The sequence below is a fragment of the Camelus ferus genome, chromosome 10 (assembly GCF_009834535.1).
Source record: "Camelus ferus isolate YT-003-E chromosome 10, BCGSAC_Cfer_1.0, whole genome shotgun sequence".
Classification (NCBI taxonomy): Eukaryota; Metazoa; Chordata; class Mammalia; order Artiodactyla; family Camelidae; genus Camelus; species Camelus ferus.
Window position 1 is genome coordinate 24,125,003 of NC_045705.1, and position 72,089 is coordinate 24,197,091.

Below are 72,089 nucleotides of genomic sequence, written 5' to 3' on the forward strand. Positions count from 1 at the left end.
AGCCTTCCTGCTTTCTGATTGGAAATTACACCATCCACTGTCCTGGTTCTCAGGCTTTTGGGCTCAGACTGGAAATATACCATCAGCTTTCCTGGGTGTCTAGCTTGCTAATTGTAGGTCTTGGGGCATTTCAGCCTCCATAATAGCTTGATGTAATTCTTCATTACACACACAGACACACAGACACACACATAAAATACACACACACACACATACACACATATATATCCTGTTGGTTATGTTTCTCTTGGGAACCCTGATACTGTGGCCATGTCAAAATTTCTTTATTCTTTCAATTATGTATTCAGAATCTCCAAAATACACTGACTTAGTTATAAAACTCTTATGATGCTTTATTAAATATATTCTCTCCATATGCATACTCTATATAAATGTACATATTTTCTAAATATATTAAATGCTTTTTGTGTATAAATGAGCAAATGTTAATGTATTTATAAGGGTGTAAAACAGTCTGGCAAAAATAGGTGGTTAATAAATCTTTTCTGAATATTGTTAAGTAAATTTTACACATAAACTTTTTCCTGGTACTGAAATTGTACTTGATTATATCTGTTTTGTACAAAAAAAATGAATAAAGAAAGAATATTTAGCTTATTTTGGAAGTGATCTCACCAGAAAATAGCTGGAAGGGGCCAGTTTAGGGATAAGAAAAGAGATGATGTAGCAGGAGGGTTTAGCTCAGTGGTAGGGTGCCTGCTTAGCATGCACGAGGTCCTAGGTTCAATCCCCAGTACCTCCATCAGGAAATAAATACATAAATAAGCCTAATTACCTCCCCCCCAAAATAAAAATAAGTTTTAAAAAGAGGAAAAAGAAATGTAGAAGAGAAAGAAACTATGAATCTTTAGAAGAAACAAACGAACAAAAAAAGAGATGCCACACCTAGGTAACTTGCCCAAGGTCACAAGGCTATTATGGGGCAGAGTTGAGATCAGCATCCAAATGGTCTAGGTAGCTCCTAACTCCCTCTGATTACACCATGCTGCCTCTCAGTTCTACAAGTTCAAGATCTCAGGGGGTTTCTCTTTGCCTGTTTGTTTTGTTTCTTTTTCAGTCACTCGCATAGGATCTGGGGCCATGGAAACAGCTGCCACAGTGATGCTTCTTGTGTGCCAGTTCTCCGGGATGGCTGGCCATGTAGATGATGGTTGATTATCCTGTTGGCACAATTTTGTGCTTCTAACATCTCTGCCATATGGTAGTGTTTTCCCATTGGAAAATCTGACTAGTTTGTAAACTTCTTTTCCTCAAGAGCAGAGACCGTGACTCCTACTTTGAAAATTTATTTTGGTCTGAGTATAGTACACACAAGAGCAAGAGTTTATGAACATAACGGGGATTCAGGCCCCTCCTCTCATCGTCCTGTGTGGTTAGTATCCATGGTTCCTCTGTTAGCTTCCTATCGCTGCTGTACCACAAACTTAGTAGCTTAATACAACACAAATATGTTTTCTTACAGTTCTAGAGATTTGGAGTCTGAAATGAGTCAGGCTAAATTGAAGGGACCAGCAGGGCTGCATTCCTTTCTGGTAGCCCAAGGGGGGAACTCTATCTCCTTGCCTTTACCAGCTTCCAGACTGCTCCTATTCCCTGGCCCTTCCATCTTCAAAGCCAGCAATGGTAGACTGAATTTTTCTCATATGACATCACTCCAACACTCTGTTTCCATAAGCCATTTCCTACTCTTACTCAGACTCTCTGCCTCTTTTACTCATAAAGAACACTTGCAACTACATTGGGCCCACCTGGATAACCCAAAACACTCTCCTTATTTCAAGGTCAGCTGATTAGCAACCTTAACTCCATTTGTAACCTCGATTCACCCTGGCCATATAGCGCAACATGTTCCCAAGTCCGGGGCTTACTGTGTGGGTATCTTTGGGGGTCCACTCTACCTACCACAGTTCCTTTTCTATCATTTGAAAGTTATTACTTTCCTACCCATTCTTATACATGTTAATCCTAACATAGTTCCTACAGCATAGAAGAGGTTAAATATATATTTGATGGAAAAGTGGAAGCATGAAGAAATATGCTACTTAAAAATTCAAGTCTTACCTAGAAACAGAAATATACACTCTACATGTGAACATTGCTTTATTCATTCAACAAACATTTTGAACCCTTACCATATACCAAGAGCTGTTCTAGATACTCTGAACAATAGCAACAGAAACCCTGGAATTTATATTCTAGCAGTTGGTGAAAGTCAGCAAGTAATTAACAGGATAAATAGTACATTTATGATCTGTGAGAAAGTCATGGATGCTGTAAAGCTGGAGTATGGGGAAAATGAGCATATATGTCCACACAAAAACTTGCTCATGAATGTTCGTAGCAGCATTGTGCATAATAGCCAATGCATGGAAATGACTCAAATGCCCATCAATTGGCGAACAGATAAATAAAAAGCATATAACCAGATAATGGAATACTATTCAGTAATTAAAAATAATTACTGAACATGCTACAACATGGATGAAACACATGAACATCACATTAGATAAAAGAAGCCACACACAGAACAACGTGTATTTTATGATGCCATTTATATTAGGGTCCAAAAAGATGAATCTATACAGATAGAAATAGGTAAGGATTGTTCTGGGAACTGGAAATGACTGTAAATGGACACAGAGTTTCTTTTGGGGTTATAGAGATTTTTAAAAATTAGACTGTGGTTATGGTTGCACAAATTTGTAAATATGCTAAAAATTATTGAACTGTGCATTTAAATCAGATTAATTTTATGGTTTTTAACTATGTCTCAAAAAACCTGTCAATTAAAAAATAAAGGCAAAGAAATATAGTAAGATAAGGGTAATCTGGGGGGTTGGCTGCTTGCAGGTGTAATTTTCATTAAGATATTCAAATTGGGTTCATTGAGAAGGAGATACTTCATCCAAGACTTCATGGAAGTGATCACAGTGCCGATATATGGGGGATATGGGTTCCAACCCCAAACAAAACCCCATGAAATATCTCTGAGGCAGATGAGTATGTGGTATGCTGCCCGAATAGCAAGGAAGCAGGTATGATGACAGAGGCAGAATGAGGTGAGAAGATGAGAATAAGTTAGGGAGGTAAAGGTGGTGCACAGCATGAGTTGGACCTTCTAGGTCACTATATGGAATTTGACTTCATTTTCAGTGAAATGACAGAGAATGGAAGATTTTGAGCATAGGAGTGAGATGTTTTCACTCACATTTTAAAGGGATCTTCATAGCTGCTCTACATAAGGGCAAAAGTGAGCACAAGAGAAGCAGGGGGATCAGGGGAGAAGCTCCAGCAGTAATCCTGTTAAGAGAAGCTAATGCTGGAACTGGAGAGGTAAGAATGCAAGTAGTTAGATGTGGTCTGAATATTTGTCTGTGTGTTTGTGTGTGTGTGTGTGTGTGTGTGTTTTAAAGTTAAAGAAGAATTTTCTTTAGCTTTGTGAAAATAATACGACATCAAATTCTTTTCATCTAAGGAGCTAGATAAGATTTTGCCAGTCTGCTCTAAACCTTCAGATACCCTAGTTTGCTGTCATTGGGCAGTTGCCTTACCTTGATTTGTTCTTGGTTCTGTTAAGCAGTAATGGTGAAACTTACGGAGTCATTGTAATGATGAAGAAATAAAACAGATATGAAAACATAAAATTTTATCAACCTTGTTAAAATGTAATTTATTTTAGCTAGTAGACGAAACAAGTAATAAATTAAGTTCTCAAGACTATTTGAAGGAAGAAAACAAATAAAACAAGATTTCTAGGTCTTATGTAGTGATCATCTGAACACTAGTATGAGAAAAATAAAAATAATGTTTGGTTTTTCACTTAAAAGAACTGTTCAAATTGATATCTTAAAATAATTTTAAATTAAAAAAAATGACATTTAGTTCATCCTTTTCTATGGAAAAAAACCTAGAGGAAGTTTAGCAGTTTCATGTTTCTCAGAAAAATTCTAATTACTTCTTAGGATTTGTTGAAAAATAAAATGATTTTTAAAACATTACATGTAAATATTTTTAATGAGCAATGCATTCTAGAGAGTATATATAAAAAAGGTTCCTCTTTGACTCATCCTTTTAATATACTGAAATAAAGGACTTTTTTCCTTATATGTGAGATTTACTATTCATACACACATGAATACCTCAAAGTGAAATTATTCAGTAATTTAAATTATCGTGTTGAAGATACTAACACACATCATACTCTATTTTATATCTAACAATAGAGAAACAAAAAGAGAAGAGAACTAGGGAGGTATCCACTATTAATAATCTAGCATATTAGTATTACTTTTGATTCCAATTATTCACTTTACCACAACCATATAATATTTTCAATAATCTACTGGTGGTAAATACTCAGTAAACATTTGTTCCAATGAAATATGGAAGATAATTATATTTTTAAATGCACTTAAATTTGCAACCCTATATCTGAAGTTTTGCCCTGAATAAGAAACAAATCATGATTAACAACAGCATTTCATAGCTTTTTAAAAAAATCATTTTTAAGTGCTTCTTCATCAGAATGTTATTTACCTTTATTTAAGGATCATGTTTGTACATTTATTTTCAATTTATTTCAATATTACAGTACTGTTTTAATTTAAGTATAGCCATGTTGTGATGACATTTTAAAATTTACAGTTAAATTTAATCCCACAGGCTAGCATGATATTTGATAGTTTACGTGAAGGGTGTAAATACAAAAAACAGCTCAGGTGTTTTTCCTAATTACATGGGAGCCTTGTAACGCTGTATTTGGTTCTAATAACTATAGTCACCTTACATGGAAGCAACAGCTTTGAGATGACTCTGTTTATAATGAATACTACTCTGTATTAAATTGCATCATCATGCAAAGGGTTAATGAGTCTATGAATAACAAAAGATAGTCCTCCTGATCTCACTTTTGTTTTATATGTGACTGGACATGCAGTATTGATCCTATAACCTGCTGAAGGAACACTGTATTAGGAAATGTGTGAATAGAAACTTATAAAACTGTTTAGAAAGATAAATCCATTGTTCGTCGCAGGTTGGAGAGGAACCTTAGCTATGGTAGTATGTGGTTTCCGTTTTCTGTTAAGTTGCTACTTTACAGTAAGGCAAAGTTATGAAAATGGCAAATAAGTCACAACACCAATGTAATCCGGAGCAGAAGCCAGTTTAACAGTCTAGGGTCACAAAAAAGCAGGAATCCAGATTACCATCCCAGAAAGCCCATTCGTACGGAAGTGTTTCATATAAAGCTCTAAGCTACCGTGCACCCAGAACAGAGTAAAATAGCTTGCTTAACTTCAGATTGTTTTTATTAATCAGTTAGGTTGAGAGCAGCCACAAATGTGCCAAAATTTCAGTAATTTAACACAATGGAAACCTGTTTTTTGACTCACGATCAGACAATACTAATTCCGTTGGACTTCCTGGGCACCTTATTTCAAGTGGCGTTTTGGGGAACCTGCGTCTTCCTTTCTCCCTGCTCCTCATCCTCTTGAATCTTGGAGTCCTCCTCTGGACTGTCTGCATTCAGACAGCCAAAGGGGAAGAGAAGGCATACGGGAGCTCAGGAAGTTTTTAGAGGCCTGCGCTGGTAGTGACACACATCACTTCTGCTCGCATTCCAGTCATGAGCGCGCTGTCACCAGGACCCCTGTAACGGCAAGCAAGGCCAGGGAATTAGATCCGGTCCTTTGTCCAGGGTCAGCTATTTGGTCTGCCATGGGGTTTAAATTTCTGGAGTGAAAAAAAGAGGTAGTAAATAAGATGAGAATTAAGGGCTATAGAAGATTAAAATGTTCAAGAAAACTACTATTTTAATCAATCATTTCCAAGTCCATAGTATCGTAGGGGAAGGGTAGTGGAGTTGTGTATCCCAAATTCCTTTCCACCGCATACATTTCTCATCCTTTGGAACTATTCCATTGACTACTAATTCTAACGCTGTCTGAAGTTACAGCTCTCTCTCTAAACCCTTTAAAGAACTATCCCAGTAAGAGCAACACTTTATCATTCAATCCCCTATTATATATTTTAGATTTTGTAAATCAAAGGGCTGGGGATAAAAGTAGAGAAATGATCCTAGAGTTGGTGCATGCAGGATGTAGTTTAATGATCTTTATTTTAAATTCTTTGTCTTTCTGCCTAGCTTCTCAATTCTTGTTTCATTATTTTTATTTCCTATATCTTCAAGCTCTGTTATTAGATGCATGCACATTTAGAACTGTACTGTTCTTTGATTAACTGGCTCTTTTCATCATTATGAAATGTCCCTCTTTACTAATTGCAATTGTCCTTATTCTGAAGTCTACTTCAATATTATAGACATTCCATTTTTTTTTTTTAATTAGTATTTGCAGAGTATATGCCTTTCAACTTTACTCTTACCCTACATGTGTATTTTTATTTAAAGTTTCTTGAAGACAGTATACAGGTAGATTATGCTTTATCATCAATAAGCTTTGGTTTATCACTTTAAACCGAAGTTGATTTATTTAATTATACTACATACTCTCTTCTTTCCTGCTTTAATAGATCTTTTTTAAAAAGGGTCTTTTCTGCCATTAATGCATATTTTTTTCTCTTACTCACTTCTAGGAATCCAGTTACATATATTTTAGTCTCATTGATACTGGCTTACACTTCATTGACACTCAGTTGAATCTCTCAACATCTTTGCACTTCATTTTAAATAATTTCTATTGTTGTGTATTCAAGTTCATTAATCTTTTCTTGTGCTGTCTCCAATCAGTTAATCTCAGTTGGCATATTTTTTATTTTAAATATTGTATTTTTCATCTCGTGATACTCTGTTTTGGTATGTTTTAATAAATTCCATTTAACTCCTCCTTGTGTTCACTTTCCTTGGACATTTGGAATGTGTTTGTGTATGTATAATTTTAATGTCCGTATTTGCTAGGTCCATATTGTTAGAGAAAATCTGAATGATCCCAGAATTGTGTAAGTTCAGGAATATATTCATCTTATAGCTCTTCTGTGACTGTTATTTCTTGATGTTTTTCTTATCCAGCTTGTGTGCTTTCTGACACACATGTGTGTATTGATTTTCAAAGACTCTTCTCTGAAATATTGTACCTGGCTTGTTCTTTCTGACCTACCTATGTCTCCTGATCTCAAAGAGATGTCTCGTCTTTGCTTGGTTTTCCCATGTGTTGCCAAAGCTGGAAGCTGCTTCCAGGCAGTAAACTGGAGAAGTTCACCTTGTTGTTTTTCCCGCAGGGATTATTTTCCTGCAATGCCTGTTATCTGACATCCAAAAACAGTCGTTTCATATATTCTGCCAATTTTATGTTTATTAAAGCAAGAGGTCACTGATCATTATAGATAATCTTTCGTGAATAGAAATGAAAATCTCTCTGTTTTATTTTAAATGCAAGCAGTTGGTAGGATGAAATTGATATGCAATTTATCAATATGTTTTTCATTCATGGAGCACATATACAATGTATTTATTAAAACCAAATAATATACAATACACTTTAAATAGTAAGATAGAAATATAATGAAGCAAAATGCTGAATCAAGTGTTAAATATTCTTTGTTCTAACCTTGTTTCTACTACTAAGTGTTGACTAGAATTTTTTTTTAACTGTCCACTGGTGAGGAAAAACACACAACATAAGATCTGTGAGTTGAGTTTATTCAGTGTCTTACTGAAGACTATATCCCAGGAAACAGCCTCTCAATAGCTCTGAGGAACTGCTCTGAAGAGGGAGGGGAGGGTCCAATATATAATATAATATATATTATATGTATGTATAAATTTTGGCTAGGAAATATGTGCAGGTGAGATCTCAGTGAAAGGTTACTGCTATACAGGAAGACTTGATATCTCAGTTAATGATTTTAGTGTTTTCTATGTCTGGGAATATGCGAGAATCTGGGGTCACTGCGATCCTTCCTTAGATATGCATGTTAACTATCTAGAGGCCCATATATCCAAAGCACAGAATGCTCCATCCTACATTCCTTTCATGGTCAGGGACTGCAGTGTAGAACTGGAATGATGGGCAACATTCATTGTGTACAACCCCAAATACTTTGGTTCATTTTGGAAGCTGTCTGAGAGAAGATTATAAGGTTTAGAGAACTCTAAAGCAGTCATAAGATTCTTATGGTCAGGGGAATATGGCCAAGGATGCCCTGGGCTACTTCTGGATGGGAGATTTAAGATAGCATGTGTTTAGCATGTGTTTATCCTTCTCTATGTAGAAGTTGCTCTGTTAGCGTGAGATCCCAGGGAAAGGAGGTATGGGGTGGGCTACAGCTAACTGAAGATGCGTATGTAACTCAAAAAGAAATAAGCTTTGGTTATTTTAAGCCATGTATATTTTGTGGCCATTAATCACTACAACATAATCTAGCCCCTCTTATCTGACGCATCATGGAAATCTAATAAATCTGATAAATTATTTAATCTCAGATTCATCGATTGTAAATTTTAAATACTATCTATATAATATCACGTAAAGCATTACTGTGACAATTTGTATTTGAATCTACACTTGTAGATTCAATAACTATTGCTAAGTATGGATACCACATAAATATGAAGGATTCATCCTCAGCCATATTTAGTTCTTAATTCTAGCATTTTAATCTGTGCCATTAACTTTATGAGAATATAAGCTTAATTTCAAAAGACCTTGCAGTTTAATGGACTATAATTTCCATCTAGTGAGTGCCTTAAATTTTTAAAGCAATCTTTTCTTTCAAAAATTTCCTCCCAATACCTATCATATTCAACCATAAAATACACTGAATGATTAGGTATTCATTATACACCTTTTATTTATCTATCTAATTTACTGAAAATTTCTGTGCCTCTTCAAAACCTGTAAACTCTGTTTTTAAAAAGATCATTCTATCCTCTAATGTTTTATTCTCTGGCTGTAAGGATTTGGCAACCTTACATTGCAAAATAAATTCAAATTTAGTTATTGCCTCAAAAGATGCAAAGTTTAATTCATTTTAACCCTCCACCACATTTTGTAACCTACACAAACCATTTTGCTTCCCCTTTTAAAAAGACTTTTTCTTATGCATTTAATTCCAATCTCTCTTTTGAGAGACAGGGATAATCCTTCTAGGTAAATTGCTGCATTCCAAACAGTGACATTTTCTAGCTGTAACAAAAAGATTCCCTGAAGAAATAGAAATTACTAGCATGGCTTTCTGACAAGCAAGATGAATACAAAGTGTTGGTAAGACATTTATTCTGCCGTCCCAGTTTCTTATTTTGATGTCCAAAATCTTTTATCATTCTGTCATCCGTGTCAGTTCTTGCCTCACTCTTGTGGCTTTAAAGAAAGAGATTTTCCATTCTGTGTTCAAATCCAGTCAAGGTTTATTTAGGCATTCTTTTGTGTTCTATCTAATCATACTTTTTTTTTTTTTTTTTTTTGTCATGAAAGGGGCTGGTGCTGAAACTGTCATAAGAAAAACATAAGAAAAACATTAAAAAAATCTAGGTTCTTTGGGTTAATATCTTACACAGCCTCTTAAATAGACATACTATAGACATCTTAAGAGATTCTCCAAGTAGGAGGAACAGCATGTAAGATCTTCTTAATTTGACCATGGTGTCGTTTTATTTATCAAACTTCTTGCAGAATGTCACTCCCTGAATCTTCTTTTACAAAGGAAGGCACCAGATCAATGGCATGGTGTTCCTAAGACACGACTTGTTCACCATTGAACAAAAAGGTCCTTTCTCACCTTGACAGAAACATCCTGTTTAACAGAGATTGTTATCTCAGGAGTGAGGTGTGATTGGACCTGACATTTGAAGGGCCATGTAAGATTTATATAATATTCTCTGTCTGAATTCTAATAAATCACTCTAGAGCTATATCACTGCAGCTTGCCCTGAGTTAAACTAATTATTTCACGCACGCTTGTTATACATTGAAAAAGACATACCCCACTAGCTTCAAAAAGTGTTCACATGCAGTAGTGGTGCTTACTTCATTCCACAGAAAAGAGTCATGTTTGTTTAAATCTTTCTTTAAAAACCTGCTAGCACAAGAAAGTCTGTCTTTTCTTTTTTTTTTTTTTTTAACATTTTTTATTGATTTATAATCATTTTACAATGTTGTGTCAAATTTCAGTGTACAGCACAATTTTTCAGTTATACATGAACATATATATAATTCATTGTCACATTCCTTTCTCTGCGAGCTACCATAAGATCTTGTATATATTTCCCTGAGCTATACAGTATAATCTTGTTCATCTATTCTATATTTTGAAATTCCAGTCTATCCCTTCCCGCCCCCTGCCCCCTTGGCAACCACAAGTTTGTATTCTATGTCTATGAGTCTGTTTCTGTTTTGTATTTATGTTTTGTTTGTTTGTTTGTTTTAGATTCCACATGATTGATCTCATATGGCAATTTTCTTTCTCTTTCTGGCTTTCTTCACTTAGAATGACATTCTCCAGGAACATCCATGTTGCTGCAAATGGCGTTATGTTGTCGGTTTTTATGGGTAAAAAAGTCTGTCTTTTCAATGATCAAATGTAGTAGTTTTTTTCCTGCATGCAAAACTGGCGTGTAGTATTTTCCTTTTATTATTCACATCAGATAAACAAAAATCCCATCAGTTTATAACTTCTGCCTAAAATATCTCTGGCTTATCAAGCAATTGAGATAAATGAGTTTCATTCTCCGTCTTCCGAGCCTGGTGGGTGGACATTTATATTTTCCTTCCTTTCCAACACAATTCATTAAAGAAGCACACCCAAGTCAGGTCAATAACAAAAAGTTTTTCTCATTCTCTCTTTTATCTTTCCTTGGTTTCTGTTACAGGCCAATCTAATAATACTGGTTTTAACTTTGGGAATTGAAGGTATCTGATATAAAATATTTATTGTTCTCTTTTCTCCCTTGACACTGCCAGCATTTAATGGCTTTCTGGAAAGTGAATGCAGCATCAAAGCCCATGTGCATTTCCCACTTTGATTTTTATTCTGGCTCGGTTGGGCGTTTCCTAGGTAGCCCGCAGCAATCCCAATTGCGTTTTCTGAGTTTCCTTTTGCAGTCACATCATTGTCTTCTCCACCTTTCTTCAAGTTGCGTATTTTGCAATTTTTGTCAAATCAGAGAACATTAGCAAAAGAATGTCACACTTCGCAGGAGGAAGTCTAAGGTCTAGCTCGTAGTAGATGACGTTATTTTGACCTCTTGCCACTACCAACAATCCCTTCTGTACTTTGTTTGACATTAAAAAAGGGAGGGGAGGAATGTAAGGGAGACTGATTCCTAGTTTAAATGAGGCATAAGCTACTAACTAGTGAAAGTTGTTGAAAGATAATAGTGAGCAGTTACCTTTCTCTCACTCCAGGCTTTAGTGGGTTCATGTTGTCTATTCCAGAATGAGTCAAGAAATCCAAGATAAACGTGCCACTTTAGAAATGTTTATCTTTTTCTTTCTTTCTGGCTTGCTTTTCTTCCTAATTTATCCTTTGCATTGAATAATAGCGACTTTCAGAAAATTTCTTTTCTGTTAGATGTCAGTCAATGAACAAGTCACTCTGCCCCATCATTGATATTCTGAGCATCCAATTCTGCAGGAACAGGAAATTCAGACTTGGAAGAGTCATAGGACTTCTCCAACCTCACCAAACGAATCTGTATCAGATTTTCCACACTAAAGAATATATTATTTCCACTAGATAATTCTGTCTTTTTATAGAGAAGGTAATGCATATAGCACCCATTCTTCATGACTCATCTGCTAAGGAAAAATACATGTCTGCAAAGGAAAGTTCTTCCTATCAGTCTAAAATTACTCAAAGTCTACCTATTTAATTGTTAATCTCATCCAAAAAATATCTTCACAGCAGTATCTAGAAGGGTGTTTGACAAAACATCTGGGTACAGAGCCCTAGTCAATTTGACACATAAAAGTAACCATTACAGATTCATTAAATCAGGAACTAGGCAAGGATTCCACTCTGTCCACCATAATTTAATACTATATTGCATATTAACAATGAGACTATGTAAGAGAAAAAATAGAGATGCAATAATTGAAAAAAATGAATACAGCTATTTCTATTTGCCTGTGATAAGTACACTTATCTGGAAAACTCAAAAGACTAAATGATAAAATTAACACAAATAATACAGTCATTCACTAAGGCAGAATAGCATAAAATTCATGCCCCCAAATAAATGTTTTTTGTTTATATGAATAATAACTAGTTATCTAATGAATTGGAGAAAATATTTGCAATAATAAATTTATAAGAATATTTAGTAATAGACTCAATACAAGACATACAAAGCCCATAGGACAAATCTTTAAAATGCAGGTCGACTTTGACTAACTTTACTAAACAAAATCCAGAATAGTAAGCAGTGAGAAACAGCCTTGTAATATTATTGATTGCTAAAGTTAAGAAAAACATCATCTCGGTCAAAAAAGGAAAATCTTTTTGATCAAATAAGTACATTACCTATAGACTGTATGGACATATGATCTGATCTAACTAGGAAATTTGGTTACTAAAATTTCATGTTATGAATAATCATAGTGAATACCAGGCATAAAGCAGAATGTGTGGTAGCTTGATTTTTAAGACAGTCAGGCTAACATCACATGCACTCCACAGCACTGAGACACCAGAAACACGAACAAAAAAGACTGTGAGCCAGAAATTTTATATCAGACAAAATAAACCTTCAAGTAAAAAGACTACTGGCAAACCATTTAAAATAGAAGAGACTGGCGAATATCATTCTCAGGAGTCATTGTTCATTAAACTACTAGACGACAAATTTGAACTAAACAAAATATGACAGGGGAAGCTTTTTAAAAAGTACTAGTAATAAAAAAAATGGATATATTTAACTGTAAGTCTAAGGCAAAAAGCAAACCCATAAAAATGAATATATGGTTGACAAGACAGAATGCAAATGTTATGTGATCTGAAATGGAGAAATACCTTACAAAGTATGAAAGAAGAGAAGGAGATGGTGGGAAGTACAAAAGCTCATTGACTGCCTCTTCCATAATAACTAAAATATAAAATAAAGGATTTTCTAAGCTGATATTCTAAGCTGAAAGAAAAAAAAGTGAGGAAAATTTTTGAATATTGAATTAGTACAAAGGTAATAATGAATGATATTTTTTAAAAATTGAATGGGGGAGAATGTGGAAGAGAAAAAAAGCATAAAAGTAATTCTATTGGGCAACACAGTTAGGAAAATATATTTTAAATTGTCTAAAGAAAGAGGAAGAGGAGAATATTTTATGATACAAAGCACAAAATCAAGTAACTCTGGTTAAGTAGAAAGGATTAAAAAATATATAGCCCCATATGTTACTTCAGGAATTGTCAGCTTTAAGAGATGGATGATACCAAGCAGGGCTCATAGAGAACCAATATGGTGGAGGTTCTCAAGAGCTAGAAGATGCCCCGGGTGCTGGCAGGGCAACAGCAGCACTTGGCTAAGGCAGAGTCGTTTCTGAGGACAAGTGAGACTTCCCCTTGAGCCCCCAGACGTTTCTGGGAGAAAGGGCTGTAGTTTTGCTGTCAGGCAGATGAGGGTTTCCAAGTCACCCAAGATTGAATTATCATTCCAAATGTGATCTCATTTGTATCCATGAGCTGACAGACCTCTAGATCTAGAAGCATTTTAAATAAATATGTATTACTAAATATTATAATAAACAAAATATATGTATTACATAATATATAATATATTATAAATATATAATATAACCCTAACCCAAACCTGAATATGTATTATATGTAATATATAAAATAATATAATAAAATATGATATACAGATATATATTATATACCCATGTATATATATGCATATATGTGTGTACTTATATAATTATTATGCATACATACATATGGGAAAAAGTCCAGGTCGGTTTCATAATACTGTGAGGAAGAGCTTAAGTCTATACCAAAAAGTTCTATTTCTGTATCTCGTATTTTTTATGTCACATAATAAAGTTGCTATTTATTAGGTTCTAATTTAAAGGCTAATGATCTGAGGTGGAATCCTGAAATTACATTATCTATGTGACTGGAGTAAGTGTGCAGCGGCATGCCTTGGTTTCTTTCCTGGATATAGGTACTAAGAATACTAATAACTACCTCAGTGGGACAATTAACTAAAACCACACATAGAAAATTATGGAGCAAAAATGCTTGACACGTAGTTGGTGTTCAGTATCTGGCTGTTGAATTAAAATGCCTATAAATTTGATTTTAATGGCACTGAAGATAAAGTGTTGCTTTAATATTGTTTCAGCTTCTTTCTCTAGAGCAACACTCATTTCTCTGGCTTGTACTCTACAATTTAAAGCATCCTGCAACCTACTGGCAGCTTATTAAGCAGGAAATATAATTCATGAGATAAAAAATTGTCCTCTGTAGATTCAATCCTTATATTATAGTAAAAAATGTCACATTGTGTCCTCTTTGCACACCTCCTATCAAAAACATTGACTTGTTTTACTGTATTTAACCAGATCTGGAAATACCAATAACTATTTTAGCAACTTTGGCCTTGCTTTATCACTCTGTCACTTTTTTGGCTTCAATCCTCTGACCTAGGTAGGGGCAGCTGTTGGGTTAGAGTTTCTGGGTGGTTCCCCAACCTGAAATACTTTCTTAGAAGCCCTAGCTGAAATGCTGTCCGCTGGGTTGATTATGACAATTTTATAATTTTGAAAAGATAAAAGCAACATGACTTATCCAAAGCAAAGTTGTGAACAACATATCTGGTTTGGCCCATCAAGTCTTACTGCCTTAGAAAACCTATTAGCCAAATGGCAATCCATAGGGAAGAAAGGCAAGTGCAACTTCATCTTATTAATAATAAAGCAAGTGAAATTTAATATGAAGCCACCTTTTATTAACAATTATAATTTATCTGTAATATTTGGAAAGAGTAATGCATTTTTAATGTGTAGTGTAATAAAGATCTGGTGAGACTGTCATTAGGCTGCTGTTGGAGAATGTAAATTCATAAACTCTTTATAGACACAATTTAGCAATAAGTCTCAATGTGCATTGACAAGCTTTTATATATTTATATCTTTAATCCAGTAGTTCCCCTTCTAGGATTATATTCTATGAGGGGAAAAGATCGTGTGTAGATAATTGGGCACTTTCCTGGAAGATTTGTTTCTATTAATCAAATGCAAGAAATTAATATTCAAAATTTTGGGAAGAGCCAAAATATAAATGTGTATGAACTTCCAGCTTCCAGCAAGTACTCTCTTGCCCATAATAAGCATAAACTTCGGAAAAGAAACAATCAAACAAACAACTGTTTGAAGGCACTGGAAAACAAACAAAAGCCGGCACACTAAAAGTGGAATAACTCTTGAAATGATGGAAACACAGGGGACAAGATCTACATTTATCTCACTTTTCCCCTGAAGGAACTCCACAGTTCACAAGGCTAATGAGGAATGGAGCTCAAGTAGAAAGTGGCAGACTTAATGAGCTGAGGACTGAGAGGTCGGAGTTTCCACATGGAGGAAAATGTCAGGAGAGTAATGGAGACTCTAAAAAAGAAATGCATAAAATGGAAATCCTAAACCTGAAAAATGTAACACTCAGAACAACAACAACAAAAAATCAGTGAATGGATTTAACAGGCAATTGATTGGACAATGCAGAATGAAAGATATATAAACTTAAGGACAGGGCAACAGATATTATCCAAAATGATTCACAAATTATAGATTGAAAATACTGAGGACTTCAACAACCCAGTCCTGGTGTTAAGCCATCTAACATATGTCGAAATGAAATACTAGTTGGATAGGGCAATGAATGATATGAAAGAAATAATGATAACTTTGTACATTCATGAAATGTGCCCACCAATAGAATGCTGAAGAAATAGTTTTCAGGGAACTGTCTGCCCAATGAGTGAGTTGCTTAAACACACCTGCCCTACAGAATCAGTTGCCGAATGATTAAAAGCTAACATGGTAAATCACAGCTTCTTTTCTACTTTTTCATAATTGAGATTGTTAGACTTCCCTAAATTATATTGGAGGCAATAAAAATTGATTCCAAGTCATTATCCTTTTAAGTGAGAGTTACAGCTCGGGCATTAGGATATTTGCAAGACATAGCAATTTTTTTAAAATTCATTTTTTACTAAATAAAACTAAAGGAGAAACTGCATATCACCTCAGAACTATAATATGTTAACATCGCCCTAGAAGTGAGTAAGTTTAGGTGGTAAATGGAATTTCTTTTTTAATCATAATTTTTGCTAATTATTGAGTACTTATAAAAATAGTTTTAAATAAGTGGTGCTTGTAAAAATAAGAATATAAAATAATTTGTGCTTACTAATCCACATAAGAAATAGAACAATACAATTTACCTACAGAAAAAAAATTACTATTCCGATTTGTGTATATTACCCGTAAATAATAAATCTTATACAAATAAGCACTAATAAACATTCAAGAAATAAAGAATTCCAGTGTTGCACAAATGATTCCAGAGTGGGTTGCCTTCCTAACCACGAGCTTAGGATTCACAGTCTTTCACAATGAGCTGCAATAAAGTTGCCCACTTGCCCAGACTTTGCTATGGATGGAGAATATACATATATGAAATATATATTTTTCAAACAGAGACAGACTATATTTATCTTCCAAGGCTATTTGCTATACAAACATTCCTGAAAAAATAGTCCAGATCAAAAGGCTGTCAGTGTCTCTGATCCAAAGACATGCAGAAATGTGAGTGACCCTTGTGGTATTGTCTCCCAATCCACAGGAAGTACTACTAAATGTTAGTTATTAATTTCACTATAATTTCAAACATGAGATTCACTTAAGGAAATCCCCTCCATCTAAAATAATAAACATGCTGAAATATTGTAGGTCTTTTTTTTCCTGTATAATCTTTTAATGCTGAGATCATTAATCCAATTGGAAACATTGCCAAACATTGCATAAGAGTCATTTAAAATTAAACAACAAAAATTAATAAACATTTTTCTTTTTTCAAATGCTTTTTTTGTTTGTTTTTTTAAGCAGATTTTTTTGCTGGCAGATAGGCAGTTCAACCCAAGATCTGACCTAACTCTGAAGATCTCTGAGCATTACCTCAAAATGACAGAATTAAGGACACATAACTGGTAAGAAAATATGGAAACTAAAGCAAAGCCACAAATATTTATAAAACTACCTTTTTTTTATTCAGATAAAATAACTAAATGGTTATCCCCCAAAGCTCTACTTATATTATTTTAACCGAGTTAAGAATGGTCAGTAAACATGAACCTACATCAAATTCAACCTTGTTAAAACAGTCTTAGTCATTAGATCTAAATGGGCAGAATTTGAGGTTTAAATACAGCCAGAAATCAGACAATTCCTTTTTGACCATATATTCATTATTATATTGGGGTGGGTTTCTTTTTCCTGTGGTTAAATTATCTTCTTTAAGCTTTTTATCCTCTTGCGTGTCCACTCATCAAATGCGTTCATTTAATTGGCCTAGCTGGCTACTCATTCCTTTGGGCTGTCCTTGACTACGCTCAATCTTTATGGCTATAAACAAAGTTTTCAATTTGTGAACCATGGTTTGCCAGCAATTTTGAGAGGACTTTAAATGTCTGTGCTGTCTCTGAGTGGGTCACCCTAAAATGATGCAGTACTCATAAACGACAAAACAGCAAAGGGAAGGGTAGAAACGGTTGATCTGAACCCTTTTAGTCAGTCACATGATTTCTCCACAAGAAAAAGTCATGAGATTGGAAGTGCCGAGAGCCTATGTTTTAGCTTGAACTTCGTGCAGCGGTTGTATTTGGATACGTCTCTTAAATTCTTAAGAAGAAGGGTGTGTTATAAATTACGTATATGTCTTAGCCTGGGCTGCTAGCGAAATACCATCAACTGGGTGGCTTTATAAACAACAAACACTAATTTCTTACAGTTCTGGAGGCTGGAAAGTACGTGATCAAGGCGCTCATAGATTCGGTGTTTGGTGAGATCTGGCTTCCTGGTTCTTAGAGGGCCATCTTCTCAGTGTCCTCACACAACAGAAGGGGAGACAGGGCTCTCTGGAGGACTCTCTTGAGGTCTCTTTTATAAGGGCACCAATCTCCCTCACAAGTGCTCCACCATCAGACCTAAGTCACCTCCCAAAGACTCCAACTCCAAATACCACTGCACTGGGGATTAGGTTTCAACATAAGAATTTGTAGAGGACACAAACATTTAGTTTCCTGACATAGTCTTACTTAGTAGAATACATGGCCTATGACCTGCATTTTGTAACCATTTTAGATTTTGAGTTGAACAGAATTGATGCAAGGTCTAAGAACTTTACTAAGATATGCACCTATCATGCCTGACCTCCTGTTGTTGGTAAAAGATTATGATTATCTGACATGATATACTTTAAAAATAATTTTTATGATGGTTTTATGATATATGATTATGCATGTGTGAAAAATATAGATTTATTCATTAACATATAGGATATTTTCAATAATCAGGTATAGTACAGGTAACTAAAAATTTTAAATATTTTACATAGAAATATATATGCAAAAAATTGTACATCATTTGTCATCAGGAAATGCAAATTAAAACAAAACAAGATACCAGTGCATGCCCATCAGAATGGCCAAAATTAAAAAATTAACCATACAGAATGTTGGTAAGAATGTGAGGCAAATGAAACTCATGGATGACAGGTGGGAATGATAATGGAACAACTAATTTAAAAAATTGTTTGTCAGCCTTGTGAAAATTTAGATTACACTTTGCCATATGACCAAACCATTGCAATCCTAGGTATTTGCTCAAGAAATATTAATAATGTTTGTCTACACAGAGGACTTATATGAATATCTGTAGCAGTTTTATTTGTGAACCAAAAACTGGAAACAATGCAAATGTCCATCAACAATCATAATGTAAATGTTTGACACACAATATGCTCTATCTATATAATGAAATACTATTATATAATGAAAAGGAAAAATAAAACCTGCTGTTACATGCAGTATGATATTTGATTCTTAAAATCATTAAGTTGATGGAAGAAATCAAATACACACACACAATTAGGAAATAAATGTATGATTTCACTTATATAAAATTCAAACTAAACTGTCATGATATAAAGCAGATTCATGGCTGCCTAAAGGTCAAGGGCAGAGGGAGAGCTGGACTACAGAGAATACAGGCATCTTAGAGTTGGTGACGATGTTCTGCATCACTGTCGTGGTAGTGATTTTGTAACAGGGAAGCACAAGTCTGACTCCATATTGCATCTGTTCCTTTAGCTCTAACCCTGTGCTCTGTTTCCTGTGCTTAGTCATGCTGGTTCTGCACCTTTTGTCAAAGGATGTTGCCTGTATCCTGAAATATACAAGATAGCCTAACCTCAAGGCTCTGACCATTAACTGTTAAGTGTATTAAAACTTCCCCATTCATATAAAGTTAAAAAGTTGCAGAATACAAATAACATTTGCTTTGCTGGAGATTTATGGGGACACCATGACCTAAGCTACGCGGACAGCTGCAAGAACAAAGGATTCTGACACCAAGAAGCTTGCAACAACCAACCACATGCCCTCCCCTTTTTAGTATAAAAGGGGCCTGATTGTGACTTGGGTCAGATGGCTCTCTAGCACGTTAGTCCTCCATCTTCTCGGTCTGCTGGTTTTCTGAGTAAAGTTGTTGTTCCTTGCCCCAGCACCTTGTCTCTCAACTTGCTGGCCTGCCGTGGGGGTGAGCAGAAGGAGTTTGGACTTGGTAACAATTTCCTGGGTATATATAACTGGCAAAACATATAGAATTGTGTATTTTAAAAACATATAAGTGATTGTATGTAAACTATTCTTCAGTATATTTAAAAAGGAAAATATATACACCATAGGGTTTGTCAATTAGCATAAGATACATTAGAAATGTTTTTCATTGCTGGAATGGTTATCAATGGTGAATAAGACAAAGATTCTCTGTTCTCAAGACATTTTCAAGAATCGAAAATTTTGAATGTGCACATACAGAGCAGGAAGAATCCAAGTAAAAAAGAGCTGGGAAGTGTGGACAGGAGAGAGGCCTAATCTGAGGCACATATTTGAAAAATATATATATAATTGTATGGAAATATTATGGGAGGAGTTGAGAGTGATACTCGAGGCTACATAAAGGTGGAGAAGGATAAAGAGATGAGAAGGGAATTCAGTTTCATTGGGGGAATCCACTGTGTTGCAGGAGGCCTGACGAGCAGTGAAACTACACCAGAAAGACAACTTTGGGGCACATTTTGTCATGGTTGACACTGACACATTGTGCATCTTGAAAGCGTGGTTAGGGGATTCTGATTTTCAGATACCTTTCACGTCCATACATCCTATAATAATAGGAAAATTTTACCTAGGTTATACCCATATCACCTTTAACTTACTAGAAACAAAATAGAAACAAAAAGGAAGACTTTGTATGAACCAAAAACTAGAGCAAGTTCTTCCTGTATCCCGACTTTGGGGCAGAAAGATCTCTTTTATAAAAAACACAACATGGAAAACCTTCAATAAAAAGAATTAAAATGGGCTACATAAGAATAAATATTTTAACAGCAAGAGTTATAAGGCAAGTAGGTTTCATAGGACTTTAGCTTCCTGTTGTGATGGACTGAAAGGAATGATTTGTATTATTCTCCTGAAATCTGCTATGAAACTAGCAACAGATATGACACCACTGTTTTCAAGGACAGGACCAGAGTTAACACTGAAATGTGATACTTGAGCTAAAGGAGATCCACATTTACTCTGGACTTCTGCTTGGTGGCAGTTTCTATGTAACAACATAAAGAGAGAGAGGTTAAGGAGAGAGCTGCACATGAGCAGAGCATGACTCAGAAAGGCGCAGTCGAGAGCAGGTCATGTGAGGCTAAGAGCTCAGGAGAAATATCAGAGATCACCAAGGCTGGGGAGCTTTGGGGATCAATCCTAGGAAGAATGCAAAGATCTCACTATGATTCACGGGTACTGAACTGACAATCCAGAAATAACATAATTTCATAGTAAAGATTAGTCCCTAAAGGCAATTTCAGAATAAATTTTATCTCCCACGCCGTGAAACCAAGTTTGACAAGATTAAGAAAATTTGCATCCAGTACTTTATATTTCTGCCAGAACATAACTCAGGACTCTAAGCTAAAGAATGATAACATATTTCAGACTTTTTTAAAGAGGTCTTCCACAATAGCCAGCATTGAATAGTGACACAAATCAAACCAAACCAAACCATTAGACTTGCACTTAAAAATCAAAGTCAGGGGGAAGCATTCCAAGGAAATTAGATGTGAGATACCACAAATGTTGCAATTAGTAGACAAGGACTCAGTCAACTATTATAATTATGTCCAAGAACATAAAGAAAGAAAGTAGAATGACTGTATAAATTATAAAAATGCATCAAATGGAAGTGAGAGAATGGACAAGTACAATTAAGTAACTAACACTCTGAAAGCTGAGGACACGGTTTCATCCAGAAAGACACAACCAAGATCTTCTTGCATAGCATAAAGTGAAAGGAACACTTGATGTTGGTTTTTTAAATGACTATATTTTCTCAGTGTCAATTTGAATACATTTCTGGAGGCTCAGTGTGAACTAGCAAGAGGCTGAGACACTCCTGAGGCTTACGGTGTTAGCAGGATCTCCATATATCCGTGAGCTCTATCTCTAGAAGTCCCCTGACCCCATGTCCTTACAATGAAGATCCAAGAAAGATCCCCATGTAGATCTGACTGGGGTAGGGAGAATTCATAACTCTGAAATAAACTCAGTGTTTTCTCCATAAGGAAGTTTTATGCTCCAGGCTACAAGACCTCATCATAGCCTTCTCCCAGTTGGGGAAAAGACATTCCTCCCACTCCTGTCCTTACTAGTTTTCCTGACTCACATTAGGTAAGGAAAACTATTCAACAGGGGTCAAGGGCTTCAAGAGACAAGACTGATAATGCTGCAGTCCTGGAAAGGGGTAGAGGATAGAGAGAGAAGGCATTGTTACACATCTAACACACAGGACCACTGACTGAGATTTAATCAAAAGATTGTAGAATGTGCCCCTCTCTTCCACGTCTTACCATCACAACAGAGTTCCAGTATCATAACAGTGGGTTATAGCAAAAGAGCTTCAAGAAAAAAAAAGACGTATTCTGAGTAGGAGTACTAAGAAAGCCCAGAGACAAAAGAAGAAAATGAGGACACTAGAGTAATTTGAAACCTCTTTCATTCATAGGCACAGCAAACATTGCAAACAATCCAACTTCCAGGCAGATTACCATAAATTTTCACGCAAAAGTCCTGTTTACCTAAGGTACTATTACTGATATATACCTGACTTTAACAACAACAAAAAACAATTACAAGGCATATAAAAGGCAAGAAAAAAATATAATTTGAAAAAAAAAAGTAGCATCAGAATCACAGCCAGATGTGACAGACATGTGGATTTATCAGATAGGGATTTGAAAATAACTCTGAATAGGATGCCAAATGCTATAGTGGAAAAAGTAGACAGCATGAAGGGGCAGTGGGAAATGAAAGCAGAGAGACAAAAACGCTAAGGAAAAATCAAGAGGAAATGCTAGAAATCAACAACAATGTAACAGAAATAAAAAATGACTTTGATGGACTCGCCAGTGTACTGGAGACAGCCAAAGAGAGAATCAGTGAGCTTGAATATAGGTCCACAGAAATTTTCCAAACTGAAATAACAGAACAAAAAAGAATGAAAATAAACAAGGGAACATCCAAGAATGGTGTCATTCTCACCCGTGTAACACACATGTGTTTTAAATACCAGGAGAAGAACAAGAGAAAACATCAGAGGAGAGATCTGAAGTAATAAGGGCTGAAACCTTCCAAAATTAAGAACAGAAAACAAACCACAGATTCAAGAAGTTACACCAAGTGGAATACACACCAAGACTTGTCCTGCCCTGACCTCATACATAGCTAAGCAAACCGTATTCAAACTGCAGGAAACCAAAGACAAAGAGAAAATCTTGGAAAAGCCTGTGGAAAAGACCCTACTTACTTATAGCAGAACAAATATAAAAATTATAGTCGATTCCTTTTCAGAAACCATACAAGCACGAAGAGAGGGGAATGAAATAATTACAGTGTTGAAATAAAAGACCATCTGGCTAGCCTAGAATTCTGTGTCTATGAAATTACCCTTTAAAGGTGAAGGAGAAATAAAGATTTTCTCAGACAAATAAAACTGAGGGAATATGTCAACTACACCTGCCTTATAATAAATGTTAAAAGAAGTTTTTTGGGTTTTTTTTTTTTTATCAGTAGGAAAATAGTTAAAGTCAGTAACCAAGAACTATCTCAAAAAAGAAGATTCAGAGAAGGAATGAATGAAGATAAAATGAAATCTTTTGTTTCTCTTATTTTTAATTGCTCAAAATATAACTTTATGTTTAATATAGTCATAGAAACAATGTATTAGGTGATTATAGCATCTGAATGAGGGGAATGAATGACACAGTTGTCAAATGGGAGGTGGGGATAAATTTGGAATACAATGTTATAAGGTTCATGCTCTATACATCGAGTAGTCCATGGGAAGGTGCCCCTAAAATTGGTTAAAAATATAAAATATCTGCTACAGGATTGCCACTAAAATTATTTTTAAAGAAATATATAACATATATATGTATAACTGAATCACTTTGCTGTACACCTGAAACTAACACAACATTGTAAATCAATTATACTTCAATAAACAAGATTTATGAAAATAAATTATTCTACGTGTAGAGAAAATAATATAGCTTATATTTTAAGGGGGGGTAAGCTAAAATCATACAAATGTTCCATTAAAGACAGATAAGGCAAAAATAATAATAGTTATAAAAACGAAAATCAATGAGTTGAAAAATATAGATCTGATACATCCAACTATATCAACAGTCACTTTAAATCTGAAATGACTAAATCCACCAATCAAGAGATAGTAATCACCAGAGTGGACCAGAACATCATTTAACTATATTTTGTTTACAAAAAACCCATTTTAAATATAAAGACTGACCTGGGTTAAAAGTAAAAAGATGGCAAAAGATATACCATGCTGCAACGAATCAGAAAAGTCTGGAATAGCCTTATGGGTTTCAGGCAAAATGGACTTCAGAACAAGAAAGATTATCGGGGACAAAGAAGGGACATTGCATAATGATAAAGTAGTCACTTTTCCAAGACAACACAGAAATCCTCAAGGTGTATGTATTGAACAAGAAAGCATCAAAACACACGAGGCAAAAACCAACAGCCTGGAAAGAGCTATTGATAAATCTACTATTATAGCTAGAGATACACACAAAAAACTCCCTACTCTGTTAGTAATTAATATATTACGTAGTCAGAAAACTCATAGAGATATAAATTACCTGACCTGCGCTATCAATTAAATTAATCTGATTGCCATTTAGACAATTCTCCCTTGAATGAGAGCAAAATATACATGCTCCTTAGACTCATATGGAACATTCACCGAAATAGACCACATAATGCGTTACAAAGCTCACCTTAAAAAATTTTAAAAAATAATGTTGAGGGTTAAAAAATATATATTGAAGCTCTAAACCGCTGGCACCTGTGAATTTGACCTTATTTGCAGATTCAATCAAATTAAGATTAAGACAGGAGGGCAGGCCCTAATCTAACATGACTAGTGTCCTTATAAGAAGGGACGAAGGTGGAGATACCTAGGGAGTAAACACCATGTGAAGATGAAAGCCAAGATCAGAGTTCCACTGCCACAAGCCAAGACACATCGGGGGCGACCAGAAGCTGCAAGAGGCAAGGGAGACTCCTCCACTTGAGCCTTTAAAGGGACCGTGGCTTGATTTTGGGCTTCTAGCATCCAAAACTGTGAATGGATTCATTTCTGTTTTTGTGACACTCAGTTTAGGGTACTTAGTTATGGCAGTCCTAGGAAACAAACATAAATAGAAATCATCCAAAGTGTGTTCTCTGACCACAATGGAATTCGATTAGAAATAAATAAGAGAAAGGTTTCCAGAACATCCATAAATATCTGGGCAAAAAGAACTGTGTATATTTATTGCTCTCTTGATGAAGTTGTTTCACCTGGGGTTGCAGGTTCTCACAACTGTCAAGGTCACCAAAAACAGTCTGTGAAATTGTCACAGCCGAGGGGAGCTGAAGGGGACATGATGGGAGCCAGCCATCCTGACCACCGAGCCCTCAGCCTTATTCACCGAAACATAGGGCTCAGGGCTTCTCTAGACCCCTCCTGTCCCTCCTGAGAAGTATATGATGCTACACTACGGGTTATGGAATGATGGGCTTTCGGTTGAGTTTCTTCCTAAAAGATCTCCCATAAAAACTTCATTCAGAATGTAGATAGTGATAGAAATTAGTGTTTATTTTCATTTTCTTTCTTTGCTTTCTGCATTTCCAAATTTTTCATAACGAACATAATTACCTTTGTAATAAAAGTGATCATTAAAATATATTTGTGTCGTAGGCTTTATAATCAGACCAATGCTGTCGTTTATGAGAGACCATCACATGAAATCAATATTTAAGTTTTTATTGAATATAGCTGTGTGTGTTAATGTGAAAGGAAATATTCTGAAAGAATACACAAAAGCATAAATACTTCTATGGAAAACAGAATTGAGGTTATGATTTGATCTCATCTTAACACTATCTGTCATGCTTCAAAATGTACAAGGAGAATTATGCAATGGACTATTTAAGTGAACTTTTTCTTGAAAAATTATGTGGGCAAAAAATATGTGGGCATTAACGCCACACCATTCTTTGTTAGCTGTGTGATTTGAAAAATTCTTAAGCAGTTTTTTCCTTCTGTGAAAAATATGAACAATAATGTCTAATACTAGGGTGGTCTCTTGACCTTGTAACCCTCACCTCCCCACACATAGAATTACTTTCTCAGATCTCACTCCCTTATCCAATTATTTTCTGACCTGTAATGGAACAATGAGGTCACCATGTTAAGGATCTCTGGATGGGTCGTAGGTGGAGGAGTTGAGGTGAGAGATTAGATAGAAAGTTTAATAATCAACTTTAGATTGCAGGTATTTCTCAAAATTGCTGCAATTGTCTAGTGCCTATTTTGAATACTTAATCTCTAAGGTATAAATAGATTATAAAATATAAAAATAAACAAAACATCAGCCATTATATAAGTACGTTGTATACTTACATACAATCATCGCAGAGTACATTGTAATTCAACATTATGGACAAAAGTCCCTGCTTTGCATGTATTTTTCATGGGTAAATGATGCTTCTATAAAAAAACAACACTGTCTGTCACACACATCTGAGTCTGTCACATGCATAATGTGATAAATGCTCATTAAACAGACCAAAACAGGAATCTCAGCAAGTGTTGCATCTGTAGTTTTTGTCAGGTTACCATTTGTTTCCTTTTAATTCCCTGAAAATCCTAAAACAGTCCTGCCTGCAACAGAGTGCCTACAGAAACCCAATACCGACACGGCAGGTTTTGAAAAATGGCTCAAAAGCCCTGAATATTCATATTAGATTCATTTTATATCTAAATCATGAGAGGACTGGAATAGATCACCTCTAAGACTCAATCTTGCGCATTCTGTGATTCCAGTAAGTATATAGTGTTGCGTTAAACGAATTAAACAAAGAGGCCATTAGGTTGAGGTGGCTCCCATGCTGTGGAGGTCTATGCAAACAAACCAGAATCTAAGCCCGAAAATGCTTCAGGGTTATGAAATCAAAACACTAAGGACAGCCAATCACAAACAGCCAACTAGGCTTTAAGCTGTAACCAGTCAAAGAATTCCCTTTCTTTGCTTTGCACTTTCTCTGATAAGCCTGTCCCCTGGCTCCAGTGGGTGGAGGGCTCCCAACCACTTCTGGTCTAGTGCTGCCTGATTCCAGTAGGTCTGCGCTCCAATAAACCCTTAAAATGTTTAATAAGCCTCAGTTTATTTTTGTAACAGTTCCCAGCACAAAAAGAAAATGAAGGGAATTTCCCAAATAACAACACGATCATTTCTCAGATTATATAACTCACTCGTTTCAAAACGACACCGAAAACGTGTATTTTCTTGCTCCAAGTTCAAGGCTTTCCCCAAGCCCGTCACAGTTTGGACTATTATGACTTGAGTCATCCATCAGTGGTCCTCAGAGATTCCAGAGCAACCTGGAGGGTGAAGACCTGTTAAGACTTATACAGATCACCGGTCATGTCCTTTTCTCCAGGGAAGGAGAAGCAGAAATATTTGTCGTCTATGATTTTCAGGCAGACAACGTTTTTTATGACGTGCTTAGCAAGCAAAACTTGAAGTTCTTGCTCCACATTCCCGAAACCCAAGTCGACAACTTATTTTTTGAAAGCCCCAAGCTGTCTAATGCTATCACACCAGAATGAAATGTAGACCAGCATTAATTTTGTAGAAATCCAAGCATGAGGGATAGGAGTGATAAATACGACCTCAAAGAATCCATTAATCTAATAGGATGAAACAAGGAATTTCTATATGTAGATATATGCAAGGAGACCAAAAAAGTCTCCTTCGGTAATTCTCAGATCACTAGTAATTAATATGACTGTGTTAGCATATTCTAAAGTGTCTGTGCTTGTTTTAGATTTTCTCTATTCAGAATGTATCAACATACCTTTCTGTTTGGAACTAATAGAGTCACACAATATACATGATTTTAATTTACAGAATGCTCAACCCTTGCTAGAAGGGTGTAGAGATGGAACCCACACGCCCTTGCACACGTTCAGGCCAGCAATCGGAATCACTATTTATCCCTTTATGGTATCTCTGGATATGAACTCTTTCCTAAAACATTTCTCAAGGTGTGGGTGTTCCATAAAAATCACTCCAAATTATTCAGATCTTTTCTTCTGAATGCTCTTCAGAGAGAGGGAAAACCAGGGTCTAATTTATAACTCTGAAGACCAGGACCTAATTTATAACTCTGAAGTTCACTGGAGATTTTAAGATACAGCTGTCTCAGCCCACCGGCTACTGAACGAAGGGTCCTTTTAAAAATTTTTTAGAAGCAGACATTACATTGCAGTTGTGTTTAGCCCAGCTGGGGATGCCTAATGTAGCTTGAAATAAGTTTTGTTATGAAGTAGTGATTCTGAGTTGGAATGCCTAGTCTTTGCCGGCCAGGGGTGTTTACGGAGTCTAGTACCATCTAGGGAGAAGAAATTGGAAATAAAGGCATGCAATGTAAGGGATTATAAATACTGTTTCACCTGCAACCACAGGGTTTTGGTTTAATTTGTTTGTGGCTCTGTTTCTGTGCAGTATTTTCCCTTCCTTTGATATTGCTAACTTGAGCTACTTTGGTTTCCATAGTGATACCCCCAGGAAATTTCTCTTCTACTCGACGTTTGGCTTAAGATGTTGATTTCTGGTCTTCCTCTGCATCATAAATCCACTTTATGCTGAGTTTCACCGAAAGGTATTATAGAATCTATTTGGAGAATCCGTTTGTCAGTCTTCTCTATTTCCCAAACCGGATAAGGCTTGAGATCCTAAAATGTAGCAATTCTTCTAAAAGAATCAGAATAGATCCTTAAGAGCAAGCAGTCCCAGATACTTCCCAGATAAATGCTAAAAAAAGGACATTTTAAAAATCACCTTAAAAGCAATGGAAAAACAAATCTACCTATAATGATTGGCTAACTTATTGATTAGTGATTACTGATGAGCTTATTACACAATTTAAAATACTAATAAAAATAGTGTTAATAAATTTTAGAGACAAAAGATGACCATAAACACGGCTGTGTGGGGCACTGTGGGAATGGCATAGAATACAATGGGATGAAAGTTAACAGCTTGGCTCTAGTCCTGAGATTTACTCAAAATCTATATGACTTTAGGCAAATCAGTTTATCTTTCTAGGTAAGTGTTTTCTCAGCATTCATATGTTAATGAGTACTCCGAGCATGTTACAGACATTTGATAGGTACTATTATTTCCCTGTTTTTAAATGAGGAAACGGAGGCACAGAGAGTCTAAGTGATAAAATCAGAGTCACATAGTTCATAGGAGACTTAATGCTATTGATGATCTTTTAAACAAGTCCAAATGCAGATCTATTCTCTTAACCAAGTCAGTGTATGTTACGTGAAGTGAATAACCTATGTTGATAGAAAACTAGATTGAGGTTAAGTAACTCACTGAGAAACACAGCTTCTTGGTGACCTCTTTTAAATCCTATCTTGTGTTCTTTTCTCAAACACACAATGTTATCATAAGAACGTCTATTTTTTTAAATACTCAACTATGCTTTTTTTCCTTGAGAAAGAGACATTAAAAGAAGCAAACTTTATAATTAAATTCTTAGAAAGAAAAATGACAACTAGTGCAAACACAGTAAATGTACGCTTAGGATTTCCTCAAACCGGAAAATATTGAAGAGGAAATTTAATCTTACTCTCAGCATTTATTTTCAAAACTAAAAGATCGCTTAGAATACAGACTGTATAAAAATCAGTCTTTTTCTTATGAGGGTTAGGGTGTTACTAAATGGTAATTTACATGTTTACAGATGAACCACACACCTCTGGTGCCTCCCAAGACTTTATGACACTTGTCCTGTGTCTGCTTGCCACCCACACAAGATTCAATAGTTCTTGTTTTTCAGTCTGGCCGTTTTTGTGGTAGCCAGCTTCCTTCAGCTGTGCCCCCCCTCTTGCCTCAGCTGAACCTCCTTCTTCTGCCCCACTTTGTTTCTGGGGCTTCAATCTGGAATAGGCAACTTCTGGAAACTGCCAATATTTACACATCTGTAACCTGGAAAGGTGGCACTGGACCAGTCGGGGAACAACTCTCATCTGTGCTCTAATCACTTTACCAAGGAAAGTACACACATGTCACCCCTTGACTTGGCTTCGGCTTTCTGTGGAAACTCAAGCAAAGGCGTGAATTTAGAAGGTCCAGAAGTTGTATTTTTGTGAATTCACCCATGTTTTCTACCTGTATCAGGAGGGTACATATGTTTTCAAAACTTGTGTGAGCACTTTTATCCTTGAATGGGTTAATGTTGAAGGTTGTTTTGAATAATCAACTGAAAAGTGGTTTTTTTTAATCAAACTCTTCATACTTTTTTATTTGTGCATGGAAATAAATATATTAATGTAATTAATTAATGTATATACTAAATATATATACATAATTGTATACTTTTCAAAATATGATTAATCAATTAAAATGTATATATTTGTGCACACAGTGTACAATAAAACACATACATGAAACAATTTTATTATAGTTGATTTATAATGTATTCGTTTCTAGCATTCAGTTATACATATGTATATTCTTTTTCATATTATTTATCATTGTACGTTATGATAAGTTATTGAACATAGTTCCCTGTGCTAAATGTAAAACCTTGTCATTTTTCTATTTTATACACAGTAGTTAGTATCTGCAGATCTCAGACTCCTAATTTGTCCTTCCCCACCCTCTTTCCTCCCGGTAACCATAAGTTTGTTTTCTTGGAACGTAATGCTGTATAGTTTGTTAAACTTGTGCTTTTTGACTGCATTAAAACAGAAATAAAAGGATATGAGATAGAAACCAGTGCAGAGGTTTCATGAAGAGTTTCTCTTTGCTGGTACTTAGTCTTTATCCCGACCAAGTCTCTGTCCTTTGGCCAGGAAGCATTACGACCTCTTCCCTCCCTGCCTGACCTTCATGTCTCTCCAGGCCAGTCTGCTTTTATAGCAGCTCGTGCATTTTTCTTTGGCTGCTGGAAACTCAGCAAGGCGATTTATGGGACTTCACAACTCTTGGTCTAACTTTGGGCACAGGAGAAATTGTTCCACTACTTTCTTATCATTGTGGGGGTAAGTAGGATTTCATTGTCAAGCTCATCTGCCTAAATCATTTTTAATAGGCCCTGTAATGCGCTGCACTTAAGAAAATATAGGACCTTTTTACAGTCCTGAGCCACACCCAGGCAGAGAATTTTGCCCTCCTTTACTTTTACTTTCTCTCAATCCAATCTCGAGTTTCTGCCTGTGTCATGATAACAGTGGGTCAGAAGAAGTAATTATTTATTTGCCACCAAGAGTTATTGCTGGAGTAAAGCAGCTTATACATGAAATGAGTGCTTTTAGTAACATGTAAACATACAACATTTTCTTCATATTCATTTCCGTTTAATAAAATCTTGGAGTCTTCCATTCTTAAATGTTATATGAATATAGCATCATCAAAAGCACAGTAAGGATAAGGTAAGTTTCTCTGAGATGACATGGATAGGTGAAGTCACATGAAAATGTGTTCTCTTGGTTGGTAGCCTGCACATTTATAATTTCTTTCAAATCAAAATGTTCATCAACATAACGTACCTACCTTAAAATTTCAGAGGTTTGACGTATATAATATTTTCTTCTCATTGTATCACCATCTAGTGACTATGTTCCCAAAAGATGCCTGGGTTTCTCAGTGTGAGAGAGTGAAATTCCAAGATGTTTGAGTTAACAGGTGAGAATAGTTCGCTCTCTCGTAATGTAGACAGAAGAATGGTAGCTAAAACTCAGTGTATAGAATATAGTCCATTATATTTATTGAGGGATTTAAATTACATTGATAAAGTAATAGCCTCTTGAGTTTAGTTCTAACCCGTGAAAGGGAACTGAGTGTCCTGTGTGCCAGTGTAGATAAAAAGGATCATCAGATGCTGGATAACACAAGATCTGTGTCTGCACCCATGGTGCATGTGTGCCCAGACTTCTGTATGATGTTCTGTTTATAAGTTACAAGACAGTATTTTTCTTTTTGAATAAGCGGGAGAGAAATGCAGAGAACAGCTAAAGAAATAATCAAAAGTCCTTTTACAAGATTATACTGAAAAGGGGAATTCATTATTTATAAATCTTTACAGATGAAAGCTAAAAGGGAATATGATCAGCAAAGGAATGGAGTGCATGAACATCAAATGCCCACCAATCCCTCACCATTAATATGTGAGAGAATCCTTTGAGGAAGCATAAAAATGCAGACAGATCCAAATAAAATAAAATTACTGCCTGAAACCACGAAGGGATGGAGTGAGGGTGAACAAATAATGGATTGAATTAAACTTAAACTGCTTTTGAAGTGAGCATTCGAGAAATGAGCTGTTTTATAATGTTATGAAAAGGTAGAGATGTTTGAAGTTATATTTATCTGCCCATCTAATAGAAGTTCATAACTATATCTATACAACCCCACATATTCCATTTACATATTAATACATAATTTAATTACTACAATTGCTGATGGGGTTGTTAATAGACACCATAGTATTTATTTTGTATAGACTTATCTGTTTTATCTTTCTTTGATTTTGCTTTCTTGCCCTCTTGTTAAATTAATGAAACATTTCTATGACTCCCTTCTTTTCACTCTTATTAGTCGTTATACACATTTACTATCCCTTTAATGGTTATCCTACAGATGAGCATTTGCATTTTTAATTTATTATTGATACAAATAATTTACCACTTCCAGGCTGCTCAAATATTAAAACCTTTAAATTTGATATATTACCACCCTTTGCCTCCCTTTGCCATGCATTTTAATTTTACATACATAATTTAGTTTCCATGAGACATTGCAATTATTGTGTTCTTAAAGACAGTATCTTATATACACATACAGATTTACCTTTTATATTGTTCTTAATTACCTTCTATATGCCCATGTTACTATTTGAAATTATTTTCTTTTACTGCAGAGCTACTGGCACAAATTCCCCAATCTTGGTTTATCTGAAAACATCTTTATTTCACCCTCCTTTTTTGTATGTTATCTAGGTATACAATTCTAGGTTGGTAGTTGTATTCTTTTAGCAATTTGAAAATATTATTTCATCTCTTCCTGTCTTTCCTCATTTCTGTTGAAATGTCAGCTATCAATCTTACTTTTGTTTCATTGAGAACAATGTGTCATGTTTTCTCTAGTGGCTTTTAGATTTTTTCCCATTGTTTTTGGTTTTTAGTATTTATCTTATACTGTGCTTAAGAGGTAGAATCTGGATCTATTCTGTTTGAGGTTTGCTGTGGTCATTGGATCTGTGGATTGATATTTTATTTTTCCACCTAAAAGTGTGTCTCACTTATCTCAAACTTTGATCTAGATTTTCCTTTACACTATATTTCTATTCCTCTCACTTTTTCTCTCTTTTCCTCATATCCATGTTTCATTTTGTGTATTTTCTGTTAACCTCCGTTTAATTTCATTAATTCAGTATTTTTCTGTGTCCAATCTACTGTTAAACACATGTATTATGATATTAGTTTCAGATATTCCATTTCTTCAATTCCAGAAATTTTATTATTTTTAAAACTTTAAACTCTCTAGTGAAATTCTATATATTTTCATTGATTTTTTTCTTATGTTTGTATGTTGTGTTTAACAAGTTCATCAAAGTTGTATTTTTAATCCAGTATCTGAATCATAGCTTGTTCACTTTTCTTATTAATTGCAAATCATGTGTCTTTGCCTCTTTACAAATCTATTGTTTTTATTAGAAATCAGACATTGTGTACAAAAGAACTGCAGAGGCACTTCCTGGTGTTATCTTCTCCTTTGGGCAAATCAGGAGATTTTTAACCCTAATCTGATCAGAAACCGAAGTGAAACATCATTAAATTGCAGGTGGGGCACAAGTCAATCTCTATATAATTTTCCCTTGCTCTGAGGGTAATACCAGGCCTTTGACTGTGAGTTTGATGGGTCGAAGATGTCTCAGATCTGAGAAACAGAGCCCAGAGATTCCAACCCAGACTATCATTACAAACAGCTTATAGATCTGGAAAAAAGATTTTCAGTAAATATTCATGGTGTGGTTGACAATTTCTGGCAGTACTTTGTGTTTTGTGTGTTGGGAAACTATGCCTGATTTGACTCTGCTTTTTAGAAGCTTTTAATTCATCTCCTGTTTTTCCCAGAGAGCAATTTGGTGCTTTGGGAATCACCACAAATTTGGGTGATTCAGTACTGTGTTGGAGTCTTTTCTAATTTCCACTCTAGCCACAAATGTTTGCTGGTTTCCTTTTCTTCCCCCAGAAGAGGCTCTTTACCTGAGGAGATCAAATCCTTCAACCACGGTAATTTGGAAAATATCCTCAGGAAAAAACAAAATCTGCAGATCAATAGCCGAACTTAAAAAATAATTTCTCCTCTTTGAAGCTTGTTTAAACGAATGACTATTGATTCCTCATCTTTTGATATCTTTAAACATAACAAATTTATAAACTGCTCCATTTTTCCTATTGGTTGCTGCAGATTCTTGGCTTGCTGAAAATTACAGCCAAGATGATGTACTATTTTTAATTGAAAAGATATTGTCTGTGATTTTGGTCTGCTACCATATAAACACAGATCAGGTTTTGTTAACTGGGAGATGTTTTCAATTTTACTTTTTTTACATTGAAATATATAAATATTTTGGCCCCAATATTTGCATTGATACTGAATTTTGCCTTTATTTATAATTCATATTTTACATATATTTTATAAGACAAAATTCATCAAATAGTTAATCACTATTTATGACTAATTTGAATACTCTATCAAATTTTGTTATTGCAAAATTGGTTTTCCCAACTCTATACACATTTCTGGAAAAAATAACTAAATCCATCTAAGTATAAATAGGAACTTCATTAAAAGATCGTCCTTATGTGACAGTTAATTTTATGTATCAACTTGACTGGGCTAAGGGTTACCCAGATAACTGGTAAACATTATTTCTGGTGTGTTTATGAGAGCATGTCTGGAAGAGATTAGCATCTGAGACAGGTGACTGAGTAAAGATCTACCCCTCACCAATGAGGCTGGGTATCATGCAGTTTGTCGAGGAACCAAATATAACAAAAAGGTGAAGGGTGAATTCTCTCTCTTCTTGAGCTAAGCCATAGATCTTTTCCTGCCCTCAAGACATCAGAGTTCCTGGTTTTTGGGTCTTCAGACTGCAGGACGGACATCAGCAGTTCCCCACTTCTTAGACCATTGGCCGTGGACTGAAGTTACACCATCAGCTCCTCTATTTCTCAGGCATTGGGACTCAAGGCTAAATTATACCATCAGCTTTCCTGGTTCTCCAGCTCGCAGACAGCAAACTGTGGTTTCATATTCCATAACCCCAAATGGAGCCAATTCCTATAATAAATCTCCTTTTATATGTATTTATCTATCTAGCTACTTACCTGGACATCTATCTATATACTATTGGTTCCGTTTCTCTGGAGAACCCTGACTAATACATTGTACAAGTAGACATATTTTAAGTTTTCAAAATAAAATATGTAATCATTTGGATTTTCTATTATTTATTTTTTCACCTGCTACATTGACTTTGTCAGTATAAATTTTAATGATGTACTGCTTGAATTTTCTTTAATTAAATCTTCAAAGCTCAAAACTCTTTTACTCCCTTTCTTGAATACTTGAGCTTAAGAGCATTAAAAGATTTTTAATTAGAATTAAACAGAAATTTAGAGATTTCTTTACAAGGAAGACTTCTTGCAAAACTACCACAATAGGGGAGAGAGGCCAGAAATGAGTCTGAACTCAATTCCATTGAAACAAAGGGCTGGGTTTTTAGGAGCTGGGAGCTGGGGTAGGTGGGGGCGGGGTGTTGGTGGGATCATAAGCCACCTGGGTTTACTATTTGGCCTTATCCAAGGAAAAAGTAAATTTTTTCATATCATATTTTTATTAAAGGAGGTAGTCCTACAGTGTGGAGCTGGATCCTCACTGAAGTCAAGCTTTTATGCTCCCACAGAGACTTGGAAATAGGGGTGCTAGTCTCTTTGATGATGACCTTTGGATGGTTCTCAGCCCCTTGAGAAAGACAGTCCTAGCAGTAAAACTTGGCAAAAGGCTTTAAAAAAATTTAATCTCAAAGTGGCAGAGAAAGACTTTGTAATTACAATTACAATGCTCTAAGGAAATGGAGATCTGAGGTCTGGAGACAGGAGGAAGCCTGTCTAAAATTGGTTCAAGTTGAGAGAAACTTCAAGGCCATCTTGGTCACTATCTCAGTCAGGGATATTTGATTATCCTAGCGAGAAATAATTTTCTACTTTCCTTTAAAGTGCTTATAATTAATCTTTACCACTACTAAATATTTTTCTATTACCTACTGGTAGTTAGCATCATTTGTTTAACAATTCTTTATTGTTGGCCCGTTTGTTTTCTTCCTTTGTTAAAAAAAAAAAAATACAGTCCTGGGTGTTGATTGAACTCCCTATGTTAACCTGTATCCTTCTTAGAGAATCCACCTCTGTAAATAGTCTTCCTTGATGCATGCTTCTGTATATTGAGTCTATACAAAATGATTCTACACCTAAGTTATGGGTGATTGGAGAGAATGGAATAGTATTGAAAAGAATGTCTTGCAAAGGCTGTAAGAAAACTATCATTTCTTAATCTAGAACAAGTGACGAATTGTTCCAAATAGATTCCTCTTATGAACTGAGACGATGAAAGAAAGTTGACACTTAATTGTGGGAAACTGTCCTAGACTCAAAGTTAAGGAAGCCATTCTAAGCTGTATGAGAAATCTTAAAAGAATCGTAAAGAGGTGTAGGGGAGCAAAATTGCCACCCCAGAATGTCTCTTTGGCATATAAATTACTTAGAGCTGAAAAATCAAAGCCCAAAAGACTCAGGAAGAAACTGATCTTTCCCTATAACTGCGAAAAAGAAAAAAATAATTAGACAGTGGGCCTCTTCCCAGAATAGAGCTAGAGATAGCTTCAAAGAATATGGAGTGGTGGGGGAAACTCTTAGAAATCAGAGTCCCGTCTGTATTGTCTCTGCACGGCCCAGCAAACATTTATTTATCAAACATTTATTATTCCATCTCCATGTCAGTTGCTCTCCTCCCCTGTGAAGTCCCAAAACTCTAACCCAGTGCCCTGTCTTGTCTTTAGATGAAGATGAAGGTTTTCAGCCACTCTAGTGAGTTACTTGGTTTTACTGGATCTCTCCCATGTTATTAAACTTTGGTTTGATTTTTCCCTTATTAGTCGGTTTCCTATCAATTTACTGTTTAGACCAGTCAGAGGAACTTAGAAAGGCAGAGGAGAATTGCTTCCTCCCTGACAAATGAAAAGGATACACGGCGGAAAATAAATTACCAGAAATAAGAGGGAAAAATCATAAGGGAAAATCTGGTTAATTTTGAATTTTTCTTGAAGCTTATTGTGATGTTTTTGTGTGGTTTTATTTTATTTCTAGTGCAAGTTGACCTTTTCAATAAAGCAGCCTGTTCCCCAGTCCCTCATCATGTAATAAATTCAGTAGCATTTTGTCTTTTGCAAACATGAAAGTCATAAATGAAACATCAGTTTAAAACTGTTTCCCCCATGTTTTGCATTATTTGAACATGAAAAAATTTATTGAAATTGTGTTTCAAACAAAAGTGGATATTTCCCCACAAGATACTTTCTAGTTTTTTTTTCCCAGAGAGATAACATTGAAATTTAATGGATGAACTATATGTCTCACTAAAAATAATTCCTAGCTTACCTTTATTATTTTAATAATAAATAAATCCCCCAGTATCCACAATTTATGTTTAGTGAGAGATGTGTTTAAAATTAAAGGCACTTAAATATTTTACTATTTAAAAAAAAAAATAGCTAATTCTTTTGGATGCATACACTTGTAATAGTTACAGTTTTCATCTGGAGCAGAAAAGTATATTCAATTTAACACATCTTTATAGAGTGCATCAGATGATGGCGAATATCTCAAGTAGATCTAATTCTATTTGACTTGTGCAAATTTTATTTACAGAGGAGGTTGAAAGCAAATTTTAAGTTCACTAAAAAAATAGACACAACTCATTTCCAGGTTGATGTAATGTAATGTAAAATACAGGCTCCCAGGAACATAACCCCATATGTAATTCTCAGATTTTTTTTTATTATAGTTAAAACATAAAACATATTCATAAAGTTAAATGGTCCTCTAAAACTCTAATCCTTCAAAATGAAGTTTCTTGTGGTTTTTATTTTGGGACTGTGAAGAGCCTCCTTAAAAGAACATTGTCAAGTTCCCGGTGATGGACTCTGGCAGTCTGTCATGATTAGTTGTGCCTCACTACCTTATTTCCACTAATTTAACAGTGTGTTTGAAGTGATGCACACTTTCAAATTGGCAGGATGTCAGACAGGTTTGAAAAGAACTCTCATTAGCGCAGACAGCCTAAGCTGGTCAGCAGGTGGTGTTATCAGTGTCCGGTGATTCTCCCATGTTTATTGGATTATTTTTGGGAGATGGGGCTAAACAAAACTTAACATTGCAAATAGCATCTCATTTTAAATGCTTAATTGCAAAGGGTCTGAAGGTTCATAGCAACAAATATGCACTTGCTAATAAGCGCCTCACGATATGCCCATTAGTGTTCCAGGAATACAAATTCTACCCAGTGTATGTTTGCTTTCCCATAGTCACCAGCTGATTAGAAAATCACATTTGGTTTACAGAAAGCAAATTGCCTGAAATCTTCACAGTGTTCACAGTCTTTGCAATGGGAATTAGGTTCTGAAGTCAAGGTCGAAGTTGAAATCAAGTACTTGAGGCACTAGTTATTGATTCTAAACAGGTTTATGATTTTCCTACTGACGTTTTGTATGACTTGACAACACATACAAAAACACCAAATGAACCAGTCTGGCCTTTTCCCAATTACCTCCATTTATTCCTCTGCATAACAAGCCTTCCTTATTGAACAGTCTCTAGAGCACTGAATTGTTAACCATAGAAACAAGGCAATCTTTCTAAAAAATGTGTGTACTAGAAGTCATAGCCATGTCTGAAAAGGCTGATTTTCTAAATCATTTAATTATTAATAATATAAAGGCATTTTTTCCTAGCATTTTCCTTTCCTATTTAATAATATAAAGGCATTTTTTTCCTAGCATTTTCCCAAACAAGCTGAAACACTGTTAATAAAGAATTGGAGCCTCTTTCAACTATTCCTATTGAAATATAATTTTGTAAATTCAAGACTGTAGATGATCATAATTGATAATGATCATTTATTGAGTCTTTGCTACATGGAGAAAATGGACACATAGTTTTATAGGTAATTAATTATACTTTTATAATTATCTTAAGAATTAGGATTTATTATCAACATTCTACAGAGAGAAAACTATCATTTAGAAAAGTTAAATGATTTCTCAAGGTCATAAAGTTGATAAAGTATATAAATTTGATTCTGATCTTAATTTATCTGACTTGAAAATCCATGATCTTAATCACTGTGCTGTACTATGTGTGTGCACATATTTTGGGAAAATGAAAGGGAGGTATAGGATAATAGAAAATACTGGTATTTGATTTCAACAAAGTTAGAATGAGTGAATATTAGCATATTCTCTTATTTCAATTTTCTTTTATATATCAGAATTGGAGTTAAAGGATAACAGCTTAGCATATTCAAATTTTAAATGTGGAGTTGTTCTTAGGAATCAACTATTAACAACTGCTTTTGCACAGGTAAGGTAAGAGTTATGACCAGATGAGCAATATTGAAATACCAACAGTGTTATACAATTCATAATGAGATATGTGGAAACAGTTTTCTGAAAATAAGAGGTGAGAAAGCTGATTCCTTCGAATACTACATGGCTAAATGTCCCTAAGGAGATGTGATCATAGCCTAACAGGACACAAGAGAAGCTAGATCCAAAGGAAAAATGATTTTTCCATTAAAATAAAAGTATCTGCTCTCAGACTAGCTGTCCCACATTAACCAGCTATAAATTTGAACAAAACACTTAAAATAACTTGTTTTCAAATACTGGACAACAGGAGGTGCAAGATCATAATCTCTGAGAAAAAGGAAACAAGCAAGGCCATTCTCCTACTCTGGTCACTCTGACATTCTACCTTGAAAAGTTTTCTAGACCAAGCATTAGACCATAGCTTGGAGTAGTGGGGAAACAAGGCAGATAATATTAGTATCACTGAACTGAGGCATAGTTGGTATTTTCAAATTATTGAGACAGGATACCAAAACAAAACAAAACAAACAAACAAAAATAAAACAAAATACAGTGCTGTGCAGAAAAGAAGTGCCTGAATTCCAACCAGAGAATCCTTTGAATCTTTAGTCAAACACTGATATACACACATATACAACAAGACTAAAGGCTTAAGTAAAGTACAATTGCCAAGGTGATGAACTGAGGTTCTAAATATTGTACAAGGTTGAGACTGGATTTCTGAAAGCAAGTATGGAGATACCTCACTGAACACTATTGTCATTTGGTAGAAATCAGTAAAGATAATTCTTTAGCATTGGGACTAATAATTCTTTAGCACTGGGACTACCACAACATGAATAAGCACTACTCAGAACATACTTTTCAATGTTTAGAAACCAAGTCTTGAAAGGCTCAAGACAATCTTCAAATAAATTATCTGGGAAAATGAAACTTAACACTCTTCAAAGAAAGATATCAAAACCTAGGCACTAAATAACACAGCACCTACACTGTCAAAAATATAAGATGATGAGACATGGATAAGAAAGAAATTGTGACTCACGAGCAGGAGAAAATTCAGTCACATGAAACAGACACAGATAATACAGAGATGATACAATTATCATAAAAAGAGTTTTAAATTTTTTATGGATATGTCTAAGAATACAAAGAAAAAATAACAAGGGAGAGGATGGTGAATCTAAATACAGAAATAGAAATAATTAAAAAAGAACAATTGAAAAATTCCAGAATAAAAAGTTATACCTAAAATGTAAATCTATAGATTTCTAGATGCTTTTCATAGCATATTAGCCACAACAAAATCAGTAAACTTGAAGACAGAACAATAGAAAGTATCCAAACTATATAACTTCCCTATACATCAGCAATGAACAAGTGGAATTTGAAATTAACACATGCACCATTTACATTAGCATCCTCCCCCAATAAAATATTTAGGTTTAAATCTAACAAAATATGTTTAAGATCAATATGAGGAAAACAAAAAACTTTAAAGAATGAAATCAAAGAGCTACATAAATGGAGAGACTTTCCATATAAGAAGGCTCAATACTGTAGACAATTTAGTTTTTCCCAATTTGAGCTGTAGAGTCAATGCAGATGCAATCAATCCCAGCAGGTTACTTTGTGGATATAAACACACTGACCCTAAAGTTTATATGAAGAGGCAAATTACCTAGAACAGCCAGCACAATATCAAAGAACAAAGTTGGAAGACTGATGCTAATTGACTTCAAGACTTACTATAAAGCAGTGGTAATCAAGACAATGCGATATTTATAAAAGAAAAAAGTAATTAGATCAATGGAACAAGAGAGTCCAGAAATAGAGCCACATAAATGTAGTCAATTGATATTTGACAAAGGAACAGAGGTAATATGATAGAGAAAGATAATATTTAACAAATATTGGAACAAGTGCACATCTACATGCAAGGAAAAAAAAAAGATCTGGACATAGACTTCACACCTTTCATAAAATTAATTCAACATAAATCATAGACCTAAATGTAAAATGCAAAACGATGAAGCTCCTAGACGATAACTTGGGAAAAATCTGGATGACTTTAGATATGACGATGACTTTACAGATAAAACACCAAAGGCAAGATCCATGAAGAAAATAATTGAAAACCGAACTTAATTAAAATTTAAAAATTCTACTCTATGAGAGATACAGCCAATAGAATAAAATAAAATATTAACAAAAGATATCTCCAGTAAAGGACTGTTTTCCAAAAGATAAAAAGAACGCTTAAAACTCAACAATAAGTAAACAATCTGATTTAAAAACGTAGCAAAAATCTTAACGTAACTTCACCAAGAAGATACACAGGTGACAAATAAGTATATTTAAAAATGCTCCACATCATATGGCATTAGACAAATGCAAATTAAAACAATGCGATACTACTCTATAGGTTTGCAGTTTCTTATAAAACTAAACATACTCTTAATTCAGCAATCGCACTACTTGGTATTTATATGAAAGAATTGGAAACTCATATCCATACAAAAGTCTGCAGTCATGTTTATAACAGTTATTAAGGATAATTTTATGTGTCAAATTGATTTGCCACAGGGGGCTCAGATTCAGCTTTATTTCTGGATGTGTCTGTGAGGGTTAGCATGGGTGTGATAAGGTTAGCATTTGAACTGGTGGATTCAGTAAAGGAGATTTTCCTTGTTAATGGGTTGTGCATCATCCAATCCATTAAAGGCCTGAAGAGAATGAAAAGCAGGGTATGGAGGGATTTGCCCCTTTTTTCCTGCCTCAATGCTGTGCTGATACACCTCATCTCATCTTTTCCTGCCCTTGGACTGGAATTTAAGTCATTGGGTCTCCTGATTCTCAAGCCTTCAGACTTGGCACTGAATTCCTCTACCACCTTTCCTGGGTCTCCAACTTGTAGACAGCCGATTGTGGTATTTTTCAGACTATATAATCACGTAGCCAATGTGTCATAGTATTGTGCTCGCTCACGCACTCTCTCTCTCTACATACACACACACATATCCAGTTGATTCTGTTTCTCTAGAGAACCCCGATTCCCTGATTAACACAATAGCTTTATTCATAATTGCCCAAACTTGAAATCAACCAAAATGCCCTTGAGTAGATGACTGGATAAATAAACTGTGAGGCATTCGGACAATGGAACATTATTTAATGCTAAAAAGAAATGAGTTATCATACTATGAAAATACATTGGGGAAATAAATGCATATTACTAAGTGAAAGAAACTAATCTTAAAGGCTTGATTTCAACAATATGATATTCTGGAAAAGGCAAACATGTGGAAGCAATAAAAAGATCAGTGGTTACCAGGGATTAGGTTGAATGGAGAGATGAGTAGGTGGGACACAGAAGATTTTTAAAGCAATGAACTACTTTGTATAATACTATAATGGTAGGTACATTTGTCCAAACCAGTAGAACATAGAAAACTAAGAATGAACTTTAATGCAAACCATGGACTGTGGGTGATAATAATGAGTGCCTGTGGGTTCATCAGTTGTGACAAATGTACCAGGCTGGTGGAGGATGTTCATAATAGGAGAAGCTTAGCATGTGTGAAAGCAGAGGATATATGGGAAATTTTTATCCCTCTACTCAATATTGCTGTCAATATAAAATGGTTCTGAAAAATAAAGTCAGACAGATACACAGATAAGTGGGTAGATAGATAGGTATTTAAATATGTATCTGAATCTCCAATTCTCTGTGGGCACCTTAGGGTCAGGAGAAAATTGCTCTCATGCCTGAAAATCTGTTGTTGTCTGGCATAGGTGTTTGGCACATAGCTTGCTAGCTAGCATCCAGCAATTGTGTGAACCGATTCAATCATATATTTTCTGGTCCTCAGAATACAGGATAGAAGAATGCTGAACTAAAACCATGTAGAATGGATTTTGGAAGAAGCTATGTACAGGGACTAAGTCTTGGGTTGGCCACAAATCTAATAGGTCAATATAACCCCAAATCTTAATTTACCTCAAAATAATTTCACAATAAAAAAAAACCTTCCATTTGATTCATTGAAACCACACTGCCTCGGTATTTCTACCATCATTAGCAGCAACATGGATGGACCTGGAGATCATCATTCTAAGTGAAGTAAGCCAGAAAGAGAAAGAAAAATACCATAGGATATCTTTCACATGTGCAATCTAAAAAAAAAAAAAAAAAGGAAAGACAATAATGAACTCATCTACAAAACAGAAACAGATTTGCAGACATAGTATACAATCTTGGGGGTTATCTGGAGGAAGGGAATGGGAAGATATAATTAAGGAGTTCAAGATCTGCAAATATTAGCTGCTATATATAAAAATAGATAAAAAACAATTTCTTCTATATAGCACAGGGGACTATAGTCAATATCTTGTAATAACCTTTAATGAAAAAGAATATTAAAACAAATATATATATATATACATGTATATATATGACTGGGACATTATGCTGTACACCAGAGGTTGACACATTATAACTGCCTATACTTCAGTAAAAATTTTTAAAAGTAAGAAAAGAGTTTACAGCTATAAATGTGATACTATGCATGCAATTGGGGTCTTCAAGAAAGAATAAATTACATTGTATTCTCCAGGAACACATTTTGAGATACTATAAAATGGATTACAATGATCAATGTCACTCTAGGGTATAGGGCCTGTGACTGAAACTCTTAGTTCGTAGTTTTATAAGAACCCCAGTGGTTTTTATTTTCTTTCCAAGCTGCTCAGTGCCATTTCATAAAATGAATCAAATATTAAAATGCAAGAGAGGAAATGGATTCTCTTCTCTCCTTTACTCCTGAAAGCAATGGCCCGTCCTCCCTACCCAGTGTATGTCACTTTAAAGCTGGTTAGAAACTCACTGCTTTATTCTCATTAAATTATTTCTCAACCAGGAACTTTTTTGAGGTACGTAGGAGGCCTCTACTGGAGCCAACAGGAGAGCTTTTAATTAGCTTTCAAGAATTGAAATAAACAGCCTTTAAGATATTTCAAATACTAAGGGAAAAACACTAAAGACATTTAGAAAAAGCTTTGAATTTAGAGTCAGATTTGAACTTCTTGGCCAGCTGAAATCACTGATACGTGTTGTATTGCAAAGAAAGTACTCACAGAATCTATGAACAAGGCATATCCTTTTCTTTTGAGGGGTAATTAGTCAATTCTTGAGTAATGCAATGAGAGAAAGCTAGCATTGGCATTCGATTCACGTTTGAGTAAATAAACCATGGTCATTCTTATTTCCATTTGTCTTACTTGTACTTTTCCCAGCCATGAATACCCTTGGCGCTTTACTTGATTTGAGCGTATTGAACGTACTGAATGTTGCAATAGAGACAGGATTGCTTTCCCCTCGGACAAATGTCTTTGAGTATGATGGTACTGCCATTCTCAATAGACTAGACAGAAGCCCTCTTCAGGGTTTAAATGGCGCAGAGTCCTTATATTCCTGTTTTCCCCATCCCTGTAGTAAAGCCTACCCTTGGATGCTTTGTTTACATCAACCTTATGTATATATAAATACAGGTTATTTACATATATATCTCATACCTATATACATAAATACATTATATATAACAGTTTATTATGCTATTATGTTTCTACTTTTTATGTGGTACCCCTCCAAAGTGAATAGTTGAGTAGGTCCGTCTGGCCATGATTCCCAAGGGCAGAATGTTCTGGGCTCACCGCACAGCCCGTTAAGCCAATGGCGCGGCTGCTGGCCTACAGGCAGAAGCACAGGCCCAGGCGCTGTGTTTAGGGAGCCCCCAGACCACGTTTCCTCCCGACCTTGGTGACTTTCACTCATCCCTCTCCCTGTTCTCACCTGCACATGGCTTTCCCTCCTAACATTTTCTCAGACCTTCTGAAAAGCAAACGGAGGGAAACAAAACAAAACAAAACAAAACAAAAACAAACCTCACTGTCTCTCCTCTGGCTGTCTTTCTTAACTTCTAACCAGGAACCTGGAACCCACTTGGATGCAGAACTGTAAGGGTGGTTATTTCTTTAGACCAGGGATTGGTGAACTAGTCTGTCAGCCAGCTTTGAACTGCTTCCTGTTTTTGTACTTCTTGTGAACTTAGAACATGGTTTTTACCTGTTTAAATAGTTAAAAAAAAAATCAAAGAATAATATTTTGTACTTAAAATGATAGGAAATTCAAGTTTTAATCCTGTAAATTCTCTTTGGTAGGAGGGAAGGGGCAAACTGTAAGGGCAGCCTGTCCAGGTAAAGCTGTGTTCCTCCCCTGGTCTACTGCTGGGTGAGGGGTCGCAGACAGTCAGAGAGTATTGCTCAGAAGAGCACGAAACCAACTGCTCTACAGCAGGGCTCAGACCCTGAGGGCCAGGAAGCTGGCCGAGGGTTACGCAGCTCCAAATCTTAGGGAGGAGCTTTTCAGACACAGTGTTTGCTTTCTGCTGAAGTAGGGAATACATTATTCCGCCAGAGTACAACTTTTTTTTTTAACCAGATTATTAAATAAAAGTTTGTATGTCTAATTGCTTAAAAATGTTTCAGAAATTGCATTTTATATTTAGGTCTATGATCCATTTTGAGTCAATTTTTGTGAAATGTATAAGGTCTGTGTCTAGTTTCTTTTGTTTTTTTGCATATCAATATCAAATTTTCTAGAACCATTTGTTAAAAAGCCTATTCTTTCTCTGTTAAGTAGCTTTTATACCTCTGTCAATAATCAGCTATATATTTGTGCAAGTCTAATCCTGGACTCTCTTTTGTTCCAGTGATCCATGTATCTTTTGCTAATATAATACCACCTTGGTTACCGTAGCTTTATGAGTCTTGAAATTGGTAGTGTGAGTCCTCGGACACTGATTCACTCCTCTGTTGCCTATTTTAGTTTCTTTTTCTTACCATATACAGGTTGGAATTATCTTACCAATATCAACAAAAGAGCTTGCTAGTATTTTGATTTGGAGTGTATTGAATCTATAGATTAAGTTCAGAAGCATTGGCATGTTAATGATACCGAGTTTTCTAATCTATGAACACAGACTATCTCTTCAATTATTTAGATCTTTTTTGATGACTTACATCCATGTTTTATCATTTTCTGCATGCAGATCTTATACATATTTTGTTAGATTTATACCCAAGAACTTCATTTTTCGTTGTTATTGTAAATTGAACTTTTGGACAATTAAACACATTTTTATACAGACAATCATGTCATCTGTGAAGACAGACATAAAGACATTTATTATTTCATATTCCCATCTGTATGCATTTTCTTTTCTTTCCGTGTATTATTGAACTTAATAGGGCTTTTAGTACAATACTGAATAAGCATTGTAAGAGATGATATCCTTGGAGTGTAGAACGTGGAAAACATCCAATCTCTCACCATTAAGTATTATATTAGCTGTTGGTCTTTTGTAGATGTTTTTATAATGTAGAGAAAGTTCCTCTTTTTTCCAAGCTTGTTTTACCATGAATTGGAGTTGTGTTTTGTCAAATGAGTTTTCTGCATCAATTGCTGTGATTGTATGATTATTCTGTTTAGCGCGTTGATGTGCTAGATTACACTAATTGATTTTCAAATATTGAACCAGCCTTGCATACCTGGAATAAAGTCATTTACTCATAAGCATTTGAAACTAACTGCACAATCTCATATTTTTACCTGTTAAAATTAATCTTACTGAAAGAATGTCTCTAAAATGTCTTAGTTCTTTTACATTTTTTTCTGTTAAATGCATATCATGTCTCTTATAGGTTTATGTATATGTCCTCCTCTGTATCCTACTAAGGTATATTAAATAGGAGAGAGGCTAGGAAAAACTTAGATCTCAAATCCAAAAGTTCTTCTTCAGAATGATAGCAGTCAGCAGGATTTTGTTTTGTTTTCTTTTTTTTTTTTTTGATATATTTTTGTCACTTGTTAGGTATGTGAACATAAAGAAGACTCTTACCCCATCTAAACTTCAATCAATGTAAAATATATTTGGTTCATATTAAGGATTGTATCAATTGTAATTAATACTAATATTTATAAATCATATTCTATTTTTTCTAAAAGTTTTTAACATACACTTCTGCCCCTCCAACACACACACACTTTGTTTGCTTTATTCACAGTGATACCTGAATAGAACTTTACAATCTTTTGAAGTCACAATGCACTTTCTAAGTAATTCCTTTTATTTCTCAATAAAGGAATGAGATTAACTTTACAAGATGTACTCCTTAGAAGGCGTATGATTCCTTTATGAACTTTGCACCTCTGGTTTCCTATTTAATGTTTCCAGTCAATCTCTTTGATAATCTGTACCTAGGACTGAAGTTAAACTCACCAGTCAACTGAGTTCAAAATGTCTGTTACAGGAGGAAGTTTAATATGTTCTATCTTTTGAGTTTTTGGACATTGGCTGCTAACAATTTGCTGAATCTGCTATAAAGAATCAAGGAGGGAATTTTGTAAAGAGACTTTTGCTATTAATGACATATGCAGTATGTGAGAGGGGCCATCTCAGATGCCAGGGCAAGAAATTAGTAGAACGTTTCTCTTTTTTAAATGTTTCAATTATTCCTGTAGAGGTATCCTTCAAGGGGTCATTAAAATTACTGGATGGGGTAGATAAAGATTCCAACATCTAACCTTTATCAACCCTCCCTCTTCTCCATCCCTTGAGAAATCAAACTAGATAGTTGAATGAGTACTGTTTTACTATTGATTATTATCACTGCAATAAAATTGTCTTTTATTTCAGATTCATGGTCAAAAAATTAACTAGCTTTTTTTTCTTATTATGTATTTCTTAAGGGATTTTTTTTTGCCTGTCATTCCACTAGCAGTCAGCCAGTGGTGAGACCTTAACCACTATCTTCTACTTCAGATTGCATTAAGGAGAATACAAATATTTCAATCCAAAATAGTCATATTGGTAGTATGGCCCTGCTTTGCTCACTAATTATTCTGCGTCTCCAACCATGTAGCCTGGATGTCAAGAAAGTTCCAAGAGCAATGCATGGAAAGGGGTGCACACTGGCAGCAACAAGATTTGTGTGTCATTCTGCCTAGATGGATTCCAATCTGCCTGGTTTTCTATTTGACTGTATATTTAAAAAAATAAATTAAATCAAGAAATTTGAAAAAAATATAATTGCATATAATTGTTTGCATCAAGAAAATTACTAAGATAACTGTGAAGTGGAATATGCAAATATCCTCATGTTACTATTTGAATTAAGATATCTTGAAGAAAAAACACAGACAACACACATATACACATTATATATGGAGACAGAGATTTACTACTTTGTTATCTATTTCATGCTGAAATAATATCCTTATTCTTTCATATTGTTTGAGGGTAGATACTCTAAGAACAGGAATAGAAAAAGGTTGTGACTTTCCTTCCCTTAGTATGATCTCCTTGTGACTGGCTTTTTCCAGGGATGTAGTGTGTGAAATGTTTAAGATGAAAAGTTTAGAAAGATTTTTGTTTAATCTGCCACTAGTTTTAAGCATAGAGAAATGATTTAAACCATTTAAATGAAATTGTCTGTGTCTAATATATTACATCTTTCCTATAAAAGTCCCATTTTTTGTTCACTTTATATGCCCAGCCTGTCACCAGGCTGCACTTGGTATCTATGAAATGCCATTTCTTGTCAATTTTAGCTTCTTTGCCAGAGGAAAAATTACTATTTTCTTATCCTAAGTCTAGATGCCATCCTGACACATTTTTAGTGTAATGTCACTTATCTACTATATATTTGAAAATAAGAAATTACAGAAGAAAGCCTCTCCAAACATCCCACTCCATCACATTCCTGTTCTCAAGCTAACCTTGTAGTCTCCACTCTGCCAAAAGTTATCATTTAAAATTGAATTCTGTTTTCCATCAATTCATTTATGCAGCATTCTCTCATCGTATGTTTGTCTTGTGTATTTTCATATGTTGGTGAAATCTGGAATCTTAGTATAATTGCTCCACATTTGCTCAATCTACTCCTCTAAAATTTCCTTTTTCTTTGCCTGAAATTTGAACACTCGGTGTCTCTTGGTTACTGGTCTCCATCTTTTTCTCTGAAGAATGGCTACAATACCATGGATTCCAAAATAAATTACAACCTCTAGATTCCACCCATAGCTATGGACTCATATGCTTAAAGTCTCATGCCCAGAACTTTAATCAACACTCTTTTCAATTTGTAAGAAAGAATACTGGGGAGATTTGGATCCTTTAAGCACATCTAGATTCATTTCTATTGTCAGGAGTATGGATAAGCCAGACAGGAAGTGGGAAATTACTGATGTGATCAAATGTCTAGACACATGTGGAAGAGGAAACTTATAGGTCCTATATAATTTCCTGTGATGTTATTCAACATTCAGATTTCCTTTAGGTGCAAAGAATTGGACTAATCGTAATCCTTGATTTTTGACACATTCTCATCTTTTTTCCCTTGAAATACTTATTGCTGATTTTTTTTCTTTCCTTTGTTTCCTTTGCTTTCATTGTGTTGGGAGTCCACAAGACCATCCTCATGTTTGATGCTTCACTAGGAACACTCAGAGGACTCAACCTATATCACCCTCTTCACTGTAATTTATAACAGCAGAAGATGCAAGGCACAATCAGCAAAGGACAGAGAGGACTCCAGAAGAAACCAAGTGCAAGTTTCCAAGGGTCTTCTCCTGAAGCATCACACTGCATGTGCTTAATTTCTTCAGCATCAAATTGTGACAAAATGTCTAAAATGTTATCTAGCATCATCAGAGAGTCAGAGCCCAAAGTTCCTACCAGGGGCTTGTCACAGCACCCTCAACCTAATATGTACCAAAATCCAGATTTCCAGAAGAAAAGCAGGTGTTCACCATAAACCACGTTGTTTGCCCAGGCCAGGCACAGGGAGTTGCTCTCAACATTTAAGGAGTATTTTGTAATCAGTGTAGGCAGCTATTTACCATGCCTGTTCCTAGCTTCTAGACGAGAGCTAGCCTTGAAGGGAGACCTTTCTGAGGATAGCATTCTCAGGGATACTCTGTTAACTCTTTTCTGCATTTCTTTAGACAACTGTACTAGACTTTTAAAAAAGATAATGTTATATAATGTCTGTTACACATGCTAGTTATCTAATCTATTTCGATGAACAAGTGCCCAAAATTTGTGATACCAGTTTTTGTAACAGTCACCTGAAAGTCAATCTCAGGTTCTATCTTGATTGATGACGTGGATGATGGTAAACCATATTTTTTTTTTTTTAAGACATAAGTACTTAAGTTAAAGAAACATTTGCCTGTCATGGCCTCTTTTTCTCTCCAACTGATTTCTCCTTGCCCATCAGTATTTCTCAAACTCTTCCCTGAAAACAGCACCCTTCATTGATTGGTCTCTCTTCTGATTGCTTTTGCGTTGTTAAATGTAAAAATGATTACCATCTTACTGCAAAGACATCAACTTTGGGATTGCATCTTCCATTTAAAATCCATTGTGTGTTGGGTGTGTGTGTGTGTCTTCCATATGTATTATTCCTTAATTTCCCTCCCTAATTTGTAAAGATTGGATTAATTCAGTCATCCTCTGTAATTTGGTCATCCCACCACTGTGCTTGGATACTTAAAGAATCTTCAATTAATTCCCTTGAAGAGGATGCCATAGACATATAAACCCCAGCAGTTTACATATTACAAACATGACCAGGTATTTTCTAAACCAGCTTCTAACAGTTTAGGAACAGCTAAACTTCTAACAGGTAACTCCTGACCATCTACTCCAAACAACCTGAACCATTATCCCTCAAACTTTTAGCGTTCAAGACTCTAAGTATGGCTATACATTGCCCTTGCATTTTTAACTTAAAATGTAAATGATCACACAATTCCATCTCTGCTAACCCCAATAAATTCTAACCTAAATTGACCTCTTGTCAAAGTCCTCTTAATATTCTTTCTTTCCATAGACCACAATAAAAATAAAGCAGGAATATAATCTTCTTTGTCTTATCACCAAAGGGAAAATCTAACATTTAATTCTCATAAACTTTATTAGATATTTTTTACCATAAGTGAACAAACGTACATCTACCAAAGTTTATCTCAGGAAACAGAGAGTGTGATGTTATGAACTGTGCAAGGGCTTTGCTATCAAAGTAACTCGATCTTTACTCCAAGGTCCTCCACGTCCTCCCTTTGTGGAAACGAACACGTTACTTCACCATCCTTACCCTGCTTTGAGTCCCAGTTTCAACATGTAAAAAATGAGAATAAAATTTATGCATTATGAGCTATTGTGAGAGTCAAGTGAAAATAAACGCAAGTGATTGCACTTCATGTACGGTAAGAAAGGGAAATTTCCCTTTCTTTTATCTTCTACTTTGTTTTATTTCATCCTAATAATCTGGACATTTTTCTACCTAATTTTATTTTATAATCAGGGAGAAAAAGGAAAATAAGAAAATCAAATAAAAATGGGAGATAAAATCAAATAACATTACTTCAAATAACATAAAATGAATTATGGAAAACGTATTTTGAAGGCCTAATTTTTGATATTCAATTTTAGAAAATATTGAAATCAGTAAAACATTTACCCCAAGTTAAGTGTGACATATGAGAGATGAAACCTTTGCTATTTATTTAGTATCTTTGTTCAAGGATTTTAAGACCAGATTGTTACAAATCAAATTTGAAATTACCAAATTTCTGAGGACATCAAAAACTATTTAGTATGAAGATAATTTATTGACTATCTCACAAAAGAATATGTTTTGAAGTCAGGAACTGAAAGGTATATTGTAGGGAAGTCCCAATATTTAATAGTTTACTATTGGTCATTTTGAAGGCAACAAACTATGTGTTATTATAAAACTACTTTGATAATTAAACCTAGAACTTTTATTTTATTTATGCATTGAATAAGCCAAATTCAGTGTAGCTCTAATTTTCAGAGGTTTTTGATACCCAAACTGGAAGAACAAAAACAAAACAAAAACAAAAACAAAGACAAGCAGAGTAACCATTGCCAAAAAGCAGTCCTTTGAGAGTTCCATCTAGTTATTCCAGTCTTGCTTAGTTCCAACCTGATGCTTTCACAGTCTGAGATATTTGGCTGGAGTTTGCTTTAGATGATATTTCAGAATTCTTTCCCTCGAGTCCATCCTTTAACCTATTTAGCAGCACAAAATCCAAAACTGTCGGGACTTTTGATCTCTGTAACAGCTTATTATTTTTGTTTTTCTTCTTCTCTGGATATGTTATCTATATGTTTTCTTATGAAGTTCATGCAACTCCATCATCAAGGTCATCCACAGACTAATAAATAGTAAATGATTTATGTCAGCATAAATCCAAAGCAGTATTTTATTTTTACCATTTTAATAGAGGTCTAGGAATTATATTCAATCATTTTAAATGATTAGCTTAAATATAATAAAACATTTGAAAGTTAATGTCAATAAATGCCAGTGTAACACAAATTAAGAAAAAAGTTAAAATGTTAGTCTTCTGAATACAGAACAATGTATTGATCTTATTGATGATAACATAAGAGGGTTAGTTAAGGACATGAAGGGTGAAGATTTTCTTAAGACTTCCATCTGTCCTGTTTAGAATTACTTAACAAATTTCATAATAGCACACATACAAAAAGACTTACTAGATGTCAAAAAAGCAATCTGGGATTCATAAGACCTTTAGAATTCTAATGCCACATTTAGAATAAATGAAAGAGGAGGCTGTGCAAGGTACTGCAGTCACTGTTAAATAGCTGGCAACATTTATGGCAGATACCTTGAGGGAAATAGACAGGAATTCAAGGACTGATTATAGAAAATACATAAAATCAAGCAGCTTTTGAATATTTGCTTGTGACTCAAGAAAGATAATGGGCTTTAATCAACCAAACTCGCTCTGTCCTCACAGTTCAAGACAAAGGCATTAAGACCAATATAAACACTAGAAACTGACACATTGTAACTGACTACACTTCAATTGAAAAAAAAAAAAAGGCCAATTTAAACCCAACCCAGGCTGCAGTAAAACCCTTGAGAGTTATTCTAGTCATATGCTATGAGGTGACTAACATCCCCAGCGTAGACCCAACAAAGACCTACAAAACCTTAAAAGATGAGTAAGATATAGCCTGTGAGTTTTATGGCAAAGATTTCCCCTTTCGGACAATAAAATACTTACATAAATGATACTGGAGTGAGAACTTCCCTCCACAGCTAGGGCCAGAGAATTACAACTTTTTCCAAAGAACTGGTCAGTCTGATTGGCTTATTCTTTTCTTAAATTAACTGACACAGATCTGTATTACAAAAATGCACTTAATATACTTCTAGCTTTAACTGCTTCATGAAACACATGAATTATTTCTTTGACTGACAAAAATCATTTGGTACACAATCCAAACATAAAACTGATGACTAGCCCAGTTGTAATACAGACATAATAAAGCCTTTGCTTATAAAATGTTTTCAGCGTGGACTGAACACTTCCTTTCCATTCCATTTTCACTATGTTTTGCTAACTGGTTTCTTCACCGTGTCTTCTGCATCTCTCATTTTGCTCTCCTGCATGTATTTCTGTTTTAGTAAATATTCCACTGTTTCAAAGGGAGTCATTGGTTTGATAACATTCTTGGGACTCGCATGACAGAAACCTCACTTTTCTTAGTTTCTCAAGAATGATTGTGTTAAATATTTTTCTGAACACATAGAGAAAAATGCACATATTATAAATATACAACTTTATGAATTTCCAGACAGAACCACTATGCATATTAAGAAAAAGACGGTTTTGACTGTACATATTAAGAAGACGACATAACTAAGTTAAGTACAAATTGACTATACATATTAAGAAAGACTGTTTCCATAGCCTGCCTCATGCTTCCTTATGGTTGCAACACTAACCAGGGCAAACATTTCTCTATCACGTAAGACCTTATGTTGGTCTTACCTTTAGAATAAAATGTTCTATTTTGTGTCTGAAGTTTTCTTACTCATTGTGTTTTTATGGTTTCATCTTGAGTGTTTAAATACATGTCTGAACAAAAGCTTTCTTCATGTGATTAAACTCTTTTCTTTCTATTAAATTGACTCATATTCGTAAAATATATATGTGTGTGTGTTTTTATGTATAAGGTATGTGTATATCTGTGAATGTGATAACTTTAACATCATAAACATTATTTCAAATGCTTTCACCTTTTTCCATTCCTACCTAAAAAGAAACTATAGTACTATCCTAGATCTTTGGCCAGGGGAGGGAAAAAAATATTGTACTGGCTTGGTAATAAAGGAAACATACAAAGAAGATTCAGTTTGGAGTATGATAATATGACAATAACTATCATTATAATTATTGTTATAACAAAAATGACAACAACGGCAGCAGTGTGTTTATTATTTATTTTGGACAGAGATGCCAATAAATGTATGCTATATATATATTATTTTCAGGTCCACAAGTATTTATATAGGATGTGTTACTTTTCTACTTTATAGATAATTAAAGCAAGATTTAGAATCCTACCTAATCTAACCAAAGTGTGAAATGTCAGAGCCAAATTTAGGCTGATTTCTTTCACCCTATTTCCTTTCTTTAGCATTTATGGAGAACCAGGAAGAACACACCCCTCAAGACACAGAAAGAATTTCCAGTTTCCTCCCCTCCATATAATGGGTGGATTTAATTTCTTAGGTCTCTTTTTAGTTCTGGCACCTTCTGTTTGTTTTAGAGACAAATCACTTTCTGCCATTAACATGCTTTTATTCCACTTTAAGTATAAATTATTGAAATGTAACTTTCTTGCTTCTTTATATTTTCCTTGATTTTTTGATCTAATAACTAGAGTGTTTTGGGTTTAATAACCTTGGTCTACCAGTATCTAGCATTGTTCAAAGTTATTACAATATCCCATTTCTTAAAGAGAACTGGATAAACTTTCTCTGCATTCCTTCTTGGCTTATACAATGTATTGAGATGAAGGTTTCAGGGATAAATTTGGGTGTTCGTGATTTGCAAATGTTAACCACTATATATAAAAATAGATAAAAAACCAAATTTCTTTTGTATAGGACAGGGATACTGTATTCAATATCTTGTAATAACCTTTACTGAAAAAGACTATGAAAATGAATATATGTGTATATACGCATGACTGGGACATTATGCTGTACACCAGAAATTGACACATTGTAACTGACTATACTTCAATTAAAGTAAAATGAAATAAAATAAAATAAATGTCTGTCTCCAATAACTGTTAGCTTCGGGAATTATAAACCAAATGTATCCTTTTAAGGAAAACAAGGCATAACTGAAATATAGACTAACAACAAGTGTAAAATCGTGTGAAACAGAGCTTTATTCACCACTTAGACAGACACGTCACTTGGAAGTTAAGCAGCATTTATTTCATCAGTCCTTTTTTGCCCTGATCACTCTATATACTTTCGATGGTCCTAAACGATGAGAAGCTTCAAGCCTAAAGCATGTAGTGCCCTTGTTTAAGAAGGAGAGTCATAATGAAAGTAAGATTTTTCCCTCATGCACTCTTTCACTGTTTACCAAATGAACGAGTAAGAATGTCTACATGGAGAATTTAATTTTTCCTCTTCTCTACCATCAGATCTACCATCTATGATCCATTACAGATGATTGACAGGGAAGAGGAAACCTACAAAAAAGGTTCCTAGGACTTAGCATCCAGCACAGCCCTGTGTTCACTGTGAACATGTGGGGACCCAAGAGAACTGGAACAAATCTATTGTGCGGCATCAATACTCCCTACACTACGAACGGGAAACATTGTAGTTGGTCGAAATGGAAACAAAAGGTGTGTGTGCGTCAGTGTTTTGTGTAACATCAAGCATCAGTAGGTATCTCGAGTCACATATTATTCAAAGAATAAGCCCTGGAGATTAAACATTATAAGGAGCTGTATAAGCTAAAACTAAGGTTTATTTAATAATAAATAGGTTATAGATTTTGTACTTGTTATAATAGAACATTTGATGTAAGTGGAGACTTGCTCTCCAAATCCACAATTTTCAGCTCTGATGCCCAGAGTCAGATGGTATGAGAGTGTGTAAATGGAACAAACATATCTCAATAGTTTAATAACAATATGAACATTAATAAAATAATATGAATATATTATGAGTGATAATATTAGTAGTAATTAATAAACTATGAATAATTATGACAATGAATATAATGATGGCGATGATGACATGAAAATTTTAAATTCTTAGACAATCAGGAACTTTATACTGTTTTAAATGGCTTAATTTCATGATTAGCTAATCATCTGTAAAAAGGGAGCATTAATAGCACTATAGTTGTAGAGTTGTTGGGACATTCCTACATGTAAGACACATTATTGAGTGTATGAAATATGTTATAATTTTATTATTATTGTTGTTGTTGCTGCTGTTATTTTTATTGAAGTTATGTGCCATATCCTGAGAAACAGGAATTGATGTTTTAATTTTATTGATGAGACCAGAAGATTTTCAGTAACTTACCAATGCCTCACAGTGAATAAATTGGAAAATAGTGACATAAATCTTTCACACTGCAATTACCAAAGTTCACGCTCCTTTACTAAGCTATGACATCCCCTTTGTTATCAGGAAAGGGGTAGACGTAAGCTGATTGCGTATCACTACAGAGCTCTTACGCTCATTTTTCCCGGTATACTAGGCTAGCTATAGATCCATTTTCTTCTCTGTAAAATAATGGGCTGGACAAAGACACGATTCCCCCCACCCCCCGGGGCATGGAATACTACTTTTCATTTAGCCAAATAACTCTAATTAGTCTGTCAAAATTAATTCCATGTGTACATGCGTAAGCAGAGAGCTACCTCTGTGAACTCTCACAGATGCAGATGCTTTCAGCAAAGATCTTCACTTGATCCATCTACATTGCCTTGAAATACTGTGCAGCAGTGTACAGAAAGAGGAATACAGCTTACTTCCCTGGGAATCACTACAGCAACTTGTAATAGATGTACAAATTGGGTAATTTTCACTCATTCAATGTAAAGAAAGGGAAAAAAATTAAGGAAAATTGTTGCTACTTGGCATTTATTTCTTTCTTGAGCTGAGAGCAATGAGAAAAGATTCTCACTCAATTTTTTTTCTATAGAGAACCCAAATTAGACTTAAAAAGAAAAGTGCTTTTTTCTCTGTGAGTAGCTGCTTGATTTGGTTAAGTTGGCACTTGATCTCCCTTTTTCTATTAAATCCCTCATCAGTTGGTAAACTGGGGCTTATTACACATAGATCAAGTGAGAGCAGAGCCCAAAGCCATCGGCTATGAACTCAAACATACCAACGTGTCAAGTGACTTTGCTGAAACTCTGTTCCTGTGAGGCACAGAGAGGCTGGCTAAAGAACACACCGATGGCATTATAGTTCTCTATTTGTTTTTCCTCTTTAACTATTCTGAATAAGTTTAAGGTACCTCAAAACACCCTGGCTGTGAGAGCATACTTACCATTATCCCCTTTCCAATTTGAGAGAACGAAAAAGGTAAGAGGTTAAATTCTCAGGAGCTCTGACAAAGAGCCACAATCAGGTACCAACCTATAACATACATAAAGATGTTTCTCATTCAACGAAAACTGTATGGCACTCCTAACTTTTCTGTAAAGCGAATTTCTATTCACACAATCAATTTCCAAGCTGTTAAATATAGAAGTCAAATTACAGTTTTGATAAACCATGACAAGGGCAAGGGCTGCCACACAGAAAGCTTGTGTAGGAGTGAATGCAAAAAAAGAACATAGATGCTTTCGTGGAGCTGGTGTCATCCCAGCCTAAACAAATCTAAAAGCCAAGTAAGCCTCATTTATTCTTATCCCTCAACATATACACTTTTTCTTTTTCCAGATGTATTAAGGGATGCCTTTTCGACATGTGGGAAAAGAAAATATCACAGTGTGATCTGCATTACGATTCTGGTCCTAATTTATAAGCTATCACCACTCCATTCATTTGTGCAACAAATATTTTGAACATCTTTGTGCTAGGCAGTGTTCTAGGACCCCACCGTATATTACTAACAGAATAAGCAAAAACAATGATCATATTAGAACTTACAGAGAAAATGGAGACCAATAATATATAATAAATACAATAAATAAATTATGTAGTATATTGGTAGGAGAAAACCCTTAGGGGGAAAAATACAGTAGGAAAAAAAAATCAAGTGTGTGTGTGTATGTGTGTGTGTGTGTGTGTATTGACTGGGAAGTGGGAGTAGGAGGGTGGAAAGTCATAAAGGCCTTATTAATAATGTAGTATACTGAAAACCATCTTGAAATATGTGAGTTAGCCATGAAACTTTCTGGGAAATACAAATTGTTAAAGGTAGAAGGACAGTTAAACCAACACAAAATATCCCAAATAGGGTATATGTTCATGGAACATCAAAATGGACAGTGTTGTGGAGTGTTCAGCTTTAAGATAAAAAAATAAATAGTAGTAGAACAGAGTAGATTAGGAAAAGAGAGAGAGAATACAATGCAGATCATAGGGAGCTAAGTGGCCATAATGATAATTTTGATTCTGACTTTGAAATGAGGACCCACTTCAATGTTTCAAGGAGTAGAATGACAAGACTTGACCTGCAGTGTTAAAAGGTCACTCTGGATGCTCTGTGTGCATGAGGGAATGGTAATAGTGGAAGCTGGGAACCTAAGAAGCTAGTGATAAGAGGTCAATATCACTAAAAGTTTCTCATACATCAGATGTCTGATAAGAGAAGGGTGATGATCCCCAGGTTTTTGATGGGAGCAAATAGAAAGTTGAGTTGCCATTGGTGAACTGGGAAGGCTAAGGGTAGAGTAGGTTTTGAAGGGGGAACATCAAGAGTTAAACTTTAAAGGGGGAGGGGATAGCTCAAGTGGTAGAGCGCAGGCTTAGCATGCACAAGGTCCTGGGTTCAATCCCTAGTACCTCCTCTAAAAATTTAAATACATACATACATACATAAAACCTACCTCCCCCTTCAAAAAAAAAAAAGAGTTAAACTTTAAATGAGTTAAGTTTGAAATGTCTGTTAGATATCTTAGTGGAAAAATCAAGTAAGCAGTTTGATACATGACTTTGAAATTTAGGAGGGATCTGAGATTCACACTCAGGGAGTGTTCAGGCATACTGATAGTATTTACGCATGAGATAATTAGTTATGGCAACAGGAGAATGAGTCAAGATGGACAAGATACCAAAGACCAAACTCTGGGTTACTATAATTTAGGATATTAGGGGAAAGTGGAGGAACTAGCTAAGGATATTGAGAAAAAGCAGTCAGTCAGTACAAAGAAGGAAAACCCAAAGCAAATGCTGACCTGCATGCCAAGAAAAGCAAGACTATCAAGGCAGAGGCAGCGAGCAGTGACGTCAGATGATGCGGATCCGTCAACGAAGATAAGCGCCGTGAACTGCTGAAACATCTAGGAAGATCTGCTCTGCGAATTCCAACAACAAAAACAAAACAAAAACCAGACCACCAACTTCTTCAGCCAAAATTACAAAAGAAAAGAAATATGGCAAAATAAAAACACAGTTGACCCTTGAACAATACAGGGGTTCATCGAAATACAGCTTATAGTCAGCCCTCTGTATCCAAGGTTTCTCCACAGAGGTTCAACCAACCAGGGACCATGGACCATACTGTAGTATTTACTACTGAAAAAAAAAATCTGCATATAAGTGGACCCCTGTAGTTCAAATCCACATTTTTCGAGGGTCAACTGTAATTGGCTTCACAATATGTGGATCATTTTTCCTTTTTGTTGATAAATTTTCTTCATTATAATACTTTTGATAAAAAATAATGTATATTTCCATTCTTCCAATGAGCATCAAGTTAAAATGACCATTGTGGTTGATATACCCTTGCTAGATGCTTTGTAAGATTGTTTGTGTGTGTTCTTGCTTCAGTGGCTGTCTTTTCAGCGTATAATTCTAGCCACTCAGCTTTCAGCACTGATGACACAAAAACTGCATCTTGTTTACTGAAGCTGCCTTGCTTTTTCCCTAAATCCCAGGCCTTCAAAAGACTTCAGCTTTTACAATCAACTTAATACCGACCCGTTGTCAGAAGCTTTGTCTTCATCTCCTCCTAGAAGCCCCCTTCGAACGCGAAATTAGTTTAAGTTTTGCCACGGGTCCAGAACTAAGGAAATCCTTCCCACTCCAGAAATCCTCCCAGGTGGCAGCCTTTCCCCCTAACCTCTCAAAATGCAAAGGGTCTGATAACATTTCCTTTTCTGGAATTGGGGACTACTCAACCTCCTCCTGAAGAAAATATTTCTGCCTCCAGGTAATGCTAATGCCGTGGTTACTTTTAAGAAAACTCAGAGTAATTTACTCCTTTAAAGGAGAGAGCACAGGTGATTCTAACAGGAGTTTCCTTCACCTAGCTCATAAAGGAGATGGGAAAGGAAAGTCACCACCAAAAACGACACAGGTTGGACCACAGGAGAGACCCCCTTCTACTAGAGCATCTCATTATGCCCATTTTAATCAGTCTCAATTGTGATGACAAAAGGGTAGAGTCAGCCCTCCATATCACCGGGTTCCACACCCATGGATTTAACCAACCACAGATCAAAAATATTAGGAAAGAAAATTCCAGAAATTCCCAAAAGGCAAACCTGAACTGCAATGTACCGACAACTATTTACATAGCATTTACATTGTATTAGGTGTTAGAGGCAATCTAGAGATGATTTAAAGTATATGGGAGGGCATGCATAGATAGCATGCAAATTTCATTTAAGGGACTTGAGCATCTGTGGATATTTGGCACTCATGAGGGTCCTAGAACCGTCTCACTGTGGATTCTGAGGGACGACTGTATTTCTCTTATTCATCTTTATATCTTGAGAGATCTGCACCCTGCCTTGAATATAGAAGCATCTCCGTAGGTATCTGTTGAATGGATGGCTAAATCTATAGGCATTACATCTGGAACGCTGTTCAGCTCATTCATTTCAAAGTATATAGACAAACCCAGTTTCACATTCAGATCGTATAATTCACATTGGGGATCACATGTAGGGCAGGGAGGAGCACTGCTGTCATCAGGAATACCTCGGTGTGCCACTCCAGACTGCCCCTATGTGAAATGAACTTTGCAAGTAGGCAGGTTTGGATTTTGCTGTCAGCGCTGCACAGGGAAAAATTACACAGCCCATTACCAACCAATTCCAGGTGCTTGCTTAACTTGTTGTAGTCTCTTTCTTTCCTCAGCGTCAGCACACAGTAAAACTAGCATTATTCCTTTTAAGAATCTCAGGGAATAAGTGTCTCAACTACCTCTGGGAAAATCAGCAGTATTTTTTTCCTTGTCTGCAGATAAATACATTATAACTTGAAATGTATATGCCAATAGTCTTAGGACCTAGACGTTGAGAATAAACATTCATTTGTAAGCAATGATTTTTTTCAGTGATACAAGTATACTTGCTATTTCAGTATTATAATGAAATCTGAATATAGAGGCATTTTGTTCAAGAATCCTGAAAATTTTAAAAGCTTTCATGTTTAAGGTATAGTCAATTCATGATTTATGTAAAACATAGAGGATTTTAAATTCCACATATTGAGTAGTCGTCATTTTCATTTTTTAATGAAAAAAAATGTTTTCTACCTTAAGAAAACAGAAGGCCAACAGTAAATATAATCAAATATATCCTTTGTTTGACCTTGGGTAACAGTTGTAGAACGATAGCTATTTTTATCCAGCTTTTTGTATTTATCTTCCAATTATTCTATAATGAAAATGCTTTACTTTCAAAGTTACTGCGAAATTGTCTTGATGTTGACATTTGAGGAATTTTTAACTTTGAATTATTTAAATGTCACAAAGGTTTTGTTAGTGATTTTGATAGCTCCCTTTTTTCCCTTCTAGCGGTAATTTTTAAAGAACGTAATTATATAGACATGAAGAAAGTAATTATATGGATTAAAAAAAAGACATCTTGCTTTCATTTCTTCTATCTCTGTAGGGTGGTTAAGACTGAATATTTAAATGGCTTAACAGGAAATTGCTACAAACTTCAGAAATGCCTTTGCTCATTATCTTCCTGAGACATCTGTCAATATTTATTTGCTAATAGACTAAGCAATCAGCCTCAGTAAATAAAATATCAGATCCAAATACATATACCCTTTAAGCGGTTAAAGGGATACTTAAGGATAGGATATTAGCATGACAATTATGTCAAATATCCTACTTACACTGATATTTAAATTAACAAAAATTAATAGGCAGCGAAACTGGCAGAACTGTAATAACATTCCTTAGGTATTCCTCTCATTGTCAAATCACTGCATTGTTGGTATCTGTGAGATGCTTAAGTGGAAGCAAATGCCAGAATGAATAGGCCTCTAGTTTATAAAAGTAAGGTAAAAGTCAAGGTCAGTTGCCGGTAATCAGCTAGAGCAAAGCTGTTACATGGAAGGAGCACGCTTTCTGTGACCCTTGTAAAATTGACTCTCTCTTTTGTTACTAGTTATTAAGTGAGCTCCAGTGCCTTAAAGCCTTTGATTTATCTACAAACTTGAGGCGGTCACTTAAACTCTTTGAAGCACATAAAAAGCAACTATAGACAAATTATACTTTGTATAAATTGTGAGAATTGGGGATAAAATATGTACATTGTTCTGCAAAACAGCTGACACTAAATAGATTTTCAATGCATACTAGATTCGTTATTAGTTAGAGAAACTTAAACAGTTGGGAGACACTGAGTAAATAATCAGGTCTTGAAAAGAAATAGTCCCTTGTCTATTCTATAAGACAGAGATGATTTTAATCAAAATCTGAAATGACCTCAGCATTTTGCACAGACCTGTAGTACAGGCAGTTGTGGATTTGTACATGTTCATGTTAGCCCTGGCTAGACTCCTGAATGATGTGAAGTTTTTGACATGTTTTTCCTTCTCTGGGAAATATATCTGTGTATATATATATATATATATATATGTATATATATATATATATATATATATATATTTTCCCCCACTACTTGGAAAAATTGCGTGGCAGGGATGCGAAATACAAACTACAACAAAGCACAGAAAGAAAAGAATGGCTTTACAATAAAAGAATTGTGATAAAATCCTAACTACCAGCTTGTGGCAGTCTTTTGAATATGCAGACTTTATCTAAAAATTGGTAATAATGGTTTTAATTTTACATATTTTTGAGACGATTTAGTGAGCTAGTGGTTGGGCCACGTACCCATCACAGAGTAGGTTATTAATAAATTCATAACTTAGCTCCCTACTAAAACTCTACCTTCCCTCAGCATTAAAAAGATGATTAACTCCAAATAAAAACTGTCACCAGCAACTAGCTCGTGTATGCAATATTATGAGAGAGAAAACAGTTGATTATACATCATCATTTATATGTAGAAATTCAATAACTCCAATCTGAAGAACTTGTGAAAAGAGACATGGAAGAAGGATTTGGCTGAGAACTCACTTTTTTTAATGGAATATAAATGATTATTATCTAGGGATCCTTGAGCAATGAAAACAAAACTCAATAATTTGTTAAGTATTGATAAAACAACTACCACAAATTTCAAGTCTTAGATCCTTCGTATCAACTAGTCATTGCTCATATGATGCAACAGCATATATGTAATATAACATAACATTATATATATTTATATGTGTATTTACATAATGTCTCAGTAAACGTGACTCGCAGTGGATTCAACTCAAGGCCAGTTCTTGGAAGGACATCTGCACAGCTTTTACTGTAAAATAAAACAGCCATTCCATCTACACAGTACACTTCACAATGCACAACAAAACCTGTCCAGATTGTAAAGATGAAGCTTTTTCTGATATACTAGATAATAAATTGGTTATAATATAGACCAAAAAAGGACAACATTCAGTATCATGTTAAATTGAAACTACTGGATTTTTTCCCTTCCTGTTGCTTTGGTATCACCAATTCCATGTAAGTACGACAATTTAAAGAAAAAGTGTGATGCTCGAAGTCCTAGCTTTTTACAGTGTGACTAATAATATATAGGTAGCTATCACTGGAATATACAGAGTAAGATTATGAACTTGGTTTCTAAAGTCTGGGGTAAAATTCTACCCCTTCTGTTAACTCTATGTTTGGTTTCTCTGTGTGTATTTTCTCAAATGTAAGATGACGCTTTTGACCAGCTCCCATCACCTTGAATCCTACAACACAAGTCAGGAAACAGCAGTTATGTGAAACCACGTGCTGGACAGTTACTCACACGCAGAGGACCACAACAGAGTTGGCAGACATGTTCTTTATGAATGTCATCAATTTGTGATGAAATCATAAAATAAAGTTTTGTTCCGGGTATGGTTATCGTTCTGTATGTTCCTTCATGCTCCCTCCCAGACTAAACCTCCTAGCAACCGCCGACTTTATCTCTACCATCAGAGATTAGCTCTGTCTGCTCCAGGAGTCCATATAAGTGGACCCATGCATACACATTCTTGCTTTTTTGACTCTAAAGAATTTTTTTAAAGTTCACCTACTGCTGAGAAGTACTCCGTTGCATGACTATACCAGTCTGATTGTCCATTCTCTTGTTGACGTACAATTGAGTTGTTTGCTTAGTGATGAATAAGGCTGATATAACCATTTTTTACCAGCCATTTGTAGACATGTATTTTCATTTCCTGGGTTTAGGGTACAGGTGTATGTTCATTTTTTAAAATAAGGCAGTTTTACCAACATGTCGGGGAGCAGCTCTCTACAAGCCCCTTACGTTTTGATGTGTTTTGTGAGCAGAGGTACTGACTGTTAACGTTCTGGACTAATGCATGTTAATGTCGCATATAGAAAAGCCTTGGAAAGTAGAGATAGGGTCTCCCTCTCCAGCAAATGACAGGTTTGCCCACTGTCCATATAGTAAAGAAAACACCTCCTTCCAGGACAGACATCTCACTGTTTCATTACTTAAGATTCAGGCTCCTTACGCACAGGGCTCCTTTGCCCTGACATACCCCACTGGGTGCCCAAGTGTCACCTGACTTTCCTTGCATCACCCTGTGGGGACTGGGCCTCGGGGAACTGGCACGAATGCTAATGCTCAGGTCCAGCGTTGCTGTGAGTAAGGAACTGTCCTTTTGCTTCTCATCCAAGACTCTTCTGTTTCCTTCTAGCATCCATGAAACTGTGGCAGACTTAGACATTACCTTATAAGTAGGGTAAAATCTCAAACCCTAGTTCTCTGTGGTTTGTTAACAAGGATTAGATGTTGACAAGACATGGAGTCTTGGAAAAGGAGAGAGAAGACTGATTTAGGCAATTTGAGGGAAGTACATTGCAATCGGCAGGAAACACGTTGATCAAATTCTTTGGTTAACAGGTGTGTTTCTAATGAGGCGAAATGTTAAATGGTGAGATGTTTGCAGACTGGGTACCAGAAGTAGGTTAAAAACAACTGCTCAGATGGTGCCCTAATTGATGCTAACTCTCCTTTGCGTAGAATGACTTCCTCACTAATCCAGCAATCATTCTCAAATGTAACTATTACGACAATTAGTACAAAGATTTGTATTTGATGGCAGAAGACTTTATCTGCCCCCGACCCCACCCCGACTGTAGGCTGTATTTTACAAAGACACACACCTACAGCTGACAGTGAAAGGAGGGCTATTCGCAACTCCTGTGCTCATAAACCAGGCCAGTGATTAAGCCTTTGGCTGGTAGACATCCTTGGAAGATAAGGGGACGGAGGTGCATGCTGCTTGTTAAGAAAGAAAGACAACTGCTGAGCATCTCCCGCAGTCTACCATGCCGACCTCAGATCCACTCATACATGAAATCCAAACGTCTTAGCGGTTGTTTGTGTGTTTGTTTTGTGCAGTGGGCCTTGGCTGCCTGTAATAAAGCTTTGGCCCTCTCAGAGAGCTTTCCCTAAGACAGAGGAAAAAAAAATTGGGGAAACCACAAATGAGGCATTGACTAGTATGCAAGCTTATACTGTGCTAGATTTCGTTTGTAAGGCTGATGAAATGGCCCATTGGCAAATGGGCCATTGAATGTTATTTGTGGTTCCATTGTTCATGTACTATTTCTGTTGCTGTTGTGCATCCTTGTACTAGAAATGCTTATAAATCCAAGAGATTTGTTCCTCCAGGGACTGTGGCATGTGGAGTACCACTAGTGACAGATGTAAGTCACTCCTCAATCTGTCTCCTTATCCTCACACAGCTGGAAACAACACAGTATTTGAGGAAGAGAAAAGGAAATCACAACCTTGACTCAGGACATACTGCATCACAGGCGGTGAGAGATGTGACATCTCATGACAACAGCCTGTATGTAAAGCTCACGGGAGCTGGAGTCTTACAGAAGACAACCAGACGAATTCCATTCTTGTTCCCATATTTCCAATTGTTTCAGATATTGTGATTATAAAGACACTGCCACTGTTACGGAATCTGTTGTCCGTGCACCATCTTAGATATTGCGAACACTTGTTTTTCTATTCCAAAGGCACTCAAGAACCAAGACTCATTTGCATTCATGTGACAAGGCCTGTAATATGCATTTGCAATGTTCTCTCAGAGATGTAAAAAATCCTGCCCTCTCCCACCCAGGGCTGGGTCATGATTTAGTGTGACTGTCTACATTCTGTGCTGCCGAGTTTTCACTATCTAGATAATGCCCTGTTAGCTGGCAAGTCAGAAACCTCACTCCAGAGGTTTGGACTGCAGTGTTATCATACCTCTGTCAGCAGGAATGGTTGATAAACCCTGACAAAAATTCAGAGACCCACTTACCAAATAAAATTTCTTGAATCAATGTGGGTGGATTCACAACTGTCAGTTCCTCTAGCATTCAAGGAAAATTGCTTTCTCTGCATCCAACAATGTTACCAAAAAAGAGACCCAGCACCTTGTGGGATATTTAGGTTTTGGAGAGAGTATGCCTCCTGTAGGCATTCTCCTCGGTCTCTCACATCAGCATCCTCTGAGTGGAGACTAAGCCAGAGGCTTCACTGGCCACTGTTCAACAAACTTCGGTGTGCTGTTGACATTTGGAGCTTCACAACCCTAATGATCGCTTTACGCAATGTGTTTCTGTGATAGATGGCTCTGCAGAGTGGAGCCCCTGACAAAGGGTGTCAGCCGCCAGGGTGAGGCCTCCTTTGGGCCTTTGACGTATCATCTCTCAGCCCCGCTAAGAGGTGCATCATTTTTGGAAAATGGCTGTTAGTTGGTTACTGAGCTCTTGTTAAATGAATGCCCGACCCAAGGCATGGGTCACGTCTCCTCAGTATGTCAGTCCCATGTTGGTGTGAATTAACTGAGACTTAATGACTATCAAGATGGGAAGGGCCCACCACAACTCACTTGCAACATGGAAATGGCACATTTATGAGCATGCTGGCCTGGCCCCCTCCATCTGTTGGCTTTACATGAAAAAAGGTCAGTTACTCCTTTTGGGGAAACCTTGTCCTCCTTTCTACGGCTGAAGCAAACCTGCTGGCCCAGTGGGGCCCTGGATTCCCAGAGGCTCTGCTAAAACCTTGAGCCTTCTTCACGGATGGTTCATCTCTGCTCAAATGCACTGGGATGTTGCACCTGTTCGAACGCAGCACCAGCTCTGCAGAACTGAACGTGGACATGGTTGCTCTGCTCCGTGGGGAGAGCTCAAGGTCACGGACCTGGATACCTGGCCAATACTGCCCTTGATGAACTTTGTTTTATTGTTACTGACTCTTGGGCTATTGCCAATTGCTTAGCTGTTTGGTTTGCCACTTGGAAAACTACAGCCTGGCAAATTAGAAGCACTATTCTTTCTATGACTTAATTAAAAATTTTTCATTATCATTATATAATTTTTGTTATTTTAACATTATTTTACTTCTACTGTTATTGCTTTCTGTGTTTTCCATGAGAAATTTTTCTTACCCCCAAATTGTGAATATTTATCCTGTTTTCTTGAAGAAGTCATATAGCTTTAGTTTTCCTATTTGGATCTATGATACGTCTCAAAATAACTATGTCTTATAGTGTGAAAAAGGAGTCAACGTGGGAAGGGACTGGGATTTCAAAATGTAGAAGAGATAAACAAGATTGTGCTGTGTAGCACAGGGAAATATATACAGGATCTTGCGGAGGCTCACAGCGAAAGAGAATGTGACAATGAGTATATGTATGTTTATGTATAGCTGAAAAATTGTGCTCTACACTGGAATTTGACACAACATTGTAAAATGACTTTAACTCAATAAAAAAGAAAGTTAAAAAAAAAGATGCTGACATGGAAAGTCTGAGAAGATTTTTATCGCAAGAAGGTGTTAGTCCTCTTCATTTTCCAAGATTTGTTATAATCTATAATGATTTAGTGAATTTTATAATAATCATATAGTTTTTCTTTTTTGACCAACTGATGTGATGAATTATATTAATAATCTCTTAATATGATGCCGTTCTTGCATTTTGGGAGATAAAATCAGCTATGTTACTATGTACATTCTTCTAACATGGGGCTGGATTGATTTTTCTGAAATAGTTTACTATATAATGGAATTAAAACATTATTTGACAGAACCCACCAAAAAAAAAAAAAAAAAAAGAGTCAAAGTTTTCTTCTGTTGTTTTTCACTATGACATTTTCTTGACACTACCCGTTGAAAAAACTTCCTTTCCCTATTGAATTGCTTTAATGACCCTGATAAAAACCAAGTGATGGCTAATTTTTAAAGATACATTATTATATTGCTATAAGTAGGATTTCTTAATCAAGATAGAAAAAGAGCTACCCACAAAAAGAAAATGTTCATATATTAAAAAAAAAAAACCAACTTAAAACTTCCATTAATCAAAAGTGCATTAAACAAAACATAAAGATGGACTATTAATTGGAGAAGAGAGCTGTGGCACATAGAACTGACACAGCTACACACAGAGACAGACATGTTTCCACACGTAAATAATAGTAATATAAACAACTCAGCAGAGAACGTTCAGATACCAGTAAGCCCTTCACAAAGGAGAAAGTATGAGTGGCCCATGAGCCTACGAAGAAGTGTTAAACTTTATTAATAACCATTTTATATCCATTCAACTGGAATATTTGCGACAATGCAAAATATTAGTGGGCCTATGGGTTTCTTAAAAATTGATGTTAGTACAAGCAATTTCAAAAATACTTTGGCATTATCTCTTAAATTTGAATATTCACATCCTTTGACTCTGCTAATCTGCTTCCAAGTTTATATTCAAAGAAACTGTGGTGTTTGTATACAATGAGATACATTTATGATATAGGTATATAATATGAGATATGTACATAAGCATATGTTTATGAAAATCCATTGTTCTTAGTAGCAATAAATGTGGAGTGGCACAAATGTCTATTAACAGGAGAAATAATCAATTTGCATATTTATTCACAGCAATGAATATTATTGAATTAATGTTCAATGTAAAATATGAATTTTAAAGTCATAATGTAAAACAAAAAAGCAAGTCATATAAGACTACATAACTGTTTTTTTAAAAAGCAAAACCAAGAAATATACGTGTGTGATAAAAATACACTGAAATATCAAGCAAATGTTAAACAAATTAAGGACACGTTTCCACTTGGTGGCGCCAAGTGGGTAAGAAAAGGGAAACATGCCAAGATGCAAGTTATTGGTAATGTTGCAACTTGAGGCACATCAGTTTCACCAATGTTCATGTGATTATTTAAAATAGTTATGTGAATAAATACATATTTAAATATATAAGTTGAAATACACAGCTGAATAAAGAGACACAGGAATTAAACAAGTAAAAAGACAAGTATGTGATTCAATTATGATAATGCATTATGATCCTGGGATGATAATTAATTGAATTCTGTGTACGCCATCCCTCTATGAAAACACAAAAAAGCAATAAACAAAACAAGCACGTGTCAAAAACAAGGGTCGCAGCTACTGTGAAAGCAAAAGTCAAATTCTAACCTTTGTCTTATGTTCTCTGTCCTGCATTATTGAAATATTTAAAGTGACCTGAAAATGACCTGCACTTTGAACATTAGTAGGAACACGGCTCCTGAATTTCTGCAACTGATCTTTAAAGCAACATGGATGCCGCAAGACTTTGAGTTTGCACTTCATGTAGGTCACCCCTGTTAGAAAGCATCCCACAGCAGCGTGGCTGAGACTTCCCGTGAGGGTAAAGAATATTTCTCTTTCATCAGTCAGCACATGCCCTTCTTAATCTTGCTGCTTGAACACCATAAATCTCCACCTGTTCTGCACAAATGACTTGAGACACTAGTAAGTCCTAATTACACTCTTAGATCTCAAACTTGTCGACGATGCTGTAGCTTTTGACATGTGAAAGAAGCAAGGGCACCAGAAAAGATTATAGCAACGTGACTTGTGTTGCTTCTCTCTATTTGTGACACATCTTAGATAGTAAATAACAGAGGGAAAAAAAGATGAATATCCAAACAGATAGTGACAACTTGATCAAAGGAAGGGAAAAAAAATGTCAGGTACCACAGGTTTAATCAGGTTAATGAGAATCTGGGGTGCATCTTGGACCTGGGAATACTCATCAGCGGGCTGTCATCGGAAGAAGGATTAACTTCACTTAGTCTAAGGAGGATGGCAGGTGTGTCACATGCGGATATATCGTCTCGCACTAGTTCTCTGGGAAGAAGCTCTTGCTCAGAGTGGCAATTTAGCAGACTGCCACCAAAGGAGCTGAAAATTCTCCAGTGTCCCTATTACTCCAATGTCCAGAAGCATTGCTGTCTGGTGGAAGTGTTGGTGGAGGTGCAAAGGAAGGAGGAGGGGAGAGGTAAACAAGGAGAAAAAGCAGAAAAGAAAATGAGAGAAGAAATGAGGGGTCTGGGAGGGGCATGAGAAGAGATAAGAAAGCGCAGAGATGGATGAGAAACATTGTGGCAAGAGTTTAACTATCCAAAATCAAAACAAATTCCATGTAAACAACGAATGACTTTCAAACACAACATTGACCTCACTTTTGGGAATGTAGTCGGGGAAGGCACTTTTTTCTCTTGCTATCATTCAGATCCAAAATGTTGCCTTGGATTTTTTTCCCCTTCATATCTTCCACCTCCTATACTTGTTCTCCTGTTAGATATGTGTGCTATTTATAAGATGTGTCTTTGAATCAAAAGCACTTCCCAAGCTGCAAAAACCACGTATTTCAACTGGCCACAGACAAAGGACAGGGAAAATTAGATGACAGAAAATACACCTGCTTCTTTGCAACTGTCACGTATTTCTTTGGAAGATAGAAGTTGGTTCAGTGGCTGAGTCTGCCTCACCTGCAGAGGCGTAATGAGTGTAGGGATAAAATAAAGAAAGCCTTGAAGGACTACATGTGATTGTGGGGAAAAAAAATCGAAAAGGTAACAGAAAGACATGTTTAAATTGTACTGAGCACAAGAGGCAAAACAAGAGAAACA

The 72,089-nt window shown here is 35.6% G+C and overlaps 1 long non-coding RNA gene across 1 annotated transcript; it reads right to left on the bottom strand.

Annotated features, from left to right (window-relative positions):
* Window positions 1–30,761: 30,761 nt before the first annotated feature.
* LOC116666603 lies at window positions 30,762–50,433 on the bottom strand. The gene is made up of 3 exons (XR_004323544.1): window positions 50,351–50,433; window positions 46,653–46,657; window positions 30,762–30,772 (listed from the first exon to the last, which is right to left on the bottom strand). It is a non-coding gene; the product is annotated as an uncharacterized LOC116666603 (long non-coding RNA).
* Window positions 50,434–72,089: the final 21,656 nt, after the last annotated feature.